Here is a 71,467-nt window from a genome sequence, read left to right as displayed (position 1 = left end):
TCTGTGTTCCTTAGGTGATTGAGTTCACCAGGGATATTTGAACTAAGTGTTCACTAGATGTTTTGAACTATGTGTTCGTCAGGGATTATTGAACTAAGTGTTCATTAGGTGTTTTTGAACTAAGTGTTCATTAGGTGTTTTTGAACTAGGTGTTCATTAGGTATTATTGAACGGAGTGTGTTCAATGAGTGTTCTTGAACTAGGTGGTCATTAATTATTTTGAACTGCGTGTTCACCTGGGGTGATCTAAGAACCATGGCAGCACTAGACTTTGTGACAATTCCTTAGGGAAATTCTTAGGAATGAATGGGAGAAGTGTAACATCTAGATTCCCAGGTATCTTATTTTAAGTATTTACCTTGAGCTTTAGGGAGGGACTCGGCGAGTAGGCGCTCAGACTCGCCGAGTAGGATCGTGAATTCTTGTCTGGATTAATGAGGGACGCGACGAGTCGATGTGTGGACTCGGCGAGTCCGTGCTGTAAAGTGAAACCCTAAATCTCAGGGCCTGAGCCCTATTTAAAGGCCTTTATGGCCTCCATTTGCGGCTACCAGTCCAGAGAGAGATACCCTAGCGATTGTGAGCGAGTTGTGAGAGAGTTTGAGCCTTTTTGATCATTTTTGGTGTGATTTTGCAAAGGAGAAAGTGTTTCCAGCAAGGGGAGGTCAAGAGGATTGCATTTCAGTGGGTTTTCGGCTTGGATCTTCAAGTTTGAGGTAGCTATTTGATCCTAACTTCTGTTTTGCTTAAGGGCATTGAATTTAGGGTTTTCTATACCCTTTTATGGCTCGTTTAGTTGTGTACAATGTCCCATTGAGTGCTAAACTCTAGATCTGGACCTTTTGAGGTCCAGAGAGCCTGGACCTTGCTGATTTTTGTGGTTCTATGGAGGAATTGGACATAGGTTGCCATGTGTCACAACTAGGAATTTTGATGCCTTGTAACTACAACACTTATATCAATTATGAATCAACAATATGAAAGCATGTATGATGCTTATTCAATAACAACAAAACTTCATCAAATACTCCATTCAAACACTACAAATAGTCAACAAAGAATTGGAAACCCTTGAAATCCCGGTCTAAGTCCATTTTGGACTAGGATTTCCTTATTGGACCTAATGGACCAATAAGCTTCCAATTTAACTATCTTGAACATAGAACTCTCAAATGGGCCCTAATTGGACCCATATACATGAGACTTAATATTTTGGGCCTTATAAGCCTAAAATAAACTAAGTTAACTTTAATGAGCCTCATTGGTTCACAACAAAATTTAAACTAGCCCTAATAGGTCATAAAAATCATACTTTGATTTATTTGGGCCAAAAATCATCTAACATAACCATAAAATGGGCTTAAGCATGCAAGGCCCGATTTTCTTCCCTTCTCCTCTCCATTCTCGGCCCAACAACCCAAGAAGAAAGAGTTGACTTTTCATTTGCCACCTCACTATTACTTGTTGGGTTTCCATGCAAAAGACTCATGTTTCCATGCCCACATCACTTCATCTACTCTCTCTTCTCCTCTCTCTTTTGCTCTCGGCTGAAACAAGACACACACACACTCACAAAATTCATCTCCACTCTCTCCAAATCCTCTCAAGAACACTTGCACTCATTCACCAAATTTTCGAGATTTAGGAAGCTTTCAAGGAAATTAAACCACAAAATTCATCATCTAAGGTAAGTTGATGTTTAATCCATGATCTAGCTACTTCATTTCATCAAAAATCTCTTCTAAATCTAATAAAATTCGTGATCTTGTTCCTTAGAACACATCTAAGTCAAAAATCTTCCAAGAGCACTTGCTAGGATCGAAACTTTCTTCATTTCTCTCTTCAAAACCGAAACTACAACTCAAGGTGAGCTTCATACCCCTCTCTTTTCGGTTTTTATATGTTTTATGGGGGAGAATACAAGAAAAATGTGTAGATCTATGTGTATGTGTATGATATGTGTGATTTTATGCATGTATGTGTGTTTTTATGTGTTTTTATGATGAACATGTAACTAAAAAGGGGTGATACTCGAGATCTATGACATGAGAAAGGAAACAAACATGATCTAAGTTATTTTACACTAAACAAGTCAAGAATAATAACTTATAAGATTATGATGAACATATTTCCAACATAAAACCCATTTTTTTGGGCTTAAATTGTCAAAAATACAAAACTTGGGTTAAAAATGGTCAAGTCACGGTTTCTTAAGGGACAAAAGAGTCAAAACAGTTTCCATAATTGTTTTTCTGAATATTAACACTTTCAAAGGACTTGAAATGTAAATTTTTAGCTTAATGGGCTAATTTTGGGCTTTTTGGCCCAATAAGCCCAAAATTGCGAAAAATGACAACCAAAGGGGCTGAAATGAAACTTTATTCAAAACAGGGGATAAAAAGTGTAACAAAACTATTTCAAGAGTCAAAAATGCTTTTCATATCCAAAAAGGATCAAAAATGTAAAGTTTTTGGATTTTGGGCCAAAACTGTAAAAATTGCGAAAAATAGGGTTTTAACCGAGAAATACCATTCTGGAAGGGCTGAATCTGTTAACAAAATAACTTTTGGGTTAAAACTATCATTTCAATAAATTTGTGATGCAAAAGTGTCAAGAAATTGTTTTAATGACTAAAAATGCAATTCTTTTATTTAAAAGACTAAAATTGTTATTTTTATAAAAAGAAAGGTAGTGAAAAGGTCGAATCCCCACTTTTAAACAAACTATTTCATTAAGTCAAAATACAAAATCACGACTACCGACAAGTCGAAAGACGAATACACGTTTAACTCCGAATATCGTGATAAACGAATCGATCGGTCTCGAATCGATACCAAACCAACAAACGTTAAATCAAACCCTTCAATAGATACGCGATACCTAAGATGAGTAGATATACAAACTTTGGGCTTGAGAGTTTCAAATCATGCTTGTTGGATCTTGCAAGTCCATCAACACGATCTTTGGGCCCAAAGGGATAACGCTTATATGTTATTGGGCCTTCTATGGCTCAATTCCATATAAAAGGACTTTCAATGGCTTTTATGTGCTATTGGGCCCTAGTGGTCCATTAGTATGGCTAGTAAGGTCAGAGTAATCAAATGCGAGTTGGGTCAACGTGTCCTTCGCATCCACGACAGCCTAAGGTACTTACGATAAGTAGCAGGACTTAGTACTCCTCTTCTCTTCGTTCGCTAAGGCTCATGAGTAATCAAAGTAGACGGAATTAGGACGCTATTCAACAGTAATCAAGGTGGTGTGGATTAAGTGAGTAACAACGGACGACACCTCTATGGGACGTTTGTAGTTGGCTGTTATAACATGTCTTCACCGGACATCGTTACGACGACTCACTTGGTTTATCCGACACCATCCGAGTATTCAAGGATGAGTAATCAAAAGGCATTCGTTGTGGCGGTATAACAATTTGTAATCACGTATATCTTTCGACATCGGAAAACATCGGGTTTTCCGGGGAAATCAATACTACTCGCTCGGAATTTCTATACTATAATACAAAACACCCTTTTATATATATATATATATATATATATATATATATATATATATATATATATATATATGTCTTGAAATCATTCATGCATCAACTTATGGATCTTCACACTTTGATAAACTATTGTCTTTTCAGAAAATATCGGATTTTCTGGGTTTTACAAACTATACAAATCATTTTATTCACAACCTTGCTTATGAACTCACCAACATTTCATATGTTGACGTTTTTCCAAAATATCTTGTATTCTCAGGTAACAGATAAGCGGAAGGGTAATACCAAGTATGTTAGAATGTTTTGTTTTGAAAACTCTGAAATAATTTGTGTTATGAATGTGTAATATTTGAAACAATGTACGGGATGCAAACAATATCAGTTGTAATGTATTGATGCATGGTGATGTTTATGTTATGATTCATGTATATTCATTGTGATGGTATTCAATTTAAGTCACGCGAGCCCCCGGACGTTTCCGCCGTCTGGTTTCGGGGGTGTGACACCATGTTAGAAGGGATTTCACCAAAATAAGCCTTGGGAGCATTGCATGTGTAGCAAGATTCGACCTTTACGTGTTTATTGGTCATGGGAAGTCAGATCTATAGATTAGAGAAGCAGATCTGACCTCAAAAGGTCAGATGAGTGTGGTCATGGGAGGAACTCGCCGAGCCCATAAGGGACTCAACGAGTCGAGACGGGTTGCCCCGCGACTCGCGACCTGTGACGACCCGTGGGGTATAGGGTTGACTCAGCGAGTCAAGTGAGGACCAGGGGCGAAGAGGACATACATGTACTCGCCGAGTCACTCTAGTGCACTCGGCGAGTCCGGTCAATGTTGACCGTTGACTTTTGTTGACTTTTAGGGTTTAGTCAGTGTTTGGACTTATGAGTCATTAGAGGGGTAGAATGGTCTTTTACCCTTCTTAGAGAACTTATAGAGAGGGGTTGGCCTAGCCTTTAGAAGTTGTATTAATTAGAGTAATTATTTATGTGTTTAGGCGAAGGCTAGTGCAGTATTTCAGAGCTCGAGGTTTACCGAGTTACCCGAGGTGAGTCTTCTCACTATACTTTACCTAGAGTGGTAATTAGAGTTATGTGACAGAGTATCTTGTATGTTATTTATGTGATTGTGATACACTGCATTATTTCTATGTGATTCATGCCGTGTATGTTCCAGAGTTACAAAGTTAGAACCGAAAGGTTCACAGAGTTAGGACCAGAGGGTCCACAGAGTTAGGACTGGAGGGTCCACAGAGTTATAGCCTCGAGTGGCTAATATGTGTTATATGTGGTATTTTGGGGAACTCACTAAGCATTCATGCTTACAATGTTTTGTGTTATGTGTTTCAGGTACCAGTGAGGATCGCGGGAAGGCGCCGGCATGATCAGTACACACTATTGGAGTTTTACACATTTTGATATTGGGATGTGTTTTTATGGAGTTGATATGTGATACATTGAGATTTGAGAATATTTATGAATGACATTATATTTTTAAAAGTGAAAAATTGTATCGAAATTTAGGGTGTTACAAGAAGGGTAATCGGTTCTTAGGGTAAATCTTTATGAAATAAAGGAAGATAATGAGGGTGGGTAATTGGATTGATTGTTTGATAATTAAATATAATAATTATATTATTGTGGGTTGAGAACCCTATATGCTCACCAGGCTCCCAAGCCTGACCCTCTCAGTTTTCTTTATATTACAGGTTATGGCACGAGAGCATAAGTTGGCTGACATAACGAGAGATTTTGGATTATAGGCCAGTAGTTATGAATAATTGTTGTAAGGTCTATTTTGTTCTGTTTATGCTTTTGGTATGTATTGAACATGACATCCCGAGATTTTGTTATATAATGAAAATACATTTCTTTAAAGGAATGCTTTGATAAATTCTTATCATATTTTTGTTTTGGGAACAAATTCCGCAACTGTTTTCTTTAAAAGATTACTCTGCTTTTAAAAGCAAAGCATAAACAAATCGGTCTTTTCTGGCCGTGAAATTGGGGATGTCACATTAATTTTTCGAGTTACGGAACTCCGGGAAATCGCGTTTAAAGTTTCGCGTCTAAATGACCTGTAACGCTCGATTTTTCGACTTTTGCAAATATTTTAGCTAAAAATATTTTGAGTATGAAATTAAATATTAGGCCATAACATGAGTCCAAAAAGGCTCTCGGAATTTCCATCGGAGGTGTGCAAGTGCCTCAACGGATCGATTCAGTTTTCTACGATTAAAGAAAACTAGTGTTTTACTGCATGTTTTCTTAAAACTATCGTATCTTTTGTGTATGTTTTGGACATTCTTTATATTTTCGGAAACAGGTGAACATGTACTCTAAGGTTTTAATGTTTGATTCGCTCATAGCTGCTTAATACAAATTTTTAGTTTTTCAAACGCAATAACCAGTGTTCCAGTGTTGCAGACGCATTAATGCTCTCACCACTTTTACCTATGTGGTAGTATGTTTGTGATGAGTTGGGTCTTTATTGCTGATTCTTGTGTTTATCTGAATTGAATTGCTGATAACTTTGGGATTTCCTGTGAATCCCGAGGGTTGTTGTAACCCCTGAAACGTGCTGTTAATCCACAACATGTGCTGTTAGCCCACTGGGACTGCTGATAATCCACTGGATTGTTGATAACTCATAGTTGTTTATTATGTTGTGTTGTATGGATATTTTAGGAGGGACTCAATAAGCTTTATGCTTACAATTATGAATTAAATGTGTTTCAGGTACCTCAGAGATAATCACGGGAATGCGAATGCATGACTGTACACTCCGGCTTGCAAATCTTTTTATGATTTTCACATTTTGATACTCTGATTTTGCGATGACTGTATTGATACAAATAAGAATTTTTTTTATTTTATTATTTTATTTTATTTTTATGGTACTTGAGATTTTTGCTGAATTAAAAATGAAACTTTGTTGAAAATTTTGGGTTGTTACAAATTGACATTTTAAGATAAATGAGTTGTCACTGGGTTGACCTGTTTATTTAGTTCACAACCCAACCTATTATACAAATTTGTTAAACTTGGGTTAATCCATTTAAAATCAAATAAATTAACTAAATATTACACCACTTAAATTAGTTCCAAACGTAAATAAAGTTTGAAAGTATGAAAAAGTACAATCTTAATTCACAAATACATATAAATTATTCAAATAAAATTAAATTTATTTAATTTTGAAGTGATTATGGAGAGTGACTAGTGTTGTCGGTGCTAAGAAAAGGATGAGAATTAAGATTGCATTTTTTTAACATAAATAATAATACAACATTATAATTTATAAATTAATACTTTGATTAATAGTTATTGAATTAAATATATATTAAGGTTAAATGGGCTAGCATGCTAAAAACAGGTTGATAATTTTTACCCTGCTAAACCTATTTAATTATATGGGTTAAGCGGTTGACCCATTTAACTTAAATGGGTTGAAAATCTCAACTAAACCTGTTAGTTTTGGGTTGGGTTTGGTTCGATTTAACGTTTTTGGCCAATTTTTGCCCGCTCTAATGCTATTACCAAAACGAAGACAAGAAACACATGATTCTACTTCCAATACGAGTCACGTATAAAAACACCTTATTAATGATTGTCTCACATAGAATGTCATGTGAGCAACACCTGAAGAATTTATCATAATGACTAAATGTATACAAAAAAACAACAAAAATTTATTTTGCAAAAAAAAAATTAATGAATAAATATGTACAAAATGAAAACTTAACATGGAGTAATCAATCATAATGACTGAATGTGTACAAAACAATAAGTTTAAGGGCTTATTTTATAAGAAAAACAATAAAAAGTAAACGTATAAAAACTATGTTACCCTATTAAGTAATTTTCCTAAAAAAATATAGCGTAAAAAAAATTTAACAAACTTATTTACCCAAAAATATTATCTAATAAATTCGTATTATAAATGTTTTAAGTTTGTAAAAAACCAATGAAATATTATTAAGTTATTTGTATTTTTTTAGTTACTTATCATTGACTTAATTTTTTATGAAGACTTGAGACATCTAATCCAACATTTTGGAGATCTAAAAAATGATGTGGTTGATAGTTGCTACTTGGTATTGGCATTCGCACTTGCTGGACTGGACCACGTCGGATCCCTGTGATGTGTCCAAAGAGAGACAAAGTCCGCTCACCCCAACCCTACCCCCACCCCACCCAACCCCCACCTCTCCCAAACCCCAAATTTCTGTAATTTTAACTCTACAATTTTATTCCAACCAAGTAGCGTTTGTTTCGATCCAATTTTCCTCATCACCATCGGTCTTCTCTCACTGCTTTGTAAGAACTCTCTATCTCTATCTCTACCTCTATCTATATCCATATTCCTATCTATATCATATTATCAATTCCAATCTTGTCTTCACTACACGCATGCCTTGTTCTTGTTTAAAAACGGGATTCACGCCTAATTTTAGGGTTTTTAAAGTGACACCGGTTGTATTAATTTATGTTTTTCCATCTCGTATCTGTATACAATCGTGATTTACGCTTAATTTAAGTTATTTATTTATTTATTTATTTATTTTTGTTTACTTGTGTTCAATAGTAGATTTCATTTCCATTGTTATTGGTGATCGACGTCTGTGGTAGTTTGAATTTAAATTTCATCTCTTGTAAGAAAGAGACAGTCCTAGTATACTTAGACTTCGAGGACACAGGGCCACTATTGAACTGTAACATTGATTTGAAATCTCAAAAGGACTTCAAGTTAGATTGATAATATAATTTTACCTACATATAAATCGATGCTGCATTAAGTTTGTAACAGCTTGCTAGATTTGAGCTTAAACTATCAATGCCTGTTACTTATTATGTGGTGAACAGAGGGAGTACGGATTAAGTGGATATTTTTGGATATTTATGCTAAATGTGTATTTGGAGATGTATTTCACTGTCTATACTTTGGATTTTGGAAGAAAGTAGATCATTGTATAGGACTATAGGTTGGTGAATCCTATTCCTGATTTGCTACAGTTTATATTTACAGGTCTATTTGTTAATGTGAAATCAGTTTTCAAAGACCGATGACAGAAAGCAATAGAACTTGATTTGCTTTATCTTGTTTAGAAACTGGCTTATGCTTATCATTACATAATCAATGGCTCGAAAAGGAAACCAACAGAAGAATGGGTTGGATGGAAGCACATCAAACCACAAAAAAGGAGGTCTCCAATCAGGAACTGCAATGCCAAATAAAAAGGGAAAGGGAAATGCAAGCAACTTGAAAGATGCGAAAAGGGAAGAACTTTCAAACGATACCCCACCAAACATATCTGTGACAGATTCCCTCCACAAGAAAAAAACAAACAAATCTGGTAGGCATAATAAAGTAGAGACTCAAGGTACAGCTGGAACATCTTCTGTAGAACAATTAGAGCCTCGTGATGTTACTGAAGATTGCAGTGCTGACATGGCAACAACTGGAAGTTCTTGTTTGGAAGAAGAAAAATGGTCATCAGCTAATGGTATAAATGGATCAAAGAATCGAAAAAGTAATTCTGCTCACTCTTTAAATGGATTAGACGAAGATGGTTTACGTGAAAGTGTAGAGCTTCCGGAAACATTGGGTGTTAAATACTTGAAGACATTTGTGTTGTCTGTGTCACAGGCATCAACAGAATGGTTTGAAAGACACAAGCCATTGTTTGATATTTTAGTAACCAAAATATTAATCTCTCGTGAGTATGTTAGAATGAAAATCAAGTATGCTTATCCAATTGTGTTGAAGTGGCTTACACATTTCTTCAACATATTGCTTCTTCTTTCAATGGTTTGGTTGGATTGTGTCCTTAGAGGTATAGACTCTGTTATACGCATGGGGACAACATCATTTTTCACGGTTATTTGGTGCAGCATCTTTTCAGTGGTTGCAATGATTGGAATGCTTAAGTTTATTACTGTTGGGGTAAGTTTACTTTTTATCTTTTTTCATCTTCTTTATGGTTTTGTTTGGTATGATGGAATTGACAAAGGAATGGAATGGTTCTGAAATTTTTTTAGAGAGTTGTCATTAAAGTTTAAATAAATAAAAATGTTTTATGTTTCAATAAAACATTTAAACTTTAATTACAACTCTTAAAAAACTTTTCATTATCTTTAATTAAATTATAATTTTATCTAAAAGATATTAACTTTGTTACAATGTTATTTGGGTTTTAATGAGCTTTTATTATGTTTGATTTTCTATTTTTGTAAATAAAAGTTCATAAATTATAATAAATATAATTTATAGGGTAGAGTTAAAGTTATACATTGTATTCACATATAATATAAAAAAATCATAAGAAAAGTTCATTCCATTCCTAGAGGCCAGTCAAACATGATCATGGAATGTAATGACTCATTCCATTCCATCCAACCAAACTATGATCTATTAATGTTGTTTGTTCAGAACTATGTACTCTGGCTCATTTAATAATTGACTTTCATGTTTTTTTTACAGGCCATAGTTGCTTTAGTAGCACTTTTTGTAGGGTTCACAATTGGTCTTCTGTTGCTTGCTGTTTCTGGGGTTGTTTTCTTGTGGTTGTATGGAAGCTTTTGGACAACCTTAGCTGTCCTCCTTTTTGGAGGTGAGTCCTTTTAACTATTCAATTGGTGTCTGGTTTGCATAATGTCTCTGAAGGAAATGGAATCTGTCAAAGGAATTGGAATCCAAGGGAATTGGAATGGAATTTAATAGTATAAGTCTTTTAGAAAAAAAAAGAGAATGCAATTGAATCCCATTCACCCACCTCTAGGAATGTAGAGATCACTCAGACATGGATTTTGAAGGAATTTCCCAGAATTCAATTCCGTTGGTTCGGCAACCAAACGTGCCATGGAATGGAATTCGAGATTCCAATTCCTTCAGATTCTTTGAACCAAACATGCCCATTGGACATGTTTAAGTTTAACCTTCTTTTTGTGTGGAACAGCTGATTTTTTTTGTTATTGATGTTATTCTTCTTTAATATGCAGGAATAGCATTCATGTTTAGCCATGAGCGTCTTGCACTGCTAATAATGACTGTGTATTCTGTATATAGTGCATGGACACTGGTTGGGTGGCTTGGTATTATTGTGGCTTTGAATTTATCATTTTTCTCAAGTGATGCTCTTATATTCTTCTTGAGAAATAACATGAATGAACAAAGAAGATCCAACAGTGTCCCTGAACAAAATGGACCCGGTGTTTTCAATGGTGAAGAAGCGCGTGCTTCATTTACGGATGGTGGGACCGGGACCCACACCCACCCCCCAGCTGACCGGAGCCCAGGGGTGGCTTCAACCAGTGGGTCTGATGACTTAACATCTGAAGATGAAGTTGTTCGATTGTTAAACTCGGTTGATCACTATTCAGCTTTTGGATTGTCTAGATTTCAAGAAATAGATGCGTTGTTTCTCAAGCGAGAATACAGAAAAAAGGTTTGTATTTTAATTTTAATTTTTAATTTCATTTCAAAGATGGGTATTTGACGAATGAACAAAGATAATGTGTGATTTTGATTCCAGGCAATGTTGGTACATCCTGATAAAAATATGGGTAATGAAAAAGCTGCAGAAGCTTTTAAGAAACTTCAAAATGGATACGAGGTATCCTTTTCTTGTTTCCTACTTGTGTCTTTTTATCTTGGTGCATGTGAATGCCTGACTATGGTGCAAATTTTTTTTTTTTTGTTTATATCAAGGTTTTGCTAGATACTTCCAAGCGAAAAGCATATGATGATGAATTGAGAAGGGAAGATCTTCTGAATTATTTCCGTAGATTTCAAAATGCTTCTCCCAAGGTTTGATTATTATTTATTTCTGTTTTACTTTTTTCACTCAAGATTCAGCCATCATTATACAGCTTGTTAATGTTATTATCACATTTTTCTCTGTTGTAGAATGCTTAAAAGATTCAAATAGAAGTTAATGTCACTTGCTCTTCTATTTTATTTTACACATAGTTTAAGAGTAAAGTCATATACATCTTTAGAAGTGAAGGCCAAAACCCTAAAACACTGGTTAATAAGACAAATGTAGAGAATTTATTATGGACCTCAATCAGTTTCACCTGAATTTTGAAATAGGTAAAACATGGATTGGAATGTTTTTCAAAAAAAGGAAATGTTTTGTTTTTTGTTTGTGACAAAATTTTATGATCCAGAACAAACGAAATGGATTATTTGGATCTGCATTTGGGCGCACCGAGGTTCATGTGGATGATCCTTTGGGAGAGTCCAGGCGAATTGCATGCCAAAAGTGTAATAGTTTTCATATGTGGTTTTACACCAAAAAGACCAAATCTAGAGCCAGATCCTGCCAGGTATCATTTTTTTATTCTCACCACAAAAGTAAAAACAAACCCTTCAAGGCCTAAATGCATGAAATAGCAATGTAATTTCTATTTTTTTTTCCTTATCATAGCATCGTGCTTTTGTTTTTCTTATTATAGCATTGTACTTTGAAAAATCAACCCATTTTATTTTATAGCAATGGATAACCTCCTACATGTACCTGTTGTTCCATTATTTGTTTTGATGACATGGTGATGGTGGACAGACATCCTATGTGGACAATGATATGGCATAAAAACCTATCATCTTGTGCCATGTCATTATGTTTCAAATTAGCAGGTTCCTCATTGCTAGCTATAACTGGTAAAAAAATTGAAAGTATCAAAGTACAATGGTGTAATAAGAAAAAAAATGAAAGTAGGATGCTATAATAAAGAAAAAATGGGAAGTATATATATATATATATGTTTTCCTTTAGCCCAATAATCAAATATCCTTAAAAAGTTACAACTGGAAGCCTTGAAGAAGCTAAGCTAAATTACTTGAATCTTAATTTTTTTTTTTTTTTCTTTTTGCAACTTTGAAGGACTGTAAAGACTTTCATCCAGCCAAAGATGGGGATGGGTGGGTTGAACAATCATCGCAACCGCTCCTTTTTGGAATGTTCCAGAAGGTATGTGAGCATCATAGGTGTTTTTTTTTTTTTTTTTTTACTTATTTTAATATTTTTGGAAAATAATATGCAGGTAGATTCCCCTCGTGCTTATGTTTGTGCAGACAGCAAGATATATGATGCCACTGAATGGTATATCTGTCAGGTATATTTTTTTCTTCTTCAATTAAGTTAGAAGGAAATGAAAGTAGAATGGTATAATAATATAGATAATAGAATATGATGTGTGGGATTGGATTGGATTGGTTGCAGGGAATGAGATGTCCGGCAAACACCCACAAACCAAGCTTCCATGTGAACACAAGTGTAATGTCAAAGCACAGCAACAACACCAAAGGAGGAGCAAGCTCAAGTCGTAATGGGAATGGAATGCCAAATATGGAGGAAAGCATGACGGAAGAGGAATTCATGGAGTGGTTACAAAACGCAGTTCAATCCGGGATGTTTGACACTTTTGCAGCCAATGCTTCAGATACCACCCCTACCCCTACCCCTAAAACCAATGCTCCTCCTGGTAACAACAGCAATAGCAGTAAAAGAAAGAAGAAAGGTAAGAAATGGTAATAATAACAATAATAATAAATAATAAATCATGTATATGGATTATGTAACTCCTCTCCTTTATTAATGAAATGGGAAAAGATCTTCCGAGTCTGAGTCATAGGTAATAGTTTTTGGTTGTTTTTCAACAATTTACAATTGTAATACTTGGAAAATAGATTCCAAAAGTCAATGTCCAATGAGTCGAGTTTCTATTACGCTGCTTTAGTTAACATCCTGGATTTCAAACACATTCAACCCAGACCCAAATTATAAAAAAGATAAGTGCTGCACTTCTATAATGTATTTGGAAGAAATTGGAATTCAAATGTCTTTGGAAGGAACACATAATAATTTTTTTATTTATTTATAGTGAGGGTATTTTGGTCTTTTAATAGAACGAATGAAATCAGTGAAATCCGAGGACATGTCCTCGTATGTTTTAAAAACTGAGTTTTTAGTTGAACACTGGTTTGACCGACGGGCCAACCCAGTTTGAACGCGATAACTTGATGGCTGATCGCTATTCAATCCGCGCTAGAATGGGCCCGAGTTAACAGGTTAAGTGAAATCCAAGTCAAATATACCAATTCAATTGATTTTTTACCGTTTCTATGACACCGATTCAAGTTCAACCTAACCTGCTATTTGGAGAAACCGTCTGGTTCGATCCGGTCTCAAATTGACATAAAACATATGATACTTAAACCATTCTCCTCCCCGGTTCAAATTGGTTACATATAGGAGTTTGTGGAGTAATTTAGGAGTACTCTTTGTGCTAGCTTTTTTTTACTATTATGACCGACTAGTTTGCTATGGTTTCAACTATACTTTCACTACTTTATCGCTAGTATATAGTTACATTGTCCGTGTTTCTATACAATATTTACCTACATACTACTGCTTCTCTTCAAGTACAAATAAATTGTTTCTCAATTTCTCCATGGTGGGTGGGATGACGGTTTCATATGCACTGTAGGCTCGAGTTCTTCAACCATTTTATTATTATTTTTAATGTTGGAGGTCACTAATAAAAGGAAAGCAATCACCCTACCCAAGTGACAACCTACTCATTACCTCTCCCTCACCATGATTCTTATCAGATTAAGGTAACAAAAACAACTCTGTAAAAATAAACCCCAATATATCATATCCAAAGGTACAATATATTGCGAAATAGACTTAAAACATCATTATCATTATATACTTATAAAGGAAGCATTTTTTCTTTCACCACATTCATTTGAAACTCTCATTCATTTTTCCTTTCACCACATTCATTTCAAACTCCCATGACTTTTCAATTTCTTTCTAATAATAATTATAAGTTGGTTAATAAGGTTAAATAAATATCAAACCTAAAGTGTAATCATATATAAACTAAATTTCAATATTAAAAGAATATATTTTCTTCTACTTATAAAATTATGTTTTTAACTTTTAACTTATTATACTTAACTTATTAGATCTAATATGTTGTTGTATGTAAACCATTATCATTTTAAAGCTACAACTTTTGAAAAATTTGTATAAAATAATTAAATTGTTAATTTAAATATAACCTTACAGGATCAACTTAAATATAAATTTTAGTTCAACTTAAACAACACAAATAATATTTTGTAAATAGTTAAAAATGATAACTTATAGTGTCTTTCTAATAACGATTATAAGTTGTTATAAAGTTAAATAATTATCAAACCTAAAGTGTAATCATAAATAAATTAAATTTCAATATTAAAATAATTTATTTACTTCTACTTATAAAGTTATGTCTTTAACTTTTAACATATTATACTTAATTTATTAGATTTAATATGTTGTTGTATGTAAACCATTATCAGTTTAAAGCTACAACTTTTGAACAATTTGGACAAAATACTTAAATTGTTGATGTTAATATAACATTACAGTGTCAACTTAAATATAAATTTCAGTCCATATAAAAAACCCAAAGAATATTTTGTGATAGTTACAAGTGATAAATTGTAGTGCCAAATGCAAAAACTAAATTGTAATCTCAATTTAACTAAAATATTTCCTAAAGATATTTGTATAATCGTTAAAAGTTTTCAAGTAAGTAATTTAAAATAACTTAGAATAACAATACTTAAAAATAACTCTATATAAATAATTATATTGTTACCTTTAAAATCAAAAAACAATGTTTGATGTCTTAAATAATTATAATGATAGAAACTAAAACGTTAAGCAAATAAACTTTTAAAAAATTAATTAACAATAACAATCATAAATAACATTAAACCATATATTATATTTAATTTTATTCATGAGTAACTCGTGGGTAGAAGTCATTCAAACGATTGAGATTATGCAGTTATAATAGATGTATATATTATCATATAAGTCAAAATAATCAATATATTATATCAATTTAGTATATGAATTATTATATCAAATTTAACAACAACGTTATTGTAGTATTTAAAAAAAACATATATTTGTAAAGATTTTAATTATATAGGTGTTTCTGCGCAACGCGCGGGCATTCGCCTAGTTAGATATAGTATAGGTATGTTCGACAACTAGATTTTGAGAGTTTTTAGGAACTTTATCTTTCAGTTTTTAGAAAAAGCTCCAAGTAAAAGAAAGTTTCGCTCGTGAGTATGAGCTTAAAGATTTTATTTTAAACAAAAAATTTTCTAATCCAAAAGCTACCTCAAACAACTTTAGAGAGCTTCTATATTGTCAATTTATACTTTTGAAAATTTACAACTATTTTTGTCGAACATTTTTACACAAAAAAACTAAAGCTTCTGGCTTTAAACTAACGATTAGTTTTGCCAAATATACCATAACTACCGAAATGTAAGCTAAAAAAGTTACCATGCTATGACCATAAGAGAAAAAGTATAACCATAGCAATGTAGTATACTACATCAAATTCAAATTAGATTAAATAGTGTTACCAATTCCAACTAACTATTATAGGATATGAATAACATGTCAATTACTCATCATATACTTGTATAAAAAGAAGTGTTCTAAAGTGTAACATATTCCTTTCTAATAAGATTTGAATTATATCTATCAGTTTATTTCGTAAAATTTTTCTTATTGAAGGTTATTTTAAGTGTCTTAGGTGTTGTTTGTTTTGGAAGTGGTTAAATGTCTTTTGTCTTTTTCCATGTTTGCGGAAGAAGACATGCACTTGAGAAACGTCTACCCGCCAGAAGGAATAAGTGTTCAAAAAGTACTTTTGTAGAAAAACAACGAGACCTTAGACTCTTAGTATCACTTAGAAACCTTTATAATTAAAAAGTTAAGAGCGTACCAAATTAAAAAACAAGAAAAATAAAAAGATCAATTTAGAGCATCTTCAAATAATAATTTATAACTTATTATCATTAATCAATCACTTGAAACTGGAGTCTATGATTAATTTTGTTAAGCACTACTAAATATTGTTCAACTATTTAACTATGTATTGTGATATTATATTTTGGCCTTTTACTTAATGACATTTTCATTTTATCCCTTCAATCATATTTTTCATTTTTTTTTGTTGTTTTTGACTAATTAATCTAATTTATTAACTTATTTTTGGTTTATAACTATGTAGTTTATAAAAGTAATACCAATATAATATATTATATATACTTAAAAACAACAAATTAGAGAAGGGTTGTTAAAATGTTTAAAATAGATGATAAATATTTGATTATTGAGAAAAAACTTAGATATTAGGTATAGTTTATAAAATTATATATTTTTAATAAAAACAGCATATGATAATACAAAAAATCTTAGAACTAGAGATGAGACACCACATAAGCCTTTGAAACCATTCACCATTTGACCTTTTTTTCATGAAAACTTCCCTATTGCTCTCATAACGAATAAAGATCACTTCTCTTTTATTTCTATTTTCTTTAGACGGCTGCCTCCTCCTCCTAGTGTCCGGTGTCAGTAAGTCTATTTTCCTTGCTCACAACAGCCACAAAAGCTGCACAACTTCATCAAACGGTGGCACCTTCCAAATCATTCATTTTTTTCTCCCTGCTCTACGTGTGTGTGTATTTTTGTGATCGATTTAGAATGTCAAAAGCAGAATCATCTTCTAGTTGTAATGTTTCACGAGTTTTCATTTTTGAGTTGTTTGATTTGGATTTCAGTGTTTTTGAGAAATGTGTGTTTTGGAATGCTTTAGTTTGTGGTGTGTCATAATATTGCTTCTGAGCTTGTGATGTCTTAAAATACCTTAATAAGTGCTTTATATATTTGAAATCTTACCTTAGTGGCTCAATAATTTGTAAACTTGTAGCATATTTTATATAAATGTTCCAAGGGAATTTTTAAGCTGTGCAAATTTAGAACATAGTTTGATTTGTTGTCAATTTTAAGTTAAAATATGATTTGGGAATACTTGTAGCATATTTTGTTGGTTATTATTATTATTATTATTACATTTCAAATATAGATTTTATTATTAGACACATATTTTCATTTAGAACTCTTGGAGCATACCAACTAAAAACCCAATTGGCCCATAATTAAAAACCCAGTCGGCCCATAATACTTGAATGATTAAAAAACGAACCAGTCTCATAATATTAATTTACCGTTCGCCTCGTTATCGTTTCGACCAAAAAAGGAAGGTTTCTCAATGGAGTCACTGGTTCTATCATCATCATCTTCTTCATCTTCGTATTCTTCAATTGGTGGCTTTCTGGAGCAAAAACACAACTTAAATCAACATTTAAGAAATGGATTCACTTTATCTTTCCCCTTTTCTTCGCAAAATTTGCCTTTTAGCGTCAGAAAATCAGTAGTTATGGCCGCCAAGAAAAATCACAATTCCGACAAGAAGAAACAAGATCGACATAGCTTTGTAGCGAAACCAGATGAAACCACTGGTATTTTCCCTGAATCAGTTTTGCTTAAACAGGTAAAAACCCCTTTGTTCTTCATTTCTCTTAAATTCCACTTTTCTTGTGGCTATTGTGTTTCTAGATGCTTTTTTTTGTCGAGTTGCTAAAATTCTGATGGAATAATTGTTCTGGAGAGTATGCTGGTAGACTGTAGAACTGGTGTGTTTTTAATTTTATAAATATATATATTTTGTTCAATGTGGATATCGATGATGGTTTCACCTATATACATGATTATTTTGAACATTCAAAAGTAGAACAGTTAAAAATCAATATTTACAATAACCATCTTAGGGTTTGTATTTATGATGTTTTCTAGATTAATGTGACTATTCATTCTTTACAAATTAGGAAAGGTCAACAATTTTATATAGCAATATATAAACTATTAAGCTGTGAATTCTCAGTAAATAGGATTATGACTAGAAGTTTTAGATTATAAACAACAAATAATCAAATTTGGAGGAGTTTAATAAGTGGCAAAACTGATTATTATGAAAGTTCTTTCATTTGGGGTTCAAAATTCTTCTGTTAACATGTAGATTATTTGTATTTCAGAAAGTAGTTCAAGAAGATGGTAAACTTCTTCCAGAATTTGCAGATGCTGATGAACGTAAGTCAATATGATAAAATTTGTTCCTTTTTTTTTGTTTTGATTCTTGATTTTACTTTCTAATCATTCCCACTAACAGACTGAGACTTTGATTGATGTCAATGAGATAAAATTTGAATTTTTTGTCCATTAAAAAGGTGGGACATGGACTTGCTTTTATTTCTTGTTTGTACAAAAGACGTGAATGCCCTTCTCATCCTCAGCATAAAAGTTAGCCCTGGAAAGTTTGTCAGTCTTACAAGACAAATGTCCAGTCTTGTCATGTATAAGTATAACAAATGCAACCACATGGAGTGAATTTATTACTAATTGTAATGTTTTTTATTACTTGTAGAGGAACTCTATGAAGCTCTAAATCTTATGCTAGAAAGTGATTTGGATGATGAACGAAGTATGCTCTCTTCTCTTTCCTGCATTTAATCTTAATTACTGTTATTCAACTTTGTTCCATGAAAATTGAACATTTGTTGTTTTCATGCAAAATTATAAGCTAAAGTTACGAAATTGATCATTACAAACAGTTGATTCTACTGAATTTGGCTTCACCAAGAAAAGGGTATTTTAGACATTTATGTTATCTTTGCAGACCGACACTATGAAGTGGTCTATTTAATCCATGAGAACTTTGAAGAAGAAGTTGAGAAAGTAAATCTTAAAATTCAAGGTGATCCATTGCTACTCAAAATTCTTTATTTAGCTTACCATATATGAATGCTGTCAAATATTAGTCAAAATATATTACTCTGCTGTAATTTTGACTTTTAACAATCAAAATGCATATCAACATTTTCCCTGCTTTTTTTTTATAACATTTGACTCTAAGCATCACAAAATAGTAAAATCTTGATGTTACCCTTTTATACGTCACACATATTTTGAATTTGTGACATGGTTGATTTGACTCTTGAAAGTCAAAATAGTACATTCTTGACTCTTAAAAAAGATACAACGACTACATTTGACTTTTTAAGGATCACAAAATAGTAAATTCTTGATGTCACCGTTTTATAATAGAAACATAATATGAATATTTCACATAGTGGGTTTGACTCTTGAAAGTCAACATCTTTTTCTTAAAAGACCATGCTTCCATTCCTTTTTTTGTGCAGAGTTTCTAACAGAGAAAAAGGGCCGAGTTCATAGATTCAGTGACTGGGGACTTCGAAGACTCGCATACAAAATCCAAAAAGCAAAAAACGCGCATTACATCTTGATGAACTTTGAGATTGAAGCAAAATGGATCAATGAATTCAAGAGCTTGCTTGATAAAGATGAGAGAATCATCCGACACCTTGTCATGAAACAAGATGAAGCTGTCACGGAGGAATGCATCCCTCCACCTGAGTTTCACACTCTTCGTGCTGACATGGATGACAATGATGATGATGATGATGATGAAGAAGATGAAGATGTAATGAATGTGGATGATGGTGATGATACGGTTATCATTTATGTTGATGAGGATGAGGATTTGGGTGATCATGGAAACCGCAAACCCGCAAGTTTAAAGGTTGGAGGAACAAGAAAACTTGAAAAATCTGGGAAATTTAGTCGATAGTTGTTGTTCTTGTTCTTGGGACCTTGTGATGTATGTGTTTATGTTTTAAGTTTTTGTTTGTTGTTGTTATATGAACCAAGAATCTTTATAACTTTTTTTTGAGACCGATGATAGTTTTGACTATTAAAGTCAAATGTGTTGAATTTGATCTTAATATAGTTTAGTGAAAAAGCAACCAAATTAAGTGAACATTCCACATGGTGAAAACTTTTGATTAAATATCCCATTTGGCATTTCCCTTTGACATGCATGTTGCAAACAATACAAGAAAATTAAGTTTGAACATCCTCTAAGAATCTTTGCTATGACTCTTTTGTTGTTACTTGTTACAGTGGCGTTTGATCCTAACTGATAAAAAATTATCATTTTAGTTTTTTCTTGTTATGATATGAACCAACAGTTAAGGTTTGAGACCCTTTGTTCATATAAAAGATTCATACTTTTGACTTTTCAAATCTAATGTGTTTGATAAGTTGATATACTCTAGTGAAAATATAGCTATGTTTTCCCCCAATTTTCGTTGGATCGATGATTTGATGTTATTGTAACCCTTGCACATTGAATAAGGTACATTTACAAATAATCATGTCAAATGTTATATACGATTTTTTTTCTAGTGATGTGAGTGAAACGTTTATGGTGAAGTTCATGTAAAAGTTTAGGAATTACAATTGTAAAAGAGCTAATTACAAAAAATATCAAAATGGCAAGATTTTATTAATTACCATGCTTTCAACATTTATCACAAAATAATAAGATAATATGAAAAATATTTTTTGGTTCTAAAATAAAAAAATATGATTTTTTTTTCCAACAAAGATGATGTAATTGTGCAAAAGAATAATATAAAAATTATGCGAAACGAAGGTATTTCACTAATCGAACTAGTAGAAATTAAAAAATACAAAGAAAAATAAAGATGCCAAAAGATTTACGTAGTTTACACGATTAAGATAATTGTTATATCTTCACGGGCGAACTAGAGATTTATTATTGATTTCAAAACAATTAATTTACAAGGTACAAACAAATAAAAATATGTCTAGACAATGCGAGACACTAAAACATAGTATCACCCCTGGTTTGATATTTATATTCTTCATCTTCACAATTTCAGACATGGGATACATTTCACACCCGTCATAAGCAACGGTCTCTACAACTCAACAGTCTTTCACTTTAATCCCGATCAACGAATTAACTTCCTTCTATGGTATATATTTCTCGTAAACCTAACACCATACAATCTCTTATTCTATTTAGTTTGTCACATTCTCATCAGTCATCTAGAAGGTCAGTTGAAGCTGAGTACAACATCAACTTCTATGTTGTCATCACCTTGGTGTGTTTGTCTTTAAATCTACTAGCTCAAGATTTAAGTCTCCTTTCACCACAATACCTAGATCATGACTCATATAGATCTTAGGTTGCCTAAAACCAACTCATATAGATCTTAAGTCACCCAAAACTGACTTAAAACAAACGGTCATATTTTAAAAGTTTCCAAATGACCACTATAAGGGGTTCTACCCCTTGACCCCACATAAAGGGTGTTATGCCCCTTATGTAACACCCATTTCCTGAGATGCCCTTTTTTACAGTGAGATGATGAATTTTGAGATTTTTCTCCTACACTAAGCGTAGGTCTGAGCTATACTGAGCGTAGGTATGTGCTACGATGAGCGTAACGCCGTTGTTTGCACAAAATCGTAGATTTCGGGTTTGGTCACTATTTAAGCATCTCTAACTATTAGAGTTTCTGGAGATCAACCTATATCCTCTCAAGAATGAAACCCTAGCCTCCATTTCCCCATCCTCCATCCTTTTGCTTCCTGTAGGTGCCATTTTGGGAGTGTTTAAGGAAGGTCATCATTCTTTGGAGCTTGTGTGAGTGTTTCTAGAAGATATCTAACCTCTTGTGCATCTTGTGGACCTTTGTAAGTCATTAAGCTCCCAACTTTATGATTCAAGCTTTCTAGATCTTTCATATTATGGTCTTTGAGTCCCTTTTTGTGGTTTTGGTTAGAGTTCAAGGAAGAACTCTAGATAAAGCTTGCAACCTTATCATTGTTGAATGTCCTTGGAGTGTTTTACGTAACATCCTAAAATTTAAGAGCAGGTTCTTAAATTAACAAAGTAAATAAATAAAAGATGATTTATATAGATAAATCACTAAGTGATAATTATATCATTAATTTATAGGAAGTTTAGAAAATTATAAATGAAAATAATAACATGTTAAAAGTTAAATGGCAATTTGTGACAATCGGGTGAAACTTATGTTTGACTAAAGATTTGACCAACTTAATAACTTGAACTAAGTTTGTGCAGATTAGGACGGAGAGGGACCATTTTGGAAGTTAGTTAAAGTTTTTAAGTTAGTTTGGAGTTACTTTGAAAGACATTTTTTGCTAGGAGGGACCAAAAGTGACAAGTTGGGAAAATTCAAAGCTAGTTAATGGGTCTTCTCTCCCATTTTTTGGGAAGAACGTGATTGAGAGAAAGGGAGAGAGCTAATGGCGGTTTTGATTCTCAAGAGCTTCTAGGATCGATGCAAGTGGAGATTTGAATGTCCAAGCAAAAAGAAGAGGAATCAAAGGTTTCGTAGGTATAATTTCTTCTCCTTCTAACCTAGATATTCGAATTTATGAAGTGGGTTAAACCCAAATGGCGATTTTTATGCGATTCCTTGATTAGGTTTTTGGTTTCTAACCTCCCTTGGGTTGTTTTGATGACCCCAACCTCAATCCAATCATTCCATTGATGAATTTGAGGATTTTGGTGAAAACCCTCATGAAACCTAGAAATTCAGAATGAGGATTTCATGTTTGTATGTTAGATTGGAATGGATTCAATGACCTAGATGATATTTAATGACAATTAATCCAATTTGAATACTCAAACACATCCATGATGGTAGAATCATGTAAAAGCTAGGATTAAAATGGATTTGGGGACAATATGATGAAACTAATGGAATCCTTTGTAGTTGAGAAATTGATGAGTAAAGGAAGTTCATAATCATGAATTGATACTTTTTGAATGATTGGATTCAAAACATAAGGTGTTGCTTGATTACTAGATTGATATATGGAGTTATTGGCCATAGGGGTAATTTGGGAACATGGAATGGAATTGAGGATTACATAGTTAGATTAGGTATTTACAATGAGATTAGTTATGGTTTTATGCACTTGACAACTTTCATATGAGTATTCAATAAGTTGGGAACAAGTTTTGTGGACTTTTCAATGTTCAAGTGTAAAATGGACTAGTTTACCCTTCTTTTAAACACTTGAAGATCATCATGTTCCTAATGGGTTCAATGAGCACTTAATGGATTAAGTGAAGTGCCTTAAGATGATAAAACACCTCCTAATCATGTGTGAGAACCTATACAAGTGGTGTAAAGTGATTTGGAAAAGGGTATTCAAGAACTATGCAAAGTATAGTGTTATTTTGAGAAAAAAACGAGTTTAGAAATGATACATCCACATGAACACGACCCGTGTTCCCCAAGGAATAATGAACACAGCCCGTGTTCCACCCTGTTAAGGGTCAACTTATTTTTCTCATAACTTTTGCATACGGACTCAGATTGTAACACCTGTTTCAGGTATTATTTAATTTGTCTAATTTTTAGGGTTTTGTGCATGGACCAGACGAGTTGGGATGCTCCAACTCGTCGAGTAGAGACTATTATGGGACGCGGGATTTGGATCCTACTCGACGAGTCAGAAGGCCCCGACTCGACGAGTAGGAGCTGTAAAGAAAGTAAAAACGAAAGAAAGTAAAAAAACAATGAAAACTACCAGAGCCATGATACATCATAAGAGGCACTAGAGGAATCTACTGGGATGGTACCTTTCCCGTTGTGAAGTAGATGTCCTAATGGAAATGATGCCTTGATGGTTTGATTTGTTCTTTCCACCTTGGTCTAGACTTGGGAGTGGTTCCTTTATTGGACGTAGACCCTAAGTAAAAAAATGGTCACGGTTTAATACCAGAATTAGCCATGAATAAAATAATGGAATGTAATGTGAAATGGAATGTCATTTGAATTATGTTAAGTCTAATGAAATGTTTTGATATGGAATGGAATAAGGAAAAATGTCTTATGAAATGATATGATATGATATCTTATGTTATGTACGAAATGATTTTCATGAAAATGCTTTAAAATGTTTTTGATAAAAATATGATAAAGGTTTTGGGCTGCAAATCCGCGTATCTCATAAGACATTATTGTCTTACGTATTTTTTTTAATTCCATGTATCTCTGGTTACCCTGAAGGAGAGAGAATGATAAACGGAAGTTAGAAGTCAAATGATTGAGAATGGAGTGGAACTTGTTAAGTTCCTTGTTAATTTTATTGATGTAATTTTTATTTGTTTTCTATGGTTGTAATGAAGCTTAACGGTAACACCCAATGTTTTAATTACAAATGTGTTGTGGGACCGGTTTTTGTTAAATGTGGGTTGACACCCGAAATGATTTTTATAACCATAACATTTTAAAAAGTATAAGTTTAAAAAAATTTGGGGTGTTGCATTCTATCTTTTGGATATGGAGTTTGGACTTGTTTTGGTGTCATGTATGGAGTCAAGGTCATACTTTCACCATTTTTTGACCTAGAAGGGTATATGACATACATGAAACATGCATGTCCATAAAATTTCAGTTTTTATGAGTCCTTTTTGAGTATATTGGACTTATGGAAAGTTTTTGGATTTTGGCTAAACGAGTTAAGAGCTTAACCAAAAAGTTAGTTATGTGAATAGTGTACGCTGAGCATAGCATTGTTCTACACTGAGCGTATGGATGAATAAATTCGGCTATTTTGTCTTTTAGTGCTACGTTGAGCGTAGATAAGCTACACGGAGCGTAGGTATGTGCTACGCTAAGTGTAACTAGGGGTGTTAACTTATGACATGACACGACAAAAATACACGACACGAAACAAAATCGAGACGGAATCAAAATTCGAATTCGTGTTCGTGTCAAGTTTAAAAAACACAACGTTGTATCGTGTTGTGTTCGTGTTCATAAATCTACACGAAATTGACACGATTAAGCATGTGGTTGTCGTGTTTTTTGTGTTTGTTGTTTTTGTCGTGTTATATATCTTTAAATATGAATTAATTAAACTAAAAGTTATGTAATGTTATCTTTGTCGTGTCGTGTCGTGTTCGTATTAAACAAAACATTGTCGCGTCGTGTCGTGTCATGCAAAAACATGACACGACTGCCCGATTTGACAACCTTAAGTGTAGTGCCAAACAGTTGACTTTTGACTATTTTGACTTTTTGGTCAAACTTGATAGGATATGAGTTTTGGACTAAGGATTAGACTCTGATTGTTAATAGGTAGTACATGCTCGCGGTTTCTCCAGTGTTGACTCGTATTCGAGGTTGTGGACTTTAAATTGTATTCAGGTGAGTTTCTCACTATACCACACATCTCATTGTATATCCTTTGCATGGTAAGATAGAAGTATTGTTAGAGTACAAGTATGCTAGTTGGATATGATAACTCCTTTGTTATTCTTATGTAGTTTAGGACACTTGGTGTTTTGGTATGACAGACCGGTAGGGTATTGCCTGTTGATTGTATAATACTGTTAGGAGTTATGTTGGTTAGGGTAACTGGGGTAGGCCATTTATCAGGATTATATGTGACTGACCAACGAATGATTTAATTGAGAAGTGGTCAATGTCAGGGTAACTAGGGAAGGCTAGTTGCTAAGGGTATAAATATGATAGTATTTGATATGTGTTTATGTTACATTTTTAGGTCGTAATAATATATTGGGTTCTATGTAGTTTAAGTTGGATAACCTCAGAAATCTTTGTCTAATGTCTGATTGTGATGTTATTGTCTGATTGTTTGCTGTCAGGTGGGTCATCTGTTCAACTGTCTATCTAATCCCTAACTACATATGAATTTATAGGCCTGCAATCGTGTCGTGTTCAGGTTGGCGGGTCGAAATATGCCAACCCAAACACAACCCGTTTAAATATACAGGTCACGGGTTGGCGGGTCACGGGTTGACATGTTTGAAACATAAACCCATATATGACCCGCCAACCCATTTATTTATATGGTTTCACAGGTTGGCGGGTTCGTGGGTCAGATTTGGATTCGTGGGTCAGATTCCATAAATAAAATTGACAATTAAACATGAATAAATTATTGATGGTTGATGCAAACATATCCGAATTTTAGACACTTAAGTCTTAAACATCCAAATGAAAATTAAAAACTTTCATAGAAACATGTTCAAACTAAACATTAATACAAACATAGATAATTCAAGTGCTAAAGTAATAGCCACAATTCCCATTTTTTTCTCCCAAAAAACAAAGTCAATTCTCCAACACCATTTCGATACCTGATTTTGATCACAGAGTAACATAAGGGAGAGTGGGACTGTGGGAGACTGGACGTCTGGAAGAGGGAGATACGCTCATACACGATTTGATTTTGAGACTATTATTTAGGGCAAATGGGCAAAATGGTTACAAAATTAGCTTTACAGGTTACGACTTACGACCTTAGGCCATCCACCACGAGTCAAAATGTCAAAACAGTCAAATGATCTATGAATCAATGGTATATATTATATAATACTTATTAAATATTAATATTTGATACATAAATACATTTAAAAATAAAATATTTTTTTTATTAAAAGTATAAACGGGTTGGCGGGTCAACCCGTTTATTTTTTGAGAAACTCATATATGACCTGTTTAATAAACGGGTTGGCGGGTTGAAAAACTCAACCTAAACTCATTTATTTCGTGTCGTGTCGCGGTTCATGTCGAGAATTGTCAGGCCTATGAATTTATGTACGGTATGAAAGACCATGGATGGTAGCATGACAATGGAGTCAGGTTTGGGCCCATATACTTCCTAGGGTTGGGTCTGTTATGTATGATATATGTATATGGATAGGCAACGGTAGGAAAGACCATGGTTGGTACCTTGACCATGGAGTCAGGGCTGGGCCTGTCATGTATGTATATGGATAGGAGACCTGATTGTTTGGCTATAAAGTTGAGGATTTGTTTGGATGTATTGTATGTATGGTGGAATATGTGATATATTGGGGAACTCACTAAGCTTTATGCTTACAATTGTGGATAAATTGTTTTGCAGTTTGTACGTGAGAAGAGCTCGGCGGGACTGTACAGACGCATCGAAGATATTGGTTTCCGCTGTTTTGTAATTCAACTATGTTAACCATTGGTTTTCAACAAATGAATATCGTTTAATGATTTTAAAATATAAGGTTTTAATTATTTACTTTATTTTAAATCGAAAAATATCTTTGTAATTTTCGGGATGTTACACCTTGGCTTAGAAGAGGGTACAACCCCTAGACCCCCCCATCGGTCTATTTTCACGCTTATGATCAAACTAGCCACTTATATGCACTATATACATTTTTAACAAGAAATCACACATAGCCTAATTTCCCATCATAAAAAAGATAATATATATGCATTTAGGTGTATAATGATGTTTAATAACGAATACCATCAATAAAAAATTGATGACAATAAGATGTTACAAGAGAATAATGCGAACGAAATCTAAAAGCATCTAACAAAGTTAATAAAGACGGCTGGGAGGCTAAGAAAAATTGAGTCTATATCGAAAAAAATTACATGAAACAAATGAGACCATCTAAAGCAAGGCATGCAAAATTTTCTACAACAAATTTTACATCCTAGCTTATATAGGAGAAAAAAGAGGAAATGACGATAATGGTTAACATTGTCCCGAGAACCTAACTATTTGACCTTCCTAAGTATTGATGTGTGTTTTTATGTATATATTTTAATTGCTCAAGTTTTAAATTTATAAAACTGATTTTATCGCAACTGGACTAATAAACACACTAGGTAGTGTACGTAATCGTGCAATAGTATAGTTGTGGTAAGACCAGGTGTCAATCACAAGGGGAAAGGTGGTGAACTAATTTAGATTTTTTTATTATAGGTTACACTAAACACAAAAAAACAGTAAGAGGGTTTTTATGGAATTAAATCTCAAATAAACAATTAAACAACAAATCTCGATAAATTGACTAAAGACAAATCTCTTTAAGTACTTTTGTTTAGACTTGATTTTATCTCAAAATACTGGCTAACTACTAAGTGCAATGGATATTTATTCATTATTAACCGATTTCTAGTATGACTAGCATCATGATCAGACTGCTAATCCTTTGATTTGAACACAACTATTAATTCAGTGATCAAGTGAACAAAAAATTATGCAAATCAGTATTTAGTTTGTATTAATCAAGATTTGATATTTATTAATCCTAATAATCATATGAATTAATTCATATGGATAACTATGATTCAAATTAACACAATCAGAATGATAATCTGAACTCTATTAATTCATCAATAGGGAAAAAAGTAACAATATTTAACACATATGGATTTTTCAATTAAACTTGACAAAATAAATTAAATAAGAATAAACAATCAAAATAGCAATTAATCCATAATCTCAAAATTCATCAAATCATAAACGCAAAGCAAAGAGTTTTAACACTCAAATCAGAAAGTAAACACATATGGAATCACATTGGAATGCTAATCATGATTAGAACAACAAACCAAATGACTTTTGACATGAATCCGCTCTCTAATCCTTCAGATCTTCGCTCCATATCAGCTTAACGGCCCTCCGGTCGCCTTCTAGACCCTCAAACGGCTTCTCTGAGGTTTATAATCGTAGCGAACGAAGTAGGGTTCAAGATATGTCATTAAGGGTAATTTTCGGCTCTATTTATAGCTTTTAATGTCACCATGACGTGGTTGATAGCCACCACATCGTGGTCTTCATGGATATCTCGTATTATCCAAGTCAGCTCAACGATCGCAGAGTTTTCATTTACCACGTCGTGGTGAGCGGGAATCAGTATTTTATCAAAACACAAAAGTTGTCCGAAATTGTGTCTAGTTTTCAGAACATTTTTAATTTCATCAATCGGAATTACTAGTCATGAGATATGGTCAAAACACTAACGATGGGTCAAGCTGTCCAACAACATCTTTTTTGCGTCTTTTTAACTCCTTTATCCTCCTTTTGCATTCCACCTGTCATTTTAACTGTAATAAAACATTTCAAAGCATATTAAGTATCATATATCTTAAAATATAACATTTTTACTCAAATACATTAGGATAATGACATAAAATATATAATTAAATATGACAATATCAAGTACCTACTCCTTAAAATTCTACAAAAAAACATATTCGATTCAAACTATGGAGTGGATCATAGCAATGTAGATTAATTTTGATACATTTTAATATACCGATAAGCAAAAAGTAAGATTTGTTACCACTTTGCTACTATAAGTTAATGCATTAACAAAAGTTGTTAAAGCTAGTATAGGAATGTAGAGGTAAATGCATTTACATGGTAACAATTCAAAGAATTATTTATGAATGAACAATAATCAACAATTGATAGGAAAAGGATGGAACACCATTTTCTTAAATAACAACAGAAAAAGAATTCGGTACATGAATATGCTACATAATTAATTAAAAATAAAAGGTTTGCAGAATACCAGGTAGAAATAGAAAATCAGAAGAAAATTGTTTTGTTGTCGAATTACAAAATGATATATGATGATAGGCTACTAAACTATTTTAGTATTACTCATATATCAGCGATCCACTTGCTTGGCAAGGTATGTGTGCATTTTCAATTGAAGGGTAAAATTAGAGATGTAGTCGAAGATTATAAATTTAAGACTAAATATGATTGTATAACTTCTTTTCTGGAAAACATGGATTTATCTATATATAACGTTTACAAATTTATGTTTGACCTGTGATTTGTTAGTAGTTGTGTGATCAATTCGCTAGCAAGGAGACTGTTGAAGATATGACATTATTGGCTTATAATCGCGCTCTAAATCTCTTCAAACAAGGTAAAGACATGTATGCATTCAGCAATACTCATTCTTTTCAGAATGGTTACATTTTATTTGTTGATTCTTATTGTTTTGATGTAAAATTTTCAGTAATTTTTGAATGTTGAGTCTAAAGATGATGATGTAGAGGCAGGAATAATTCAATTTTTGTATTTGTAATTTATGTTTTTCTCATGAGAATTTTAGTTTTCCATTTGTAATTCATGTTCATTCTTACGAGAATTCCAATTTTTCACTTGTAATATATGTTCTTTTTTCTTTTATTTATATGACTATGAGAATGTTATTTGTGTATTTATAATTTATGTTAATTTTCATAAGAATAACACCTTTCCACTTTAATTTTTGTTCATTTTTTATGAAAATGTCAAATTATAGGAAGGTGCATTCTTACGAGAATCAATTCTCTTAAGAATGTTTGTTTTGTTATTGGAGATATGATACATGAAAATATTCCAAAAAATCCGGTCTTCCTTATTTAATTATATATAAAAAGTCCATTTTACCCTTTTAAATAAGTTATAATTAAAAAATATTATTTATTATATTTCTTTTAATTACCATCATGCCATTGATAATCATAACCCTTAAATTTTCTAAATCTAATGGTTAGAATTATGTTATATATTTACATAACTAGTTTTTAACTCGTGAGAACCACGATTACAAAATTAATTAAACTTTCATAGTAAAAATTCATAACTATTAATCAATTATTTTAAATAAAGCATTTTAAATAAATTATTAATTAAGAGATATACCAAACTTTTAAAGTAATTATAGCTTTAAATTTAACATATAATTAGAAAAAGTAAATTTGAATTTTGAAGTTTTTGTCTAATATATCATATAATTAGAAAAAATAAATTTGAATTTTGAAGTGATTTGTCTAATATATCTTCCTGACACGTAGCATAATATTAATGAATGTTGTATTAGAGTGACACATAATAAAAGGAGATTAAAATTATTCTTTTATTAGATTAGAGAGAAGAGATGTATGCTATTTACAAATGATCTTAGCCTATATATATATATATATATATATATATATATATATATATATATATATAGAGAGGTTCATATATTCTAACTATCCATTATATAGATATAAGAATGATTGTGAGCTAATCATTTCAAAATGGTAATTTTATAATCTAGCATTTAACTAATATTTTTAATTTAATTAATTTGATATTCATCCTAAATTAAATCCTTTATATTAGGCAGGTAATTATGAAAAAAGTAATTCACTTTTTCTAACCCTAAATGTATCCCCTTTATCTATCACCCTTACCATCGGCCGACCATAACACCTCAATCTCTTCAATTCAACTTCAACCCAACTCCGTCCTCCTTCTTCTTCACCGTCGGCCACTTCTGCCTCATTCCTATCACCGTAGCCCCCAATGATGGGTGTAGGAGGAAGCTTGGATACGAGATTTAAATGATCTATGCAAGGCATAGATTGAGTTACTTAGGGTGTCGAGGCCCAAAAACAGCTTCAGGCACCGACACCCTCAAATCTGAAACTCTCATTGTCGTCTCAATGTCACCCCTCGCCACCGGTCGCCTCCCATCGCAGCCTCCACCTCCGATAATCGTCATTCGTCCACAGTCAACACTCGACACAGTGTCCCTTAGGGCTCAGTCCTCACATAATCAGATGACCATCCACTACAGACGGCTACCGCATGCTGCTTCCTATCTTAGCCTTCGCCTTCTGTCTGTGCCACTGACGACTTCCTTATTAAGGTTATTTCTTCTTTGTTTTAGTTCTAACGAAACAGTGAGTTGTGACATTTTCAATTTCTTTTCATCGGATGTTTTCTATAAGCCTATGCTATTCTGAATTTTCGATTTCCAATTTCTTTTCAAACGACTATGCTTTTGACTTTTGATTTCTGATGTTTGATATTTTCTATGATATTGCCTGTGATTTCATTTTTGAAGTGTTTGCTGTAATTTTTTTTTTAACTAGAATATGCTTCTAATTTCTTTTCTGATTTCTAATCTCTGCTAATCGATATGATATTGATATGTTTTAATTTTTGATGTGGCATTTGCTATGAATGTATGTTTGATTACAAGGTGCTCAAAATTTGTGGGAGTGATGTTCAACCCTTGAAGGTAAACTGCCCTTCTAACTTATAAATCCTATCACAAAAAGATGCTTAATTTAGTTTATTGAGGTGAAATATGAGGGAATGCAACTGTTAAAACATGTCTTATTGGATTTGGATACATTTTTCTTTTGCCACTGAAATCCATGATAGAGGATGGAATCACAATTTCGTTTCATTCATTTGGGAATCACAGTTTTTTCCCATTTGATGTCAACTCTCTAGCTCTCTCAATTGGTGATTTAATCATTTATTAAATACACGTAAACCATTTCTTTTAGTTTTTCTTATTTATTTGTTTCCTACGCAATATGCAAAAGGCGAGAAGCAGGGGTATTTTATTTCTAGTATATTGTTTGGGCTAATTCATTTTTTATCTCCCATTTGTTGTCTTTTTCTCCTAATTGCTCAGTGTCACATATGGCAAAGCACCAGGTGATTACACGACTCAATAACTTGGTTCATCTTTAACTGTTTGAAGCTAAAATGTCATTTGGTAATCTTATGGTTTTTGTTGGTTGAAATGAAAGAAGATGATTATTTGATTTTACTTTTTTTTTCTGTAATATATAAAAAGGGTTAGTTGACATTAGCACAATGCTTGAAGAAGCTGTCCATTATGTGAAGTTCTTGTACCTTCAAATTAAGGTATATACACAGTTGTTAAGCTATGATAAACCATACTTCACTTTTTCCATATTAATTTACAGACACAGTGATCGAGGTGACTAATTTTTTCCTAACTTTATACAGTTGCTAAGCTCAGATGACATGTGGGTTTAGGTTTTGAAGAGGAAAAGAAAGAAAACATGGAGGGACGATAGTATATTCTAGTAGAATGTATTCATACAGAATGTCATTGACATTGTATTAGAATGGATTAACAACAATATTCTCTCAGAATGTATTAGTATTTTACCTTGATTTCAATATATCATTCTAAGAATGTAATATAAAAAATTGAACTTGTATCCAAATTTTTGTTATTTTTCAAGAAACTCAATAAATCAATATATATATATATATATATATATATATATATATATATATATATAAAGAATTTTTGGATTTTTCTATTTATTTTGCATTTTAAAATTATTTTTAGAATATGTACAGTGTAATATTCTATTAGAATATTTCACGTATTTTTCAAAAAAAATGGAATTTTTTTTTACTTTTTTTAGTTAATTCAAGTTTCGAAAATAATATTTAAAAAAAGAATTTTTATATTTTTCCATTTATTTTGTATTTTAAAATTATTTTTTAGAATATGTCAGTATAATATTCTATTAGAATATTTCATGTATTTTTCAAAAAAAACGAGATTTTTTTTATTTTTTTTTAGTTAATTCAAGTTTCGAAAATAATATTTAAAAAAAGAATTTTTGGATTTTTCCATTTATTTTGCATTTTAAAATTATTTTTAGATTTGGTCTCACAGTTTCACAAAATTAGAATGATCTCAAATGAATATATATATATATATATATATATATATATATATATATATATATATATATATATATATATATATATATATATATATATATATATATATAGGTTCAGGTTCATTTGAGATCATTCTAATTTTGTGAAACTGTGAGACCAAATCTAAAAATAATTTTAAAATGCAAAATAAATGGAAAAATCCAAAAATTCTGTCAGAATGAACCTATATATATATATATATATATATATATATATATATATATATATATATATATATTCTGTTAGAATGTGTATTTTTTTATGGTTCAAGCATATTTGTTATTTTTCAATATATTGATAAATATATTCTGTCAGAATATCCGAGAATTATCATCTATACAATCAGATTTTTAAAATTAATAGAATCTATTATCCCTTAAAATATGCAATTTTCCTTTTTTAAATTTATGTTAATTAACTAAAATACCCTTAAAATGAAATTAAATGGTTTTTTCGAATTATCTTTAATTTAATAATATGTATTATTCACTTTCTTAAAATAAATTAAATGATTGGCTTACAATCATTTCTACAATCACACAATAATTAGTTAGAATAGAATAATTTAAGCATATATATATATATATATATATATATATATATATATATATATATATATATATATATATATATATATATATATATATATATATATATATATATATATATAGGGAAAAGTGAATATATGACTGTCATGTATGTAATATTAGGTATAAAACCATCAAAATTAACTTCATTTTGATTAAAAAACACAAGTTTTTTCATCGTTAGCTTCTTCCTATTGCTTTTGAGCTTATATTATTTCTTATTTAGTAATTTATCCCAAATTTATGTATTTCGAATGTGTTGTTTATATTAGACCTCTAGTAGGCTTCATAACTTTCTTTGACACCTATCATATGTACACTTGCATGGTTCTTTTTGATGTGTTTTGGGAAAGAGTTTATTGAGTTTTTAATGAACAATTTCAACTTTTCACTATAGTTTTCTATATTAAATTTGAATATGAAGGCTTATAGGTAGTTGATAATGTATTCTTATACATGGTTTGTGGTGCAAAATTAAATATTTAAAACTCCAAAAAAATATCTACAAATCCTATCATCTAGTCTAATAGAGGATACAAAAAAGATGGTAGAGAGATAGATAGAGAACCATAATTAGTTCTTCAAGGAAACAAATCTTTTTTTCAATTTCTAGAGCTTATTCTTTATCGAAAAAAAAATCTAAAAATATCTAAATTCATATATTAACATTGTGAATGTGAAAAATATTTTTCGGATTCACCGTGTGAATCCGGATTCACATTGTGAATTTGACGTAAAAAAAATCGAATTTGATATCATTGGAAAAAGGATAAAAAGTTATGAATTTCTGTATTTTTAGTTTTTTTGATAAAAAATAAGTTGTAAAAGTTGAAAAAAAGATTGGTTCCTTGGTTCCTTGGTTAATTATGGTTCTCCATTGAACCTCACTATATATATATATATATATATATATATATATATATTGTATACGTCATAATGACTACTATTTATCTCTAAAAGTCAAAGTTATTATGCAACAAAATTAAATTTTCAATCGGTTTGGGTTGAAGAGAGAGATGAACTTGAAATTCTCTTATTCCTTTTCCTTGGTCCAAATCTAATTTCAACGTGGCATGTCCAAACTCTGTCAAGTGTCATCACTCCCATCATTTCACTAATTAAATGCCTATAAAAATGATGCAAACAAGGACAAAGGTTAGACCATAACACTAAACTCAAAAATCACATATTCTTTCCCCTGTGCATCATCAGCCTGCCATGCTATCCTTCTCCACCACCACCATCACTAGTAGAATGATCATAACGACACTCCTTCTTTTTCTCTTCACCCCTACCCTCGTGAGTTCAGAATGCGAATTACTCAAATACGACACAAACCTTTTAGAATTCCCTTTAAATTTAGAGTATTTTGAAGCTGAATACTTTTTGTATGGATCCATGGGTAAAGGCTTGGATAGCGTAGAACCGAATATCGCAGCAGGCGGCCCACCACCTGTCGGTGCAAAGCAGGCGAATCTTAGTCCGGTTATTAAAGATATAATCACTCAATTCGCGTATCAAGAAATTGGCCACCTAAGGTTTGTTAATTATATATCTTCTTTTACATGGTATACACATGCATGCATTCTAATATTTTGATTATGCGTGTTCTTTTTTTTTTTTTTTTTTATTGATATTGATTATTGGTTTTATAAATTTAGGGCAATCAAGAAGGTGGTAGAAGGATTTGCAAGACCACTCTTGAATCTAAGTTCAGAGTCGTTTGCAACCGTTATAAATGATGCATTTGGAAAACCTTTATCTCCCCCGTTTGATCCATATGCGAATGACATCAATTATCTTATTTCGTGTTATGTGATCCCTTATGTTGGTCTTACCGGATATGTTGGAACAAATCCAAAGCTTCAAAGCCCAGTTTCTCGAAAGGTATTAATCTTTCCATTTCAAGAAATATGTTATTTAATATAAATACATGTAAACTTAAGAAAGAAAAATAATTTTGTCAAGCTATGTTTCTAAAACAAATCACAACAATAGTTTCTATAAATCTATATTTATATTATAAACTTTATAAAAGATGTTTCGATGTGAAAAAATGAGTTCCTGGCAGCCCACATCGGTTCCCCACTATAAGTCATAACGTTATATAATTTTTTTATTTAATATTTTTTTAAGCATTTTTATTGTTGTTTAATTTATGTACCTATTTACTTGGTCATTTTTGAAATTCGATCAAGATTGTTTTTTCTTACCCGAATCATTGTTTTCGAGCTAATATTACTTCAGTTGTATACAAATTTGAGTTAAATATATTTTCACTATTATATTCAATTATTGTAATTGTAATTCTTAATTAGCTCAAGTAAGAACTAAACGATCAAGTAGGATTTGAGGCAACCAAATTTTGTTATAGTATTTATGTTTTGATAATATAACGTAAAATTATTCCATACAAATTAGAAAAATCAGGAAATGCTGCCGATAAATTGATTAACCTAAAATTTTAAGTGATTGATTTTGAATCATCATGCTTTTATTTGGTGCACATAACCCGTTACGTACTCGTGTAAAAAAAATATTTTGCAATAAATAACGGCTTTCCTGCATTCATATTTTTTACAACTTGTTTTAACATATCATTAATTCATATAGAAACTATAGAATTTTTCTTTTGACATTCTTATACAAAAAAAGGTGGTTATTTTGCAATGAAAATTATTAATGGTTCGTGACTATTTCCTTTTTTTATGTATGTCTCCTGAATCCTAAAGAATGTGTATTGATAATCATGAAAACGATGATCAGCTTGTAGCAGGATTACTGGGAGTAGAATCAGGTCAAGATGCTGTCATCAGAAGCCTTCTTTATGAACGGGCGAAGGAAAAAGTAGTTCCATATGGAATGTCTGTATCTGAGTTCACAGATAAAATCTCACAACTACGAAACAAACTAGGTAACAATGGCCTAAAAGACGAAGGCCTCAAAGTGTCAACTGATATTGGGGCAGAAAAGAAGATACAAGGGAACATACTTGCAGGTGATAAAGATTCATTGGCATATGATCGATCTCCACGAGAAATACTAAGAATAGTGTATGGAACCGGAAAAGAACAAGTCCCAGGCGGGTTTTACCCTAATGGTGGTAATGGAGCACTTGCTAAAAGATACTTGAAGAGTGGAAAGAAATAGATTAATGACTTTTGGTATATCATTTGTAATAGAGGCTTCACCTTTTTTTTTTATTTCAATAAACATTGAGATGTTTTAAACACCACGACTATCTTTGCTTTGATCCTTAGATGAGTTAGATCATTAGCCTATGCTATATTTGTGTGGTTTGCGGAAAATTTTACACCATTTTCATCTCTCCATGCATGTATCTATGATCTATCGTCATCAACTCAACTCCTAATTGCAAATTAATTTAAGGTTTAACAGAAGATCGGTAATTAAAATCAACATTTTGTAAGATCAAAATAATTAAAATGCCTTGATGTATAGATAAATGTAAATGACAACAATACTACAATAACGTGTTAGTTTGAATTAGAACTTTTCATCGGCAAAAACTCAAAATTACTTAGTTAAGACGTTTGAAGTCGAAATTCCAATCAATGAATCGAACACTTCTATATGCTGAATAATTTTATTAGTCTTTGTCAATACGTATGAGTGATATTTAAAACAATTATATAATGTTTAAATATTTGTTAAGATTGGTCATAATCAAAGAAGTTGTGGATGAAGGAACATACTTGGTTTTAGGGAAATGGAACATAATTGTGATCAAACCTTACTTGGTCATAACAAATGAATCTAAAATCGTTGCAAAATAATGATACAGAATTTAATAGAATCTAAAAAATTCTAATTTTCAATCAAACTTAAATTTTACCTTACATTCCTCCAAATTTCTTTGGAAATCAAACACATTTTCATTTACAATTGATTCGATAAATATGACTGACTCATTAGTCATTGTCCTACTTTAAATTTTTCCAAATTCATTACATATCAAACACACTTTCATTTACAATTGATTCGATAAACATGGCTGACTTGTATCCTACTTTAAATTCCTCCAAATTCATTGGAAATCAAACACATTTTCATTTACAATTGATTCGATAAACATGGCTCTGACTCGTTATCATACTTTAAATTTCTCCAAATTCATTGGAAATCAACCACACTTTCATTTACAATTGATTTGATTAACACTTTCATTTACAATATATGATAATAATAAGTACTCGTAAAGTATAATAATCTTGGCCCAAGCCCAAAAAATAAACTGGGTGAAATTGGGGTGTTTATTTTTACCATTTTCGGCTTGGGTGGTCCAACTTCAAACGGGTCATATTCGCCCAAAACAGTCCGATACATTCGTTTCCGGTGCTGAATTTACAGCATTTACGTTCGATCATCGTCTTCTTCGCTCAAGTCCCTACCGTGCAATCAAGTACATCCTTGCTCAAGGTATCATATTTGGCTGCTCTTCCCTGTGTGATTAAACAGCTGAAATAATATTCGGCACACTGTGTTGAGTCATTCTCTTGTCCTTCTCGTTTGATTTCTTCAGTTTTAGGTTTAGGGTTCCGTTGTTTATACTGATTTGTAGGACTTAAAATAGGATATGAAACATCATAATGGTTACTCTTTTAACTTTCTCGATTTGTAGTTTAGGGTTTCTTGGTGTATGCTGATTGGCAAGAGTTGAAATAAGATCTGGAACACTGAATTTATATCTGTTCCACTTCCCCATTGTTCTTCAAATTTACCCGATCAATTGAGTTATATTATTATTATTATTCCATTTATACGAATATGAGATATACTCAAAGTGCATCACACTCTTGTTGTTCTTCAATAGGATAAAAGTGTTAGTGACCCAATACCCAATTCAATAAGAAATTAACAATTCACAATTTAGAAATTATGGTGAAAAATCTGGAGTATAACTTAATTCTTGTCTTAAAGAGAAAGAATGACGAGGCAATAAAACAAATTCTTTCTCTTTAATAGTGTAAGTAAAATATTGGGCATGAGGTAAAACTAAACATAGATCAAGATCAAGTGATTGTTTGGTAAAAACGAGGGGGGTTGTATTCACACACTCATAGATGTTAACTGAAGTATGAGTGTCCTTACCTTGTTAGTATCTTTGAATCTTTGTATCCACATATCACACAATTTTATTATTTGGCAAAATTTGAAACTTAAATTACTTATTCGCTCATTGTCATAAACACTAATCACATATTGTGCTTGTTCTTAACTTATAGTTGTTTAGGGGATCACGTAAATGTTTATTTATTTTGGGATTTAAATCACTTCTAATCAATTTCACTATTTATATATATTCCACATCAATACTAATTACTAAGGGGTTGTTTGGATTAAAGAAAACTGAGTTTTGGCTGTAATGTATGTCTGATTTATATATTATTATTCTTTTTGTCATAAAAATTACAAAAGGTGGAGGCTATGGCTGGCCATGATGATTCTGGAAAGAAATCAAATGAAAATGAGATACCAACTTTTAATGTGGAAAATATGCAAAGCAACATGAAAGTCATATACTACAGGTCAGTTTTCACACTTAGATTGATTATTTGCAATTTAGATTACTTAATTTTGTGATGCTTTTTATCTTACCTAGTGTTTAAATGTCCACAAATCAATAATCTACCCTGAGCTGAGTTATTACTTAGTGATTTGAATGTAAATCTTCATATCACTTAATTTGGTAATTTCTTGAAATAATTGCTTCACGATAACTTTATTGATTGGTCCCCTGTCCAAAAAAAAAAAAAAAAACGAAAACAGAAAAGTTGATTGCTTTTTGTTTGAAAATTATGTTAGTGGTTGGTATGCAGTAATGAGAGAGGGAATGGAATGTGATTCCTTCTCCTAGGCTGATTTGTATGGTGTTTATTTTCATTTATGCATGAGATGGAATGATATATTTTAATTATAAATTATGTGAATTTCAATAATCTCTAATAATGCTAATCTTTTTAAGAAAATTAGAAACTTCAGTTAAATTATTTTTTTATTTTCCAAAAACAACTAAAATTAATTTGTATTATAGTTATATTTCAAGAATTTATAGTGTTTATTTATTTTTATTTTTTTTTAATTTTGCCAACTCTTTTTTTAGATGATTAATGTTTCTTTTTTTAACTATTTGAATAATGTACGGTATAACATATTTCAAACGAAATGAAATATGCTTATATGCACTTTATTTAACGATATACCTTTATATTATTGAAATCTATTTTTTTTTTAAAACAACATATTTATCAATTTAGTTTTCATATATGTTTCTATTCATACGTAAAAAACCAACATGTTTGAATGATTCATTCCATTCCTTCGACTCAGCCAAACATGACAATGGAATGTAATGGTCCATTCCATTACCATACTTAATCCATTCCTTAGTGATTCCAAACAGACCCTAAGGTTGTGCTTGGTTCTTGGTATTTCAAGATTCCATTCCACGGCTTGTTTGGCTGCAAAGAAGAGGACGGAATTGAATTCTGGATACTTCAAATGAAGGAATTTGTTGTTTCTTGGATTAATGGATCTTGCACATAAATAGCAACATATTTTCATTGATTTGTTTATTATAGCATCCAACTGTTATTTCTTCCTATTGCATCATTGTACTTTAAAATATCTACCTAATTGTAACAATTTCATCCATATACAAAGCAATTTTCGTTTGTAAATCTTTCAAAGTCTAATGTCCTAATAAGAAACAAATTGAAATACAATGCTATATTTCGGTATCTTTCATCAAAGTACAATGCCTTAATAAGAAAAAAGTTGCAAGAAGTACAATCCTATAATAGAAAGAAACAAAAGTAGGATTTTGTAATACACAAATAACTTAAACTCCGTTGCTATTCTTACATTTTACTCTAGATATAAATACACCTACAATTTGGTATATACATCACAAGATTGCTTACTTTAGTGTGTTATATAAATAAACTATTGAGATTTTATTTTTTATTTTTTATTTTTTATATAGTTTTGGTTAATGAATTTATGATTTATGAAATGATGCAGTCGGACGTTCATGTCAATCATTGGTGGAGTGATTGCTGGAATTTTGGGATTCACAGGCCTCATGGGATTTGTCATCTATTTACTTGTCATGGCAATAACCTCCCTTTGTCTAATAGCCAAGGCTGGTTTCTCTATCCACTCATATTTTGACACCTGGAATCGGGTCCTTCTTGACGGCTTTCTAGGCGGCCTTTTGGTAATTTTCTCATATCCTTCTTTGTTACATAGGACTACCGGACAAGCTTTCTAGGGCTATTTTTCATGATCAGGGTGTCGAGGGCATTTATGTCTTTTTCACATACGAGATTTCGATGGTGATAGGAAATCTCTGTCCCATCTTTTTTGAGTGGGACAAAAGTTTGCAGTTTTTGTCACACTGTCATCAGTCCAATCTGTTTTGTCATGTCATGTCATGTCTACAATCAGATAGATTGTATATTAACCAACAAATAATCTCTTTTTGCAGTCTTTCGTGCTGTTCTGGACGTATCCTTTTAAATAAGCTTTCTTTATTATTATTGTATTGCATACTCTCCATAAATTTTTTTTTTGAACTATATGCTAAGTAAGAAGATAATATATGTTTTTTATTTTGATAAATATAATTGTATTTTGTGAAAAGGCATCAATCATGCAACAATTGTTTTAAAATTTTGACCTAATGTTGGGCATGACTTAATAATCTAATGAGCTAGTATATGAGTGTTTCCTTTTTATTTAAGTCCTAACTTTTTACAAATTTGATTTTATCTTTTTTTTTTTTCCTTTAAATGCGTCGAAGACTCATTTTCCCAAATACTTTTAAATATCGTCTATATCATTATAAAAATACATATAATGAGAAAAAAGGAACAACTCGTTTTTTGTCGAAATTTGTAGATAATGATCCAATTTTTTTTTTATTTTTTTATATCAAATCAAGCTAGGAGGTTGTAAAACATTTGGAATATATTTTGGATAACTTTGGAAGTGTTTGACCTGTTTCTTTTTAGCATTCTTGTATATGTTTTTTTTTAAAACCATCTATGATTACCTTGACATGAGAAAAGATTTGCTTATGATATCGTGCATATCTTTTAAATAATTCTGACTGGAATACACAAAGCAAGTTTGGTTAGTGGTGATGTTGCTTGACAAATGAAGTTACAAAAAGAAGGGGATTGAAGGTTTACGATGTATTTCAATTTTTGGATATTTTAATGAAAGTTTATATATGTTTTTAGGACCAAGATGTGATTTTGAAGAGGGATATGATAAGGTTTTTAGCAGTTTTGTATACTTATGCATTTTGTTTTCCTGTGACAAAATGTACATGTTGGGTGACTGGTCTAGCAAACATTTTGTGTTTTTATTATAACAAAAATACAGGATGGATCCATGTGGTTTGGTTTCCCAAAATAGGCGTAGCACTTGGTCTTTGTGGTTTCAAAAACTTGGCTACCTTCATCTCGGGTAGGCCAACTGGCTTACATGGCTTGTCACGTTAGCTGAATGATGCTAAATGCTTACGTGGCTTGCCACATGGACACCGATCTTTTATCTCACATTGACCATTTTACCTTCTCCCTTGTCGATCTCGTTCCCACTTTCTTTAACACCTGCAATGCAAACAAATCTCTCTCATTCTCCCTCATTTAGCCACCGTATCAACTGTGATTTGAAGAAGAGTTCTTCAAAACTCAACTCTAGACACAGACGCCTCCTCACCTTGAATTTTTACATGAGTTCAAAAAGGGATTCAAAGCGAAAACTAGGGTTTTCTGAATCTGAGGTAAACACTCAACTTTGTGTTTGATTTTGTGTTTGTAAACAATAATATTTAAAACAAAACACTTAATTTATCTAGACATCATATATATAAACTAAGTGTAAAGCTTCAAAAAAAAAAAAAAAAAAAAATCTAAGCCCTAAGAACCTCAATAAAAAAAGCATTCTAAACCATAAACTTTCATCATTTTTCTAAATTGTGTAGCATCTTCTTCCTCTCAAATCATTCATTAAGAACCTACACCAGATTCATCAACTCAACAACGATATGTGGATCATTAACAATGCATTGACTGAGATTACATTTTGATATAATCCAGACTGAGAGAGAAACTAACTAACATGAGATATATCCGTATATGTTTTTATTTTATCCTGGTCCTTCCACATATCATGTTTGACTGCTAACATGAGGTAGTTGTTGAGCAAAATTCTTGTCATTTTTTGTTAATAATGATGATAGTAGATTAATTTTTTTTATTTTTTTTTTAACTTCTAGTGAAATTAACCTTTATTTGATTGATTATATAGAGTAGTTGATACCACATTGATTATTTATAGGCAAGTGGTCGTGATTCAAGGCAATATATAATTGATAGGTTATTTGATACGACTTTTATTAGTCCTTTAGATGGACTTTCAACAAGCCAAACATGATTTTTGAAGAGCACAACACATAGCTTGTGTTGCATATTGGGGAGGAGATTCAAAAGGTGGAAGAAAGAGAGCCGGTTCTTCGTGTTAACAAATTTGTTGGCGGAGGTGATGGTGGTGGCAGATTGGTGGCGGAAGAGATGTCAGAAGGGTGGAGGTGACGGTGGCGATTGGTGGTAGAAGATATGTTTTATGTGTATGTTTGATTTTAAATTATATGTTTTATTTTTATTATCATACATACTTATAAAGCTAGCATTTTTCTTGAATCTCATGCATTTGAAACCCACATAAAAATTTGCTAACACCTCATGCATTTGAAACCCCCACACACTTTCACCTTCAAAGTAATTAATCACACATAATCTCATTCCAAGAAAATCACACACTCTATAAGTTCAACACCCCATATATATATCTTATAATAGATGCATTTTTCTAAGCACTACATTGATTTGAAACTTATGTCTTTTCATATTTCTTTGTAATAATGATTTTTAATTACCATTTAAGAGTTTTATACTTAATGGTACTTATGACACTAATTAATTAATCTTTGTATATATATAGTTCACATTGGTAGATTATTTTGGTAGAATTTATAATTTTTTTGGTGATTGTATGGTAGATTGGAAGCTTCAAACAAAATGATTTATGTGAATAAAAACAAATTTTTTTTCAAGGTCTATTTTTATATTATGCATGTTCGTCTTTAAAACAAAAACATTGATTTGTTTTATTTAACGTTTTAACATGATTTTTCTTTTACAGGTAATATTGTCTTATATATGAAAAAAGTAAGAGGAAGATGATTTTCTTCATTGTATGACAACTAACCGATGATGAACAAATCCGAGCACAATAACTGAAGACTATTTCATTATGTTTGGAAAATAATTTAAGATGAATTTCTTTCTCTTTTCCAAAAAGATCAAGACAAGAAGCAAAATAGGTAAGGAAGACTTCGTGAAGATGGGTTATCTAAGTTATTGGCGACTAAAATGTTTGTGTTTGTGTTTGTGTGTGTGTATATATATATATATATATATATATATATATATATATATATATATATATATATATATATATAAACATTTGTAACATCACATTTATAGCATATTTTTACTATTATTTTGAGCTATTATAATTATATATAAAGATTAGACTTATACATGTTATTATTTAAATATTTACACATTCAAGAGTTTTTAACATATGGTTATTAATATGTAATGTCTTTTTATTTTCCTCTTATTTATACACATTATAACTATATTAGTAGTATACGAGTAAGTTGTGATAGAAAAAATCATGTCTTTGATGAGATTTGTGATTTTAAATATGAAGTGTCGAAAAAATGAGTTTTATCGTATCAATGGTTATTACAACACGATTTGTTTTAGGGGATAATAATGTTTATGTATACCAAATGTATGTTGATTTCTACATATTTTTGTATGATTTATAAGGGTTTAATAAGTTTTGTTGATATAAATGTTATAGTAGATGTTGTAGAGATTTTATATAATTAAAAGTTGTAGTTTTTTTTCCATACTATTTGTTATTCGTTATATTAGATATTAGCATGCATTTTTATACAATCTACACAACTTAATACGTTTGATATAAAATTTACACAACTTAAAACGGTTTATAAAATTATCAATTTATAGTAGAAATAATCAATGACATAAAACCATGGTTGTTCATAAAACGAACAGGGTAACTATATGTTTTGTTGTGCTACTAACATTGGTTTTTCATATATAAATAATAAATTAAAGTTTGTTAAAAGTTATTATTTTAATTAAATAATTAAATGCTCGCACAATGCACGGGGATTCGCTTAGTTTTAATATATACATGTCATATTTGCATTGAGAGAGAGATTTCCAACTCAACAAATCTCTTATTATCAGTAATAATAATAATGTTTTTTATAAAGTTTAAAAACTTTAATAATATAATATACAAAAAAATAATATTTTATGATATTTATGAACAAAATGAAAATTGTTACATTCCTAAATTTTGTTCTCTAGCTTTCACAAACAAAACTAATGTAATTCTTTACATGTCATCCTAAAAATAAAATGTGGAAACAAATACATCATCTATAATAATACACTATTCTGTCGACGTCCACTAATTTTTGTTAAAAACCCTAATGTTTTCGTTAAATCGTTAACGAAGAAATAAACATGTTCATATCTTTAAATAACACAAGCCTTCTTCCCTGCCGACAAAAACAAAAAAATATGTCAGTAGAAATAATAATAAAAAGCCATCAAATAGAAAAATACAAAACAAAAATAATTCGTTTAAAACTTAAATAAATAAAGCAAAATGGAAAGAACGCGTGATTAAGTCAATGACGCGTTGCGTTAGTGAAGGACTATCGATTCATTGCTAACGTGGGATGTCGAATTACCATACAACCCAAATTGGCTTTCGGTATCCAAAGGGCAAAACTGTAAAATCTCATATTCCTTACATAGAAGTGTTTTTTAAGCTTTTTTTAACCCAAATTTCATTTTGTATATGAGATTTTTGTATTACAAAGGTACTTTTAATTTTGCAATTGCTTTGATTCTTTGTAAAATAAAATTTACAAAAACGGTCCATATACTAAGCACGAATTCGAATTTAGTCCCTCATTTTTCAAAATTTCATTTTTACTGATTTCTTCATCAAAAACATTTTTAATTGTATCAAACGTTAAAAGTCAAAAACAAACCCTCAATACTTTATTCGATGAGATCTATCCACCCAATAGTTCTTCACACTTTCAAATACTTCCTATTAAATCCAAAAACTTCCATTTTTCTAAATATTCTTAAACACTTTATCCAAACATGTGTAGATGTGAAAATATAAAAATCGCAACAAAATTAGATCGAGAATAATAATACAAATATGATGAACAAAGAAAGTCATTGCTAAAATGTGAGAAAAAACACTAAACATTATCCAACGATACACATCAAGGAAAACATAGGAGTGTCCTAAATCATCTAAAAGTTACATAAAATTAAACATAAAAAAAAGTAGCAAACTTTTCTTTTGTTTTTTTGTTCCTAAAAATAACCCCATTGTGACACTATGCAAACCCTGATAGATATAACTGCACCATGGAAAAGTTACATGAAAATATATGGTAGTAAACAAGATGATCCACCAACCATAATATAAAGTTTTTAACATAAACCCTAGAGAGATAGAGAGAGAAAGAGATGGACCTATGTATCCATGATCATCATCATCATAGATCCCAAGAAACCAAACTATCTCTTGGATGGTCTATCATCATCATCATCGTCATCACCATCATCATCATCATCAGATTCATCATCATCTTTGGTTGACCTTTTCCGCTTAGGTGGGGCTTCTGTTTTTCCACCTTGTTCGTCGTCATCTTCTTCTTCTTCTTCAAATTCATCTTCTTCCGCTCCATTTTCTTCGGGTTCAAAATCACTTGCATCTTCTTCATCTTCCGGGTTAGCCACGGGTCGAACCAAGTATTCGGTCCCCATATCCTCCTGTAAACCAGGTTGAATAATTTGTGTGAGTTGCATAAACTACTGTTAAATTGGTAAAAATATAAAATTTACACAAATATCTAAATATCGATAACATAAAAGTGGACATGTACAATTTGATAAGTTTCATGCCAAAAACCTGTAAGAAACAGAACCCCAAAACAGAAACACATATTGGGAATTATATTGTTTGCTACATGAACGGAATCATTACAGATCAATCATGACGTAAACAGTCAGAGTAAAAAAACTGAAACAGTCAAAATCACAAACGGTTTTGACAGAAAATAATCAGATCTGAAATTTTATAACAGAAAACAAAGCAAATTTAAAACAAGATTGCTTGAAATGAAGCATAAATGCAAATTTAGATAATATTTAAAGAACGTCAGTAAAATAATATCAATATGAACAGATCTATCACTGGCAAAAAAAAACATGGATCTGTGTAAGTTTTGGAAGATAAATTGATAAAAACCACAAGAGACATAGAGATAAAGTGAGGTTTTTGACTCGTAGTAACAACTGACAGAGAGAATAATTAAACTCGAATGATAAAAATTAAAAAAGGTAATTTGTCTATACGCTAGATTGCAGATACAGGCAAATAATCATCAGATCTGAGCTAAAATTTTCACAGAATTATCAACTAAGATATGATTTACTCAAAGTAATAAGTTAACTAATTCAAACAAAATAGTCAAAGTGAAGATAAATATTACCTCCTCTTGTTCACCTTCCTCATCGTCGTCGTCGTCGTCGCTATCTTCTCCGTCGTCATCATCGTCGTCGTCTCCATCATCGTCTTCATCCTCTTCGTCCTCGTCCTCGTCGTCATCGTCGGCTTCTACCGGCTGAGCCGGTGGACCACTACCAGAGCTTTGGAAAACCTCCTGCACATCATCGTCGTCGTCTTCTTCCTCCTCCTCTTCGTCGGCGTCATCATCATCTTCGTCGTCGTCTTCGCCGTCGTCTTCTTCAACTTCAACTTCACTATCAATTTCTTCGGTGTCATCCACAACGATTTCTTCAACCTTGTTCTCACCTTCGAACTCCAACTCTTCTTCGATCAACATCTTCATCTTTGCCGAAAATTCACAGCAAATTTTTTGTCAGAATTGGGGGAGATAGACGGTGATGAGAGAGAGAGAGGGAGACTAGAGGGGGTTCTTCGTTCTTCAGAGTAGCTACACGCAACGCGTAATCTGGACCGTTGAATGTTTGCTTGACGCGGATTAATGACGTGGAACTTCATCCAACGGCTAATATGAACCGTTAACCTTGCGGCGCCTCTGTATTACGGGCTCACGTGTTTCGCGCGTGATAGAGCCTAGGGTTTTCATCGGAATCATCTCTTGCCTTGAGGTACCAACAAAGGGGTAGTGTTGTCAATTTACATCCTTAACCTGATAAGTGATAAAGCAATATTCAGTAACATCACTTTTGGGCCGTTTATAGTAAGAGCCCATATTTGCCTTGCAAAAATTAACATTCCTTTTTACACAAAGTATAAACTTTTGAATTTTACAAAGTCCTAGAACAAATTTTCATATTTGTTTATCGGGAACATTTTCAAAAACTATTATAACTTTAATTATTTATTTGAAAAATCGTTATTTCATTTTATTTTTTCAAAAAAAAAATTAATTATTCTATTAAAAATTTATAGTAAACATATATATTTAAAACTTAAACATCATTTTCTAAGAAAAATATTGTTTTCCATAAAGTAAATTTTTTTAAACGATTCGGCTATGGACTAATATCAAAACCGAACTAGAAATTTCACTTTTTTACTTTAGAAATTTCATATCGTTGATTTTTTCAGTTTTAATTTATTATTATTATTATTATTATTATTATTATTATTATTATTATTATTATTATTATCCAACTTTAGTTATAATTTTTTAGTTTCAACCATGTTTAATTGGATTTAAACAATCTCCCTTTTATTCTTTGTTTGGTAGTTAAATTAATAGTTTTGATTTTCTAAACACAAATCATACATGAATGTTCGATATCTAATATATATTAGATATATTATTACATGATTATGTATATTGCCTAATGTAACAGTCCGGTTCTGATAAACCAATTAATAAATTCAAAAGTTGTTGATGAATCCACACATCAAGTTTTTAGTGTCGTTGGCGGGAAACAACTTAATTTCTTTAAATTATTTAATCATTCGTTATTCGATTTTTTTGTGGGTTTTCTCGTGAAAAGTTAATTTTTTGTTTTGTCGGCAAACACATTGTGTTCGACTCTGTTACGCGACACGTTTTTTGGGCGAAAACAAGTTGTTTTATTTATTTATTTATTTTTGTTATGGTTTATGTTTGTTTTGCATTTAGTTTATGTCCTCATGATTCACTTCTAAAGTAATACCTCTTTTCAACAAGCTCGAGCAAGAATTTCACAAAGCAACAAAGACAACAAAAAAGAAGATAGCAACGAAGAAGAAAGTGAAGACGGTAGGATGACGGATACTGCTAATCCATTGTTATAATAATACACAAGTCGTACGAGGGATGGGATTGGACGAGGACTAGTTCGCCCAACACTATCAGTGACTACAAATTTCGGGCTCAAGGGTCAATTCCTCCGATTATTGAAAGAAACATATTTTTTCCGGTAAAGACCATGAAAACGCGCACAAGCATGTGGACGAAGTGATCGAAACTACCAACTACTTCGGAGTTACAAAATATGTGGTAATGATACAATTGTTTCTGATCACACTTAAAGACACTGGAAAACAAAGGGTTAAATCTTTCCGTCCACATCAATTACCATACGGTATGATTTAAAAACTAAATTTATTCAACAATTTAGTCCACCATTAAAAATAGCGAAGATGAAGATGAAGATCCAGACCATGCAACTACCAGATGACAAAACACTTTACAAAACTTGTGATCGATACAAAGAGATGCTCAAAAATTGTCCACACATGAATTAAATGCTCAGCAAGTAATGCAAACTTTTTATAATGGGATCAATGTGTGTACTCAATAATTAGTTGACTCATAATAGGGTACATGACCAATCGTACAAGTACCCTCCTTGGAGAATAGTTCCCGCTCGGTCCGGGATAGCCGAACCACAAAGGGTCATTCCGAATGACCGAACTAGAATCCTGGTTCGGTACATTGTAGGTATATTGTATAATGATCGAATTGAAGGTGAAGAAGGGAATCTACACAATAGAAGAAGTGATTAACAAAACCAATGTATTCACAATCAATGTCAACATGATACATGATATAATATGGATACAATTATGAAATAAAGATCATTGTCTATATCTTGTAGTTGAGTATCGTATTACAATTCTCTTTGTACACAAATTTTGTTTCAAGTAGACAAAAAAAAAGCAATCAAGGATATTATTTCGGAATGCATTCGCTCTCATGGAGTAGGCAAAAATCAACTAAATTTGATTCTAAACCACTCAAATTTTGATTCAAGTAGACAAAAAAAGCACTCACGAATATTATTTCGGAAGGCGTTCGCTCTTACGGAGTACGCAAAAATCAACTAAATTTGATTATAAAACACTCAAGAATATGGATTTCTTTTTTCTCGAAGTACCAAGATTATCAATGTGGATTTGATTAGAAACTAACACCGAACTTATTAAACATACGATTAATAGAAAATACTAAAATACACCAATTCAAGTCACTATATGTAACATCCGGAATTTCGAGAATGGTAGTTCGTGTTTCAGTCTTGAGGATTTAGGAAGGACTCGCCGAGTCGAAGGTCAGACTCGCCGAGTCACGTCGAGATAATCGCGTGGATTTAATGAGCGGACTCGACGAGTCCAAGTATGGACTCGCCGAGTAGGTGCTGGGCAGAGGAAAACACTAAGTTCTGGGGTTGGAGCCTATTTAGGGGAACTTATGACCTTGAGTGCGCCTCATATCATCTGTGAGGAACCCTAAACCGCCATTGGAGCTAAGGGGGAGTTCTTGTGATGAAATCAAGCATTTTGGTGGAGGTTATGGAAGGAAAAGAGCATGGTTCAAGCAAGGGACGAGATGGGGGCTGTGGATCTAGCTTTTCTTCTCATGGGACTACTGTAGGAGGTATAATCTTGTATCCTTATCGCCTATTCTTGGTTAGACCTCAAGATCTTGGGAGTTTTAGGGTTTAACTCCCCTTTCTTTGTGAGTATGAGCTAGTGAGACATAATCTGAGGTGGGAAACCTCAGATCTGAGCCTTGTAAGGTCCCTGGAGACTAGATGCCTCAGCTTTAGTGGTCCAAATGAGGGTTGATGAGCAAACACCTTCATAAAGAGCATGTATTGGTGTTTTGAAGCAATAGCATTGTGCATGAATGTAAAGATCGAAACTTTACGTAAGTTTTAAGCCTTGAGATGATAGATCTATAGTTTAGAGTGATAGATCTGGTTGAAATCGTCTGAATGAGGATAAGTTGATATAGACTCGCCGAGTCCATGAGCCGACTCGCCGAGTCGGTTAGGGTTTTCTGATTGAGATGAATCGCGTACTAACTCGGCGAGTTGTGGAGTCAACTCGACGAGTTGATCTGGATCTTCAAGTGACTTCGGGAAGGTGAGTGAACTCAGCGAGTCATAAAGGTGTACTCGCCGAGTCGGGCCAAGTGGGACTGTTGTCTTGAGTTGACTTCTGTTGACTGAGGGGTCTTGGTTAACATAAGTAATAGAGACCATGGAGGGGTAAAATGGTCTTTTACCCACTTCCCAATTAGAGAGGGAAAGAGTAATCATCGGTTTAATTAGAGTTGAGATTTCGAGTGTTAATTAGAGATATTTGCCTTATGTGTTAGGCAGTGGCGAGTTCGAGATTCGAGTGTGAGGATAGCTGCTTTCTGCTTGCCAGGTGAGTCTTCTCACAGAGTTATATGACAGAGTATCTTGTATGCTATTTATGTGATTGTGATGCACTGCATTATTTCTATGTGGTTTATGCTGTGTATGTTCCAGAGTTTACAGAGTTAGAACCGGAAGGTTCACAGAGTTAGGACCAGAGGGTCCACAGAGTTAGGACCAGTGGGTCCACAGAGTTATAGCCTCGAGTGGCTAATATGTGGTATTTTGGGGAAACTCACTAAGCTTCGTGCTTACCGTGTTATGTGTTATGTGTTTCAGGTTGTTCTCAGGAATCGCGGGAAGGCACCGGCTTGATTGTACACACCAGAGAAAGAGTTATGTTTTAAGGATCCTGGATTTTTAATGGAGTTGTGTTTTGTAATCTGAATAAACAAGATTTCCATACAATGTGTTATGAAAAGTATGCGATTTTAAAATGAAAAATCTGTTTGAAAAATTACGGTGTTACAAGTTGGTATCAGAGCCTTGGTTTGAGGGATTCGGATGCACCTTCGGGTAAATATGGACTCAAACTGAGGATTTGAGAAAAAATTTCAAAGAAATGCTTTTCTAAAGCAAACAAGAGTTTTCTAAGGGAAAACGAGAAGGAGCAGTGTGTACAATCAGCCAGAGCCCGAACGGTGATTTCCCAAAATACCCTTACGTTTGTATTATGAGATATTTATGAGATATGCTATGAGATATTATGCATGCTAGAGATAGGCTAGGTATTTCATATGTTAGGACTAGAGTGGCCTGATTTGTGATGCCTTAGCCTAGGAGTTACTGTTATCTGTTATGCACTTCGAGTATGTGCTGAGTAGGAGAATCCAGCAGGAATCCTTGTAGAGAAGGATTTGAGTACAGGAGTAGTCTAGGAGAGATGCCTAGATGAGCATTATGGAGCCTAATCAAGAGAGTAGCTAGATACCCGCGAGGGGTAGAGTTGCAGAGTTCGGTGATATCTTTAAGTATGAGCAGAGCAAGTGGAGTTAACACCTAGAGTGAGTTCTACGTATTCATTCGATGCCCGAATGCTGCTTGCTTTGTGCTTTGTGGGACTCTCGATGATGGGAGTCAGCTACTAAGTGAATATGACGATATTCAAGAGGTAGATGGCTGGCATCATTAGGAATTCTTCAGCAGCTGATGGCGGAGAAGTGTGAGGACCTAGGGAGAACCTATGGGTGATCATGGTTAGATGAGTGCGCTGACAGAGTAGAGCATTTCGCTGGGGAGAGAGCACGCATAATAAGATTGACGGCTGAGAAGGTTGAGCAGCTACTTAGGGAATCTGGGATGGTCCGTGTAGAGAGTATGGGTAGATGTGGCAGGTAGTATGGGCCCGTACTACTGAAAGCAGAGGACCCATTCTCGATGCAGGGAGTATTCCGGAGGATTCTAAGTAGCAGATTGAGAGGTGATGTCATGGTTCGAGTTCCATGATTGGTAGCAGATTGAGAGGTGATGTCATGGTTCGAGTTCCATGATTGGTAGCAGATTGAGAGGTGATGTCATGGTTCGAGTTCCATGATTGGTAGCAGATTGAGATGTGATGTCATGGTTCGAGTTCCATGATTGGTAGCAGATTGAGAGGTGATGTCATGGTTCGAGTTCCATGATTGGTAGCTGAATGAGAGGTGATTCCATGGTTCGAGTACCATGATTTGTAGCAAATCGAGAGGTGATGTCATGGTTCGAGTACCATGATTCGTAGCGGATTGAGAAGAGGTAACATGATTCGGGTACCATGATTCATAGCAGATCGAGAGATGGCCACGTGGTTCGAGTACCACGACCCGTGACAGTTAGTGTTATTGGTTCTACGAGATACCCCGTGGTGATTGGTTAGACCGAGATCAGAGGTGAAAGAGTATGGGGCTAGAGGGCCATGATGAACGAGTTTTAGTGAAGCATCCCTTAATAGGAAATCGAGTTAGCCCCGAGGGATTGTTGGTGAGATGCCAATTGGAGTCGCAAGACTCAGGAATGATTAGAGATGGCGGTTATAGAGGATTACAGCCTGAGTTGAGCGATCAGCCGATGGTGGAGGTGTCTTTTGCTGTGACCTGAGCGGTGTTATTTCTGTTCCTGTGAGAAACAGGAGAGGTATTGAGATTTTCGATTTCCAAGGTTGGGGGTGAGCCCTGTGGGGTAGCTGTGGTTTCGATCTTTCATCAAGTATTTGGGCAGTATGTCTGTCGAGAGGTAATGATAGAGCATGAGCATGTTGTCAGTGGGGATTGAGATGATTAAGGACAAGGATACACCCTATTTGAGCATAGTAGGGCATGTATTAGCTGCAACGACAGACGATCAAGAAGAAGACATTGGGGCGGTGGCTCTTATTGTTTATGATGAGTATCGAGTGTGGTAATGAGGACTTCACTCTTATTATAACCCACATGATGGAACGTTGGTTGAAGAGTCGAGGATGAGGAATATGATGGATCGTTATTTTCAGACTGAGAGTCAGGGCTACGACTGGACGGTTGAGATGTCCGGTTGTGGGATGGTACGAGATCCTGAAGGACTAGAGATAGTCATGATGAGAAGTTTCTGAGGATTTCATCGGAGAATTGGGGTATTTGGAATTGCTTGACCTCCATCAGGGAGATCATCGAGTATTGCGTATCACCTTCCAAGAGTAGGTGCGATGTTATTGGTAAAAACAGTCTGTGGGTTAGATTGTTGGAAAACCAATTGGTGATGGTTCGAACCCTGAGTGGGGGAGAACCGGGTACTTTTTAGGAGATCAGAGAATTGTTCAAAAGCGGTTAGGGAACTGGATAGAGAGGCTGGCGGTGCGAATTTCTGAGACCAGGGTTATTGGGGGTCAGGGAGAGGTGCAGAGCGAGATAGTGCATGTGGTACGTGTTTGAGAAAGGATGAGTGTCTCCACGGCAAGTGGCCGTTGGTCGGAGACCTTGTGGTGGTTAGGAATCCTTCAAGGGTAAAATGGCGAATTCGAGGTGGTTGGCTTGCGAGGTTAGTTCGACGGTTGAGAATTTCTGGTTCAGAGTATGAGCTATTATATGCAGTATGGGAAGGGAAGAAGTTGACTGGGCAATCAACTTCAGGGTCATTATGAGTATTCTAGCATGAGTTTTGAGCATTAGAGGAAGAAGTTTCGGATTGTCATCTTCGTGTTCTGAGTCGTTGGCAATTTCTCTGTGTTTTAATTTGGAAGATGGAGTATTCCGGGGTTACAAGTGACACGTGAGATAGACCGGTTGTGAGGTTCCAAGGAAGCAATGCGGTATCCGAGTATGATGCCATGAGTATGAGATCAGTGGTAGAGTCAAGACACTGCGAGGTGTTGTGATGGTATTCCGGGGTATCCGAGTTTAATGTCCTGAAATCTCGGATTGCTTTGAATTTGAGTTTGAGATGACGAGTGGTGTATCAAGTGTCTATGGTTCCGGTGGGGGCCCTTCAGCTAATTTACATCAAATGGATTTATTTGAGAATGTGTATTGCAGCGAGGAAAAGAGGTTTAGTCACGACGGTGGTCGTGTGAAGCCCGGATGGGTGTGTGTGTACCTATCTATGCTGGGCCGCAGAGCATGAGTAATGATCGTAGTGTGGAGTCGATCTGAGGATGAAATCCTGAAGTGGTAAGAGTTAGTGGGGTGGGACTGCGAAGAGGTGCAGTTCAATGAGTTAGCCAGAGAGAGGGTCTTGTGATGCTGCGGGGAGCCGTAGTACTTACCGGTCAGAGAGAGAGTGTTGTGATGCTACGGGGAGCCGTAGTACTCACTAGTCAGAGAGAGGGTGTTGTGATGCTACGGGGAACTGTAGTACCCACTATTCAGTGAGAGTTCGTTGTGATACTGCGGGGAGCCGTAGTACCCACTAGCCAGCGAGAGAATGTTGTGATAAAGTGCTCTCTGATCAGAGCTTGAGGCAGAAGAGTTTTAGGCTTGGGTAGCCCTAATATTTAGGTATGTGGAAGCCTGGGGTCGAACCAGGGGTGAGATTGGGGTCTCCATAATTGTTGGGAGTCGTTATATTCTGAATGGAGTAGTGGTTTTCGCAACCAAAGGGAAGTGGATAAGTGAGGAACGCATGGGTTGCGGGTCATGAGTCATGAGTTGAGTGGTTCGTTGGGACGAGTGGTTCCAACTCTGTACCGGATCAGACTCTCGAGTTGAGTTCGATTCTAGTGGTATACTGAGTATGCGAGATGAGATTTTAGATTCTGAGATGGGTCCCAAGTTGAGGGTATTGTTTATCAGCTGATGTCTTAAACCTGTTTAGGTCAACACTCGGGTACGGGAGGTACCGCGAGGCGCATGTATCTAGGGAGTAGTGTTCGACAGAGGTCGAGGGTGAAACGATTTAGCGGGATTGTGGTATTCGTTGGGGTAAAGAGAGCTTCGTGACTTAAGTGTCACCGGGCCAAGATGGTTGTTGTGAGAGGGAAGCCGGTGAGACTTTTCGGGTCATGTTATGGGTGGCCTTTGGAGGTTCAACTGTGGAGTCAGGAGTTGACCTAGTGCCCAGTATTGAAAAGGGATATGAGAAATGAAGTTGGGGCTTACGAATGTGATGTCTGAGGACATTTCTGAACAGGTATGGTCTTTCCCTTGTGCCGGGGGGCAGAGTGTGACGGATTCCTTGATTTGGATGGGTTCTGATAGCGGTTTTGTGGATGAGCCCCGGTGAGGTGTGGACCCTTCCGTTTCTTAGGGCGTAATTCAGATGATTTAGCATGTTCGGTTTGAGTGAGCGTTAGCCGAATTTTGGATTTTTCAGAGGGGATCAGAGGATCAGTGAGTATTGGGGTCTGTTATTCGAGGAGCGAATAACGTGATGATATTTTGAGTGGACGGTTTGGCGACATGTCAGGCCACTAGAGTTTTTCAGAATTCGGAGGGTCAGGGGAGGTATCTTAAAGACAGAGAGGTTGGTTTCCTCCCAGGATTGGAATTTCCGGGTTGTTTCAGATGACCATGGGAAAATGAGTTGTGTAATAAGATATCTTTTCAGTGGTGCCTTTCGGTGTTTTGGTTTCTATCTAAGTGGTTTGAGGAGCGATTTCGAGGACGAAATCAAATTAAGTGGGGGAGATTTGTAACATCCGGAATTTCGAGAATGGTAGTTCGTGTTTCAGTCTTGAAGATTTAGGAAGGACTCGCCGAGTCGAAGGTCAGATTCGCCGAGTCACGTCGAGATAATCGCGTGGATTTAATGAGCGGACTCGACGAGTCCAAGTATGGACTCGCCGAGTAGGTGCTGGGCAGAGGAAAACCCTAAGTTCCGGGGTTGGAGCCTATTTAAGGGAACTTATGACCTTGAGTGCGCCTCATATCATCTGTGAGGAACCCTAAACTGCCATTGGAGCTAAGGGAGAGTTCTTGTGATGAAATCAAGCATTTTGGTGGAGGTTATGGAAGGAAAAGAGCATGGTTCAAGCAAGGGACGAGATGGGGGCTGTGGATCTAGCTTTTCTTCTCATGGGACTACTGTAGGAGGTATAATCTTGTATCCTTATCGCCTATTCTTGGTTAGACCTCAAGATCTTGGGAGTTTTAGGGTTTAACTCCCCTTTCTTTGTGAGTATGAGCTAGTGAGACATAATCTGAGGTGGGAAACCTCAGATCTGAGCCTTGTAAGGTCCCTGGAGACTAGATGGCTCAGCTTTAGTGGTCCAAATGAGGGTTGATGAGCAAACACCTTCATAAAGAGCATGTATTGGTGTTTTGAAGCAATAGCATTGTGCATGATCGTAAAGATCGAAACTTTACGTTAGTTTTAAGCCTTGAGATGATAGATCTATAGTTTAGAGTGATAGATCTGGTTGAAATTGTCTGAATGAGGATAAGTCGATATAGACTCGCCGAGTCCATGAGCCGACTCGCCGAGTCGGTTAGGGTTTTCTGATTGAGATGAATCGCGTACTAACTCGGCGAGTTGTGGAGTCAACTCGACGAGTTGATCTGGATCTTCAAGTGACTTCGGGAAGGTGAGTGAACTCGGCGAGTCACAAAGGTGTACTCGCCGAGTCGGGTCAAGTGGGACTGTTGTCTTGAGTTGACTTCTGTTGACTGAGGGGTCTTGGTCAACATAAGTAATAGAGACCATGGAGGGGTAAAATGGTCTTTTACCCACTTCCCAATTAGAGAGGGAAAGAGTAATCATCAGTTTAATTAGAGTTGAGATTTCGAGTGTTAATTAGAGATATTTGCCTTATGTGTTAGGCGGTGGCGAGTTCAAGATTCGAGTGTGAGGATAGCTGCTTTCTGCTTGCCAGGTGAGTCTTCTCACAGAGTTATATGACAGAGTATCTTGTATGCTATTTATGTGATTGTGATGCACTGCATTATTTCTATGTGATTTATGTTGTGTATGTTCCAGAGTTTACAGAGTTAGAACCGGAAGGTTCACAGAGTTAGGACCAGAGGGTCCACAGAGTTAGGACCAGTGGGTCCACAGAGTTATAGCCTCGAGTGGCTAATATGTGGTATTTTGGGGAAACTCACTAAGCTTCGTGCTTACCATGTTATGTGTTATGTGTTTCAGGTTGTTCTCAGGAATCGCGGGAAGGCACCGGCTTGATTGTACACACCAGAGAAAGAGTTATGTTTTGAGGATCCTGGATTTTTAATGGAGTTGTGTTTTGTAATCTGAATAAACAAGATTTTCATACAATGTGTTATGAAAAGTATGCGATTTTAAAATGAAAAAGTTGTTTGAAAAATTACGGTGTTACACTATATAGTTATCGTATAACATTGAAAATTGTTAGAAAAGGATCCATCACAACAAGATACGTTTTGTTGTGTAACACCCGATTCCTGGTACGCAGTTAATTCAAGCATTTCTTGTGTTTTTCTCTGGGACTCGACGAGTTGGAGGCCTAACTCGTCGAGTAGAGTCGAGACCTGCAGACAGTTTTAGTGACCTACTCGACGAGTCGGAGACTGGCTCGGTGAGTAGTTGTTGTTTGAGTGAAACCCTACATCTGAGGGTTTGCACCCTATTTAAACACCTTATCTCAGCCTCCATCGTCCCTTATACTCCCAGAAGACATCATATCGAAACCCTAGCCGTTTTTGTGTGTTCTAAGGCCATTTTGGTGCTTTTTGGTGGGTTGTGAAGCTTGAGAAGAGGAAAGGAGCTTGTGAGACCAAGGGGAAACAAGAAGATCCAGAGTTTGGAGCTCATTTTCAGCTTATTGGAGGCATGAAGCTGAACCTTTGTCTATAGATCTTGATTTTGGGGCATTTTCCTTCATCTTTTTAAGCCCTAGAGAGGTGGTATTCGGGATTTAGTGTTGGAAGTCAGTGTATGCTTTAGATCCACGTCTGTTGGGGGGTTTTATGGCACAAAGGTGCCCATTTTGTTGCCATGAACACCCCATGCACCATGGAGGCCATCTTTTATGGCTTTTTGGGCCAAAGACCCCTTGCATGTGTACCAAGTTTGGAACTTTACGTATGAAATGGACATTAGGGGGCCAAATCTATGGTTTTGAGGTGTTAAGGCCCATTGAAATCGACTGTATAGTATTGCTCAAGGATGGACTCGACGAGTTGTTCTTGGGACTCGGCGAGTCGCGGTGTTATGACCACAAAATCCTTTCTGTGGATGGACCAGTTGTTAAGGAGGAAAGTCCCATAGATGTTTAGACGCTAAAAAGGGACCTGGGAATCATGGGACTCGACGAGTGTATGAACATGTTCGGTGAGTCCAAGGCAATCTCCCAATCTTTGAAGATGAACTAGACGAGTTGTTCATACAACTCGGCGAGTCATAGACCGGACACGTTCTTACGAGGGAGATGAACTCGCCGAGTTCAAGGAGGAACTCGACGAGTCGGATGAAGATGGTCCCGATGTTTTGAATGAAGGAGAACCCGTCGAGTTCTTGCTAGACTCGACGAGTGGGGTCATGGTTGGATCGGGTTAGTGGAGTATGGACTCGACGAGTTGGTAGACCAACTCAGCGAGTCAGGTCAACTGGGTGTTGACTTTGCCTGGTTTTGGTATTGACCCGGGTTAGGGTTGTATGTTCTGTTTGATGACTTGAGGGTTGTCGTGTAGGGATTGAGGAGTCGAGGAGAGCCGACCTTCACGCCAAGGACAGTTCAGACACTACGCGACATCAAGGTGAGTTACCTTCCAGTAGGAGTGGGTCTAAGGCACCAAGGCCAGCCCACTAGTGATTGTTAGTTGGGATGATTATCTTTGTGATAATTGTCTGGTCTGTTATGGTTGGATATGTGAGTATGCTAGATTGCCTGATATGGAAGTATGCTAGTTGCTTTGTTATGTGATATAGTATCAGTAGGAGGGGACTAGTCCCCGATTCGGTCGTTAGGACCAATGGGTAGGTCGGACACCCCAGATACGTCTGACAACATGATTGTGATATGGTATTATGTGTTAGCAGTAGGGGTGAAATAGTCCCCGTGTTCGGTTGAGATAGACCGGTGGGTAGGTCAGCACCCCAGAATGGCTTGACATGGGTAGGTCAGCACCCCAGAATGACTTGACATGGGTAGAACGGGCGCCCCAGAATTGCCCGACAGTATGTATGCTATGTGGTTGTTTGGTATGTGGTATGATGGGAGAACTCACTAAGCTTTGTGCTTACAGTTTCAGTTTTGGTTTCAGGTACCTCTTCGTCTAAGGGGAAGGAGTCGGCGGTGTAGCAGCGCGTCACACACACACCTATGATTTCCGCTTAGAGTTTTCTGGGATTGTACTCTGATATTTGATACTTGAGATGTTTTGGTTTGAGACTTGATATTATGGTTCTATGTATTGACATGATTTTGGCAATGATTTGATAAACTATTTTATAAATCACTTAATTAAAATGAAATTTTTGGCCTCGAATTTTGGGATGTTACAAGTTGGTATCAGAGCCTTGGTTTGAGGGATTCGGACACACCCTCGGGGGTGTCTGGACTTAAACCGAGGGATTAAAAGATTTTTACAAGGAAAATGGTTTTCAAAAATCTGAGTCAAAGAGTTTTGAGAAAGAACAAGGTGTGTGATGCGTGCGACCGGCCGAGCTCAAGTAAGTTTTCCCCAAGATACCCATACTTGTTATGATAAGTTATATGATATATGATTCCGAGAAACCGCATGCTAGATTAGGACTAAGGGTCTAGGAGGATGCCTTGTATGCCTAATATATATGATTCTGAGAACTGCATGCTAGATTAGGGGTAAGGATCTATGAAGGATGCCTTATATGCCTGTTGTATGAACTGTATGCTAGGACTGTTTAGTCAGCAGTAGGATGGCTTGTATAGGTTATGCCTGAATTGGTTACTCAATGCACGAATGCTGCTTGCTTTGTGCTATAAGGGTTCTGGCTAACTTTAACTACCTAGTGAGCGAATATGTAACAGTATTCGCAAGCTAGATAGGGAAGGATAGCAGGGACCCCTTGTGCAGCTGATGGCGGAGAGTAGGTCGGAGAGTGCCCTAGGAAAGCCTAGGACGAGATTAGTGGAAAAGGGTATCGGTAAAGGGACTTGGTGAAGTTAAACCAATCCTTGAGGAAAACTACGGATAGATGTGGAAGGTAGTATGGGCCCGTACTACTGGAAGCAGAGGATCCGTACTCGAGTCAGGGAGGGCCGAGATGGAACTAGGGAACTTGGAGAGTGTGTGAGACCTCTCGAACGCATGTATGATCCTGACGTTTATGTGTTTATTTGCAGTATGTTAATCACACGACATGGAGCGGGAGGTTCAGGATCAGAATCAGGATCAGGCTCGGGTGCAGGATCCGAGCAGGTTGATGACGGGCTACGCGAGTTCATCGCGTCTGAGATCACGAGAGGCATCCTTGAGTCGACCCCGATCATTTTCGGTTCGATCAAGGAGGGGATTGTTGAGCTGATGGAGGATCGCCTCCGGGCATTCAGGAGTGATCTGGCGTCTAGCCAGACGGGTACGCGCACACTATCCTTCAAGGACTTCCGAGGGAGTGGTGCGCCGGATTTTCACGGGGTGAAGGACCCCATTGCTGCCAGGAGATGGATCGTAGACATTGAGTCTGTGCAGTTGACGAGCTTCTGCCCGGAAGGGTCGAAGGTCCGCTTTGCCGCAGGATGTCTGAGGGATAGAGTTAGAGACTGGTGGGGGTCGGTTGGTGACTCGTTAGGAGCCCCAGCCGTCGAGGCTATGGCGTGGTCAGATTTCGTGACCAGATTCAGGGCTGAGTTTGCGCTGGCTGTGGAGCTTCAGCAGCTGGCCAGGGAGTTTTTGGATATGAGGCAGACGACTGAGTCAGTGGCGGAGATCACCGCCAAGTTCAGGGAGAGGGCCTTGTTGGTACCCCAATATGCGGGGGATGAGGAGATGCGGAAGACCCGCTACCATGATATGTTGAGGGCTGATATTAGAGAGCATGTCAGCTATTCAGCCTGCCTGACCCTGGAGTCCATGATTGCCAGGGCGCGGGAGAGGGAGCTTGATTTGGAGCACGTCAGGAAGAGGAAAGCAGAGTCTGAGCAGGTTACAGGGGTTTCGGGGAAGACACCCAAGGGATCCGACGTTAGGTCGAAGGGCCAGCCGGGCCAGAGCCGCTGCAGGAAATGCGACAGGCCGCATGAGGGAGCTTGTAGAGCGGGATCGTCCGGCTGCTACAAGTGCGGCAAGACGGGGCACTTTGGCAGAGATTGTACTGCCCTCGCCCCCACAGTGCAGATGTCAGACCTGATTTGCTTCCATTGCAATCAGAGGGGCCACAAGAAGGCCAACTGCCCTAGATTGACAGCAGCGACAGCAGCAGCGCCAGCGGCGGCGCCGAACCCATCGTCAGCGCTGGCTGCGGATGGTCGGAAGGCCAAGACAGAGGCTCCAGTGGTGCGGAGCCGAGCATTTCAGTTGACAGGCGAGGAGGCACGCGCTGTACCCAATGTGGTGACAGGTACAATTTCTTTCTTATGCTTTTGTTTTATGTCGTTGTGATTTTGATATGTTATGTATGTGCTCTGTATAGGATTGTTCCACGTGAACGGTATCCCAGTTCATGTATTGTTTGATTCGGGTGCTACCCGATCGTTTGTCCCTCTTGCGCTTAGCAAGAAGTTTCATGAGTCTTCGGGCGTGTTGGATTGCCCTCTAGAGGTCGAGATTGCGGACGACCGGTCAGTGCGAGCATCAGAGGTCTACCGAGATTGTGCTTTGCGGCTGTTTGAGGAGCGTTATCTGGTAGATCTGGTTCCCATACCTTTGTGGGGGAACAAGGTTATTATTGGTATGGATTGGCTAAGCCCCAAATGGGTAAGTGATTGATTGTGCACAGTAGTTGGTGCGGATCAGGACCCCAAGTGGGAGAGAGCTGGTGATTCAGGGCGAGAGGCCACAACGAGAGCTAGGTGCTACCTTCAGCAGGGTTGCGCAGGATTTGTCGTCTATGTTATGGATACCCGGGAGGCGGGTAAGGCGACGGTGGGCGATGTGCCAGTGGTACGAGAGTTTGCAGATGTATTCCCCGAGGGGTTGCCTGGGATACCTCCGGAGAGGCAGGTAGAGTTCAGGATCGACCTAGTCCCTGGTGCGGCTCCGATAGCCAAGGCACCATATCGGTTGGCTCCTCCTGAGATGCAGGAGTTGTCTACACAGCTGCAGGAGCTGTTAGACAAGGGATTCATTAGACCGAACAGTTCACCCTAGGGAGCCTCGATTCTGTTCGTGAAAAAGAAGGACGGGTCGCATCGGATGTGTATAGACTATAGGGAGCTGAATAAGGTAATGGTGAAAAACCATTACCCACTCCCGAGGATTGATGACCTCTTTGACCAGCTACAGGGAGCATCTTGGTTCTCCAAGATTGATTTGCGTTCAGGGTATCATCAGATGAGGGTCAGAGAGGAGGATGTGCAGAAGACTGCGTTTCGGACGCGTTATGGCCACTATGAGTTCGTGGTGATGCCTTTCGGGCTCACCAATGCTCCTGCCGCGTTCATGGACCTCATGAACCACGTGTACAGACCGATGTTGGATCAGTTCGTGATAGTTTTCATCGATGACATCTTGGTTTATTCCAAGACGCGAGAGCAGCATGAGGAGCACTTGCGAGAGGTTTTGGGTACTTTGAGGAGGGAGAACTTGTATGCTAAGTTCTCCAAGTGTGAGTTCTGGTTGCGCGAGGTGCAGTTTCTTGGGCACCTTGTCAACCAGGACGAGATATCGGTTGATCCGGCCAAGGTTGAGGCCGTGATGAGGTGGGAGGTTCCGAGGTATCCATCTGAGATTCGGAGCTTCCTGGGATTGGCAGGCTACTATCGGAGATTCATTCAGGACTTCTCCAAGATAGTCGTGCCCCTGACCAGGCTGACAAGGAAAGTCGTGGTCTTTCGCTGGGGGCCTGAGCAGCAGGCTGCGTTTGAGACATTGAGACAGCGATTGTGCGAGGCGCCAATCTTAGCCCTACCGGAGGGCATGGAGGATTTTGTTGTATACTGCGACGCGTCCATCTCAGGTTTGGGCGCGGTATTGATGCAGAGGGGGCATGTTATAGCTTACGCTTCGAGGCAGCTGAAGCCTCACGAGGCGAATTATCCGAGGCACGATTTGGAGCTGGGGGCTGTTGTTTTCGCCCTCAAGATTTGGCGTCATTACCTCTATGGGGTTCGTTGTACCATTTATACGGACCACAAGAGCCTGAGGTATCTCATGGACCAGCCAAATCTGAATATGAGGCAACGTCGGTGGCTTGATGTGGTGAATGATTATGATTGCGAGATCCTCTACCACCCGGGGAAGGCCAATGTCGTGGCTGATACGCTTAGCCGCAAGGCAGCGCCGATCAGGGACATCTGTCTGAGGATGACAGTTGTGACTCCGCTGTTGGAGTAGATTCGGGAGGCCCAACAGGAGGCCATGAAGGAGGAACATCGGAAGAGTGAGCGAATTGTGGGTCAGGTTTCCTCCTTCGACTATGATAGTCGGGGATTGTTGTCTCTTCACTGTAGGGTGTGAGTCCCTTATCATGGGGGTGTGTGCCAGGTATTGATGGCAGAGGCACACAAATCCAGATTCTCTATCCATCCCGGGGCGACGAAGATGTACATGGATCTTCGTCTAGATTATTGGTAGCCCTGTATGAAGAGGGATATAGCTTGGGTTATGGAGAGGTGACTGACCTGCGGGAAGGTCAAGGCTGAGCACCAGAGACCTTACGACAAGGTCCAGCCGTTGGATATCCCGCTGTGGAAATGGGAGGATATTACTATGGACTTCATTACGAAGCTTCCCAGAACCGCGCGAGGAGTGGATTCGATTTGGGTCATCGTTGATCGATTGACCAAGAGCGCCCATTTTATTCCGATTCAGGAGAGTATTTCGGCTGAGAAGTTGGCCGACGTCTACATCAGAGAGGTAGTGGCGCGGCACGGGGTGCCATTTTCAGTGATTTCCGACAGGGACGTGCGGTTCACTTCCAGGTTTTGGAAGAAGTTTCATGACGAGTTGGGTACTCGTCTGCACTTTAGCACCGCCTTTCACCCGCAGACGGATGGTCAGAGTGAGAGGACCATCCAGACTCTGGAGGATATGCTGCGGGCTTGTGTTTTAGATTTCGGAGGTAGTTGGGATACTTACCTTCCGTTGGCGGAGTTCTCTTATAATAATAGCTATAATGCGAGCATCGACCGTCCTCCTTTCGAGATGTTGTATGGGAGGAAGTGCAGGACCCCGATATGCTGGGGAGAGGTCGGACAGAGAGTTTTGGGGAGTACCAAAGTGGTACTCAAGACTACGGAGAGGATCCAGCAGGTTCGGATCAGGCTTCAGACTGCTCAGAGTCGGCAAAAAAGTTATGTCGACAAGCGTCGATCGGATCTGGAGTTCCAGGTCGGGGATATGGTGCTCCTGAAGGTGTCGCCTTGGAAGGGCGTCATTCGATTCAGGAAGCGGGGCAAGCTGGGCCCCAGGTATATTTGACCCTTCAGGGTTGTAGCCCGGGTGGGCAAGGTGGCATATAGGCTGGATCTGCCAGCCGAACTCAGTCAGATTCATAGCACCTTTCACGTCTCCCAGTTGCGGAAGTGTCTGGTGGACGATTCGGCGGTGGTACCTTTGGAGGATATTCAGGTGGATGATAGCCTGAACTACATCGAGTGGCCAGTGGCAATCCTTGGAGGATATTCAGGTTGTATGTTCTGTTTGATGACTTGATGGTTGTCGTGTAGGGATTGAGGAGTCGAGGAGAGCCGACCTTCACGCCAAGGACAGTTCAGACTTACGCGACATCGATGTGAGTTACCTTCCAGTAGGAGTGGGTCTAAGGCACCAAGGCCGGCCCACTAGTGATTGTTAGTTGGGATGATTATCTTTGTGATAATTGTCTGGTCTGTTATGGTTGGATATGTGAGTATGCTAGATTGCTTGGTATGGAAGTATGCTAGTTGCTTTGTTATGTGATATAGTATCAGTAGGAGGGGACTAGTCCCCGATTCGGTCGTTAGGACCAATGGGTAGGTCGGACACCCCAGATACGTCTGACAGCATGATTGTGATATGGTATTATGTGTTAGCAGTAGGGGGTGAAATAGTCCCCGTGTTCGGTTGAGATAGACCGGTGGGTAGGTCAGCACCCCAGAATGGCTTGACATGGGTAGGTCAGCACCCCGGAATGGCTTGACATGGGTAGGTCAACACCCCAGAATGGCTTGACATGGGTAGAACGGGCGCCCCAGAATTGCCCGACAGTATGTATGCTATGTGGTTGTTTGGTATGTGGTATGATGGGAGAACTCACTAAGCTTTATGCTTACAGTTTCAGTTTTGGTTTCAGGTACCTCTTCGTCTAAGGGGAAGGAGTCGGCGGTGTAGCAGCGCGTCACACACACACCTATGATTTCCGCTTAGAGTTTTCTGGGATTGTACTCTGATATTTGATACTTGAGATGTTTTGGTTTGAGACTTGATATTATGGTTCTATGTATTGACATGATTTTGGCAATGATTTGATAAACTATTTTATAAATCACTTAATTAAAATGAAATTTTTGGTCTCGAATTTTGGGATGTTACATGTTGTTTCTTCTCATTTTGTATTTTAAGAAATATGATGATCTATATATAAAGAAACTATAAGTATAATAATTAAAAGAATTATCTGCTACAAAGTCTTTGACTTGTAGGCTATTACTATATATATTATTAGAAGGCACATGAAAGAAAAAGATCGAGAAGGTCAAATGGAAAAGCAAGTGAAAATGGTATTATTGCTTAGTTTATGGATCTGATTCACATGTATTTGATCCAATTCCAAATATGAATGAATTATAACCCAACATCACCATATGGTCTCTGGTCACCCAGGTTGTTTCGGAGGGGGGTGTGGGGGGTGGGGTATCCCATGCCATGCTTAGGTCTTGGAAAGTCCATGAGGGTCAATTATACCACAATATATAGTTTATCAAATATTTATTTGCTATCTTTGTATATTAATTATTTTGAAAATAATAATATTAAGTCCTAGTGTTGCTCATGTTATACTCACGAGACTGAACCGGAGATGACTCTATATACTTACACGAGTTGCTTGTGACGATAATGATGAGAAGCGCATGAATGCCTTTTACATAGACGAGAGATCGACAACAAATCAGTGTCCCGTCTTGTTCTATCTTTTATGGATGTGACAAAAAATAACATTTTTGTCCGATTAATATTTGTTTTAGTTCAAGTCCAATATAATACTGAACGCAGAACAAGTTTTTTTTTTTTTTGTCATGTCATGTCTTACGTAACAAACTGATTATTAATTATCTTTACCAAAAGAAACCATAGTTGTGAAATTAGTATCTAATGAATGCAATATCTTTAATCAGATACGTATGGGCGACATGAATGAGTCTGTTAGTCGCCCGTTGAGGATGAAGGGTATAAATGTAATTTTGCATCACTTCTCAATTATTTCAAAATCTATCCAAAATAAGTCCATACCCAAATTATGCAAAATATCATACTAAAATCCTCGATTATCTATGAATGCTCATCCATATGCACATGCATGTCTTAAGAATCACATACTTCCTTGTACCAATTTGTCCAGATGCAAAAAAATCCCTTTTGCTGAAAATAACATTGGCAACATCAATTATTAATAACGATGATAAAAAAAAAATAAGTAAAGTTAAAAAAAAACATTTTTTTTCCTAAAAGGGAAAAGAGACAAAGGGTGTAGCTGTCATTTTACATGAAATAGACTTCTCCATAGTCATGAATATAGCATCAGGTAACTATTTGTCTAATAAATTCCCCAAAACACCCTTCGAGGCAGTGTGTTGCTCTTTCAAAACAACAAGGGAAGAAGGGTATAATTGTCTTTTTAAAGAAAAACAAACCTATATGTCTCACAATCACTCATAAACTCTCACACATGTTTTGATGCATCACTAAGCAAATAATTAAGAAGCAAATCTGAATCTTATAAGTGGGATATTAAAAATTTGAACTCAACTGATTTACATAGATATCAGATCTCGATTTTTGTTGACTACAATACATATTACTTAACTTGTTAATTACAAAACAAAAAAACCTAACTCTAACTCCAGCTAAATTGCCGATTTCTCATCTCTATATAATAAAAAAAGCCCTGTTCTAGTAGCACAATTAGAATAAGTACAAAAACTATCCTTTAAACTAAATTTTGTTACACAAACAATACTTAACAGAACCAGACTAAATTGTAGTACTGGACCGGATGAAACCGAACAAACTTTTGCAATTTTTGACGATGAGGAGGACATTAACGTCTTTTTGCACAAAACATAGACCGCAACGAGTCCATGTTACACCTTTTTGGGTGCCATAAAAATCATAATTTTGGCTACTGACATCAGTGTCATTCTCAGTCCATCCAGCTGTTCTGTTCTTTCATGTCATATACCGCATAACAAATAACTTGTTACTATACACATGGTACAACATTGTTGTCACAGGCATTGCCACATGGAGGCTACCTTTTTGTTTTTATTTTTTTATTTAGCTACTATTTTGTTTTCTCTTGTCTTGCATAACACTAGACGAAAGTACTTTCCTGCTAACAAAACCTGAACCGGGAATCTTTTGAAAAAAACTGCAAAATACAAAGAAAAAAAAAATTATATTTTCTTCCAATAACAAGCATGTACTTATATCAAAAAGAAAATATAAAATGGTTTGCATACCTTGAAGATTTAGAATCGGGTAGAATGGAATCACTAGCGGATGGATTGAGTTGTTCTTGTGTAAATACTAAACCATTTTCGTTTGTTTGAGCTGTTTGAGGAGAACCCTGAGAAGTTACACTCGAATTTTGGCATGACATTCCTGAAAAAACATAATGTAAAGTTTTTTCTTAATGGAAAAATATAAAAACAATAAGATATTCCTGGTGTTTTTTTTTATGGAGAAAGTAAGAAGAAAGAAAGAGGGATAATGATAAAAATTAAGGTGTACTTTATTACCTTGGTGGAATATCATTAGGAAGAAGATGATTGTAAAGATCATAGCAAACAAGCTACCACTGATTGATGATGAAGATGAAGCTTTTAATGCTTTCTTTTGCTTGAGTGCTTTCATCCTCTCGATTCTTGCCCTTTTCATCATGGCAAGTTCAGCAAGCTCTTTGATAAGCTTCTGATCAGCAGCATCTAAAGAAAAGCCTCTAGGTGGACGTGGTGGTTTAGGTGGTTTTTTAGCACTTGAACACGACTTTTTACGTTTCTCTTTCCCCATTTTCTTCATTGTCGAATCTCCTTCTATCTTTGAGTCGATTACCACCTTCACATTTAATGGATCGACATTCAATTGGTCACATAATCTGGTGGAAATGAAATCGTTTCTTGCTAGATTTTCATCAGATTGGGGATTAGGGATTCGTTCTTCAATGGTGCCACTCTCGAGATCAACGATAAAATCTTCGTCAATAGGAGGACGATGTTCCATTACAACTTTAATTTCCAAGTAAACATAAACAAAATTTATGTTGATTTGTAATTCAAATCTCTGTTCGATGATGAAATCCTGAAAACAAAATAGATCGAGCTGATTAGATTATTGCATCTCTGTGCTTCATTTATAAAAACTTAAACCCAAGGATTTGAGCTAAATTTAATCACAAGGCAAATGACATAATTGTTTGTATATAAAGCAAAAGTAACCAAGTAGAGGTGACATTGTTCAACACGGTGAGTTGAAAACTTAAAAATGCCAAAACAAAGAAATCAAACCAAAACACGTATAGAATATTCGAAAAGTGTAGAAGTTTTTAAGCAAGTATGAACTTAGAAGTCAATAAAATTGAACTTAAATTGCTAGCTGTTAACCACAAAACAAAGCAAAAAATGTCAAACAATTAGTGTATACAAAGTAATGAATGATTAAACAGAAGCTTAGAGAGAAATCAAGACAAAATTGAGTAGAACTGAACCTAAATCTTAAGAAACAGCAACGTATAGATGAATTCAGACACGATTATACGAAAATCTTAATAACAAATTCATCTCTAAACAACAACAACAACAATAATAATAATAATAATAATAATAATAATAATAATAATAATATGAGGGGAAGTACCTTAATTGAAGGCCCTAGATCCAAATTTAGAGTGAAATCAAAGGATCTCTCTCCTCAATTATACACAGAAAATCAATCAGAGAGCGATGGTACGTAATTTTGAAAGGGGGAGACATTATATATAGGGTAATTTTAAATGCAAGAAAGAAAACTTAAATCCACGGACTCTGATACCACCATCAGTCATGAATAAAATATTAATATTCTTAATATATTTATATTTTCAGTTCACACCCTTTAAATTTTATCAAAAGTTTCAAAATTTACTTTTTATTCTCTAAAACAGCCCCTTAATGTGTTAAAATATATGCCGAAAATTAGAGTACATTAAACTTATAAAAACAATATTTTGAAAAAAATGTTAACGAAACCTTTTTCTTATTATTTTTGGACAATGATGAGTAGGGATGTTCGTGTGGATAATTTGGTTCGATCATTTCCAATCAAGTGAATCCAAATAGATTTTGGTTTTCAAAACTTAGATCCGAATGGTTCAAACTAAATTCAAATATGATCCGATCCAACCGCATTACAATTCGGTTTGATCGGTTTTTATAATTCGGTTTCCATGCCCGGTGAAGGCCATGGGCAAGCAGGACAAAGGCACAGAGCCATTCTTTTATGGGGCCCATTTTTTAAATACTATATTGAGAGTATTGAGAGTAGTCCGTGAATGTTAGTCCATTAATCCATTTGTCCAGTCCACTTTTGTAATTCGTTGATCAGGCCATTAGAGAATTGGGACGTACACATTACGCAAGAAAGCAATGAACGCCAAAACCAGAAA

The 71,467-nt window shown here is 35.3% G+C and overlaps 6 protein-coding genes and 1 long non-coding RNA gene across 9 annotated transcripts; 5 read left to right on the top strand and 2 right to left on the bottom strand.

Annotated features, from left to right (window-relative positions):
* Positions 1–7,699: 7,699 nt before the first annotated feature.
* Positions 7,700–13,143, top strand: LOC145119761 (Chaperone DnaJ-domain superfamily protein). The gene is made up of 10 exons (XM_079055476.1): positions 7,700–7,831; positions 8,541–9,458; positions 9,996–10,125; positions 10,514–10,959; positions 11,047–11,127; positions 11,223–11,321; positions 11,684–11,842; positions 12,400–12,486; positions 12,560–12,631; positions 12,739–13,143. Exons 2-10 carry the CDS (start codon positions 8,652–8,654, stop codon positions 13,048–13,050), a joined length of 2,193 nt encoding a protein of 730 aa, XP_078911602.1. The 5' UTR covers positions 7,700–7,831; positions 8,541–8,651; the 3' UTR covers positions 13,051–13,143.
* Positions 13,144–17,613: 4,470 nt separating this feature from the next.
* On the top strand, positions 17,614–20,280 carry LOC145121192 (Translation elongation factor EF1B/ribosomal protein S6 family protein). The gene is made up of 5 exons (XM_079056981.1): positions 17,614–17,935; positions 18,477–18,531; positions 18,866–18,922; positions 19,118–19,195; positions 19,641–20,280. The coding sequence occupies exons 1-5, from the start codon at positions 17,654–17,656 to the stop codon at positions 20,087–20,089; spliced, it is 921 nt and encodes a 306-aa protein (XP_078913107.1). The 5' UTR covers positions 17,614–17,653; the 3' UTR covers positions 20,090–20,280.
* An 11,054-nt stretch (positions 20,281–31,334) lies between these two features.
* Positions 31,335–33,164, top strand: LOC145122849 (uncharacterized). Its single transcript, XR_013714760.1, has 2 exons — positions 31,335–32,835; positions 32,941–33,164. It is a non-coding gene; the product is annotated as an uncharacterized LOC145122849 (long non-coding RNA).
* A 2,272-nt stretch (positions 33,165–35,436) lies between these two features.
* LOC145120351 (desiccation-related protein PCC13-62-like) lies at positions 35,437–37,538 on the top strand. Its single transcript, XM_079056177.1, has 3 exons — positions 35,437–35,800; positions 35,924–36,149; positions 37,029–37,538. Exons 1-3 carry the CDS (start codon positions 35,481–35,483, stop codon positions 37,410–37,412), a joined length of 930 nt encoding a protein of 309 aa, XP_078912303.1. The 5' UTR covers positions 35,437–35,480; the 3' UTR covers positions 37,413–37,538.
* A 1,033-nt stretch (positions 37,539–38,571) lies between these two features.
* LOC145118820 (uncharacterized) lies at positions 38,572–42,642 on the top strand. Its single transcript, XM_079054484.1, has 5 exons — positions 38,572–38,702; positions 39,702–39,811; positions 41,307–41,502; positions 41,773–41,792; positions 42,356–42,642. Exons 2-5 carry the CDS (start codon positions 39,711–39,713, stop codon positions 42,384–42,386), a joined length of 348 nt encoding a protein of 115 aa, XP_078910610.1. The 5' UTR covers positions 38,572–38,702; positions 39,702–39,710; the 3' UTR covers positions 42,387–42,642.
* Positions 42,643–45,696: 3,054 nt separating this feature from the next.
* LOC145119846 (uncharacterized) lies at positions 45,697–48,510 on the bottom strand. 3 transcript variants are annotated; one of them, XM_079055608.1, is made up of 3 exons: positions 47,989–48,510; positions 46,967–47,266; positions 45,697–45,963 (listed from the first exon to the last, which is right to left on the bottom strand). In XM_079055608.1, exons 1-2 carry the CDS (start codon positions 48,346–48,348, stop codon positions 47,012–47,014), a joined length of 615 nt encoding a protein of 204 aa, XP_078911734.1. In that variant the 5' UTR covers positions 48,349–48,510; the 3' UTR covers positions 45,697–45,963; positions 46,967–47,011. The 3 variants fall into 3 exon arrangements, with proteins under 3 accessions (XP_078911734.1, XP_078911735.1, XP_078911733.1); XM_079055609.1 differs by lacking the exon at positions 45,697–45,963 and adding an exon at positions 46,645–46,851; XM_079055607.1 differs by lacking the exon at positions 45,697–45,963 and having other exon boundaries at positions 46,645–47,266; positions 47,989–48,509.
* Positions 48,511–68,536: 20,026 nt separating this feature from the next.
* LOC145118592 (uncharacterized) lies at positions 68,537–70,798 on the bottom strand. Its single transcript, XM_079054293.1, has 4 exons — positions 70,681–70,798; positions 69,567–70,125; positions 69,288–69,429; positions 68,537–69,196 (listed from the first exon to the last, which is right to left on the bottom strand). Exons 2-4 carry the CDS (start codon positions 70,045–70,047, stop codon positions 69,103–69,105), a joined length of 717 nt encoding a protein of 238 aa, XP_078910419.1. The 5' UTR covers positions 70,048–70,125; positions 70,681–70,798; the 3' UTR covers positions 68,537–69,102.
* Between the last annotated feature and the right edge of the window lie 669 nt (positions 70,799–71,467).

This window comes from Lactuca virosa, chromosome 6 (genome assembly GCF_052849685.1).
Source record: "Lactuca virosa cultivar CGN04683 chromosome 6, Lactuca_virosa_CGN04683_v6, whole genome shotgun sequence".
Lineage (NCBI taxonomy): Eukaryota > Viridiplantae > Streptophyta > Magnoliopsida > Asterales > Asteraceae > Lactuca > Lactuca virosa.
This window is presented reverse-complemented; position numbering and strand designations above follow the sequence as displayed.

Excerpts from the sequence above, each read along its gene's own strand:
- LOC145119761 (XM_079055476.1), top strand. The coding sequence starts at position 8,652 with ATGGCTCGAAAAGGAAACCAACAGAAGAATGGGTTGGATGGAAGCACA. Across the intron at positions 10,960-11,046 it reads AGCGAGAATACAGAAAAAAG|GCAATGTTGGTACATCCTGA; the intron begins GTTTGTATTTTA and ends TTTTGATTCCAG. Across the intron at positions 12,487-12,559 it reads TTTTTGGAATGTTCCAGAAG|GTAGATTCCCCTCGTGCTTA; the intron begins GTATGTGAGCAT and ends AATAATATGCAG.
- LOC145118592 (XM_079054293.1), bottom strand. The coding sequence starts at position 70,047 with ATGGAACATCGTCCTCCTATTGACGAAGATTTTATCGTTGATCTCGAG. Across the intron at positions 69,430-69,566 it reads CCTAATGATATTCCACCAAG|GAATGTCATGCCAAAATTCG; the intron begins GTAATAAAGTAC and ends ATGTTTTTTCAG. Across the intron at positions 69,197-69,287 it reads CCCGATTCTAAATCTTCAAG|TTTTTTTCAAAAGATTCCCG; the intron begins GTATGCAAACCA and ends TGTATTTTGCAG.
- LOC145121192 (XM_079056981.1), top strand. The coding sequence starts at position 17,654 with ATGGAGTCACTGGTTCTATCATCATCATCTTCTTCATCTTCGTATTCT. Across the intron at positions 18,532-18,865 it reads ATTTGCAGATGCTGATGAAC|AGGAACTCTATGAAGCTCTA; the intron begins GTAAGTCAATAT and ends TATTACTTGTAG. Across the intron at positions 19,196-19,640 it reads AGTAAATCTTAAAATTCAAG|AGTTTCTAACAGAGAAAAAG; the intron begins GTGATCCATTGC and ends TTTTTTGTGCAG.
- LOC145118820 (XM_079054484.1), top strand. The coding sequence starts at position 39,711 with ATGGCTGGCCATGATGATTCTGGAAAGAAATCAAATGAAAATGAGATA. Across the intron at positions 41,503-41,772 it reads GCTTTCTAGGCGGCCTTTTG|TCTTTCGTGCTGTTCTGGAC; the intron begins GTAATTTTCTCA and ends CTCTTTTTGCAG. Across the intron at positions 41,793-42,355 it reads TCTTTCGTGCTGTTCTGGAC|ATTTGCTTATGATATCGTGC; the intron begins GTATCCTTTTAA and ends ACATGAGAAAAG.
- LOC145120351 (XM_079056177.1), top strand. The coding sequence starts at position 35,481 with ATGCTATCCTTCTCCACCACCACCATCACTAGTAGAATGATCATAACG. Across the intron at positions 35,801-35,923 it reads CAAGAAATTGGCCACCTAAG|GGCAATCAAGAAGGTGGTAG; the intron begins GTTTGTTAATTA and ends TTATAAATTTAG. Across the intron at positions 36,150-37,028 it reads AAAGCCCAGTTTCTCGAAAG|CTTGTAGCAGGATTACTGGG; the intron begins GTATTAATCTTT and ends AACGATGATCAG.
- LOC145119846 (XM_079055608.1), bottom strand. The coding sequence starts at position 48,348 with ATGAAGATGTTGATCGAAGAAGAGTTGGAGTTCGAAGGTGAGAACAAG. Across the intron at positions 47,267-47,988 it reads AGGAAGGTGAACAAGAGGAG|GAGGATATGGGGACCGAATA; the intron begins GTAATATTTATC and ends CCTGGTTTACAG.